This window comes from Zea mays, chromosome 7 (genome assembly GCF_902167145.1).
Source record: "Zea mays cultivar B73 chromosome 7, Zm-B73-REFERENCE-NAM-5.0, whole genome shotgun sequence".
Lineage (NCBI taxonomy): Eukaryota > Viridiplantae > Streptophyta > Magnoliopsida > Poales > Poaceae > Zea > Zea mays.
This window is the reverse complement of record NC_050102.1, coordinates 106638818-106710906: the sequence shown is the minus strand read 5'-3', so window position 1 is coordinate 106710906 and position 72089 is coordinate 106638818. Positions and strand designations below refer to the sequence as shown.

Sequence of the window (72089 nt, the reverse complement as noted above, 5' to 3'; positions counted from 1 at the left end):
CCAACAAGAGAATTCCTACTGAGGATCTGGTGAGCGGACTGGACATGATTCTGAGGGGCAGAGTGTCAAATGTTGGTGCTCCTGTTGCCTATTCTGCTTGGAATCTGCCACCTCATAGGTCATTTTCTGAATTTGTGTCCAACCCTCGTACTAGTGATGGTGGTCTGGGTCTTAGAGTGCGACCCTCCCCTGAGGACATTGAGGCTCTGATTGCTCCTCTTCGGAATCTTCCCAATGATGAGAAGCAAATTCACTTTGAGATGCCAGCTAGTCCAGATGATGCAGAGATAGATGTTGTGCTTAGTATGTTAGCTGGGGAATCTTCTGACTCGACCCATGCTGAGCCGATGGCTATCACAGTTGGACAAGAGCTTGACAAAGCAGTGGAGACTCGAAAACCTGAGGGCGCTCACCCAAAGCGTCCTCGCCAAGTTAGCCGCCCGACTGCGCCTGTTGAGGAAAAGAAGAAAAAGAAGAGGCGACTTCGGCGACTGTCATGTTTGGACCAGGATGCAGGTCCTTCTGCTCCAGCTTGTGGTGAAGTGAAAAGAGAGGTCCTTCCTGAGGTTGATCCTAATGGTTGCGTCCATGTTAAAGTTGAACCCAATGGGTGTGATAGTCGTGAAGTTGATCCCAATGGGTGTGACCGTCCTAAAGTTGATCCCAATGGGTGTGACTGTCCTGAAGTTGATCCCAATGGGTGTGACCGTCCTGAAGTTGAACCCATTGGGTGTGACCGTGCACCGACTGTTGTCCGTATATTTGATGAAGATGAGGAAGAAGAAGTCTCACTGATTCGTAAGAACAACCGGCATTACAAAGGTAGTAAGGGGGATAGTGATATTCCTTCTCCAACTCTGTCAGCTCTTGTCAGCCTACAGGAACTGTCAATATCAAATTTTGATCAAGCCCTTAAGGAGGTCGTCCCTGAGGATATGCTATCGGAGCCAAATGCTGATGACATGATGGTTGTTTGTTTAGAAATTCTAGACGTGGGACTGGATGTATCCCGAGCAATGTCTCGTGCATCGTTGACTTTGGAAGGCAGTCTTCAATGCCAAGACGTTGATCTGAATTACCCGACTCACATGGAGGTGATAGAGGATCCTTCAGCCTTAGAGGTGGCTGCTATAAAAAAACCCAGCCCCCGAGGATGGTGCTGGCAGTTACCCAGCCCTCGAGGGTGTCGCCGGTAGTGATCCGTCTCTGGTGGGTAGCGCAAGCTGCAACCAAGCCCCCGAGGGTGTTGCTGGTAGTGATCCGGCTCTGGTGGGTGGCACGAGCTGGAACCCAGCCCCCGAGGGTGTTTAGGTGAGCTCTCCTTCCCACACCTCCATGGATGTCCATGTTGGGTCGTCTCCACCACGGTCTGATGGGGCGATGGCGATGCAAGCTTCTATGGCTTCGAGCAAACAAGTCGCCTTGGAGGTCGGCGAGCTAGATGCGAGAAGTCTAGTATCCACTGGTGGGACTGAGCTCGCCCCTGGCAACGTTTTTCAAATTGTTCCACTGATGTTCCTCCGTCAAGCCATGACATCGCTCCCCAAGACTTGGGTTTACCATTGTTCTTCTCCAATCTTCAGGTAAGTCAGCTATTTGCTTTTTATTGTTCTTCTTGGTAGATTATACTTCTTATACTTGAAAGGGAAATGTGCCCTTGGGCCATTTCTAAAGTATTTTGGTGATTAAAGTGACCAACACAAACTAAGTGAGGAATTATGTGCAAAATGGCGGGTGAAGTGCAAATCATCAAGAAGGTATGATTCTAGACTTAGTACATTGTTTTTTGTGTACTAACATATTTGTCTAAGTGCTAGAATCAGAGAAAATAGAAAAAGAAAAGGACTTGGTTGAAGCAGCCAAGACTCAGCGCAGTCTGGGTGCACCGGACTGTGTCCGGTGGCGCACCGGACAATGTTCGGTGCGCCAGGCTGGCTTCTGGTCAACTGGCCACTCTCAGGAATTCGTCGGCGGTGTACGGCTAAAAATCACCGGACTGTCCGGTGAGCCAACGGTCGGCAGAGCCAACGGTCGGCCGCGCAATCCACGCGTGACGCATGGCTGAGCCAACGGTCAGATGGGGGCACCGGACAGTGTCCGGTGCGCCAACGGCTCCAAATCTTCAACGGTCGGCTGTGCCATTTTAGGAAGGCAATCTGCACCGGACACTGAACAGTGCCTGTTCGGTGCCACACCGGACTGTCCGGTGCGCCACCCGACAGAAGGCAAGTATTGCCTTCCCTGATTGCCTCCAACGGCTCCTAGCTGCCTTGGGGCTATAAAAGGGACCCCTAGGCGCATGGAGGAGATAGACAAGCATTCTTTGATCATCTCTAAGCACCAAGACTTCATTCTAGCGCATTTGATTCTTTGTGATAGCAATTTGAGCTCCTCTTGATTTGAGAACTCCGTGTGTGAACTTAGAGCTCAAGTTGTGACTAGTGTGCGTGTTTGTGCTCTTGCTTTGAGTCTTGTGTGTGTGTTGCTTTTCCCTCCCTTACATTCGTGCTTCTTTGTAATCATCAATTGTAAGGGCGAGAGGCTCCAAGTTGTGGAGATTCCTGGCGAACGGGATATAGTGAAAGAAAGAAAAACACCATGGTATTCAAGTTGATCATTGGATCACTTGAGAGGAGTTGAGTGCAACTCTCGTCCATTGGGACGCCACAATGTGGAGTATGCAAGTGTTATACTTGGCCGAACCATGGGATAAATCATCGTGTCTCTTGTGCTTGTTCACACTGTGACTATTGTGTTTCACAAGAGCTCGGTCCTAAGCCACTTGATTTCATTGTGCTAACACTTAATCAAGTTTTGTGGCTTTAAGTCTTAAGTTTTGCATGATCACCTATTCACCCCCCTCTAGGTGCTCTCAATTGGTCTCAGAGGCGTTCTCTTCACAAAAGGGACTAATCGCCCGAAGAGATGGATCCGAAGGGAAAGGGGATGGTGGTTGTTGGGGACTTGTTCTCAAATACTATGAATTAAGAACAAGGCAACATAAAATGTTAAATGTTAATGCTCTTCGTCCGCTGAAGCATTATCTCCCTTAGGATATAATGAACTTCGGACGGAGACCATAAGCAAAATATCATGAAGGTCTTACCTTCGTGATCAACTCTATACAACAATATAAACAATAACAAAATATGAAACATTAAAGAAATTTATACCAAAGATAAATATTATTATACATATATCTTATTATACAAACCTAAATATTAAAACATAATATTTAGGTACATTTATACCTTTGCCTTGGCAAAGACAATAATTCCAGTGTAATGCGTCAATGATTACAGGATTGCGTGAACAGTAAAGGAGTACTGTTCATCTATTTATAGGCACAAGACGCAGCCTGTGAGGAATTACAATCATGCCCCTTACAAAAGATTACAATTATGACTCTGACCCTTACGGACTAAGAAGTCATTTCATCTTTAAGTCGGTTCGAATCCTCGTCTTCAGATACGTCATAATACCGAAGCTTCATGAGTGGTAGCTTTGGCACTACGTTTAAACGGATTTGCCGAAGGTGTGTCTTCCTGCAGGACCTTCGGCGACGAAGCATGACCCCAACAGTAGCCCCTTCACGGTGCTAGATCGTTTTTCATAACGAGCTTGATCCGTGAAAAAGTATCTTAGGCTTCGGGAAGCCGAAGGTCCGAAAAACACCTTCCCTGAGCTCTTTGCCGGGAAACGATAAAATTTCCGAGCACAGAGTGGTCCCACCATGCAGATTCAACTTCTCGGGTTTTGTGGCCCACCGTTCAGTGGGTGCGAGCGACTGTTCGTCCGGTGTAGGAGACTTAACGATTCACCTTCTTACCTGCAGCACTATATAAACAGACGAGTAGGTGTGAAGTTACCATAGAATTCATTGCTATTGCACTATTTTGCTGCCAAGAATTTAACCATAGCCGAAGCTTGACCCTTGCGCTCAAACGAAGCACCACCTTGGATTCTGCTTCGTCACAAGAAGAGCTTCGGAAAAAGGTCATTAATTTCAAAAAACTTCTAGAAGTTCAGAATCAAATGGCTAGAGTGCGTTCCACTGCCAGGGTTGAACGTGAGGGAGATGAGGCCGAAGCCACTGAAACTGTTCCAATTTCCGAAGCAATGAGGCGGTCTGGGCTGGCAACATCAGGGGATACATCTGCCGCCGAAGCAAAACAAGCTGACATTGAAGAAGATGAATTTGAAGATGAGTACGGTGCAACGCCATCTAAACCCAGCCACTTAGAGTTTGGGAAGTCTACTATTACCGAAGGTGATATGGCTAAGTTACTGAAGCTAGGCTATTTTAGAGAAGGCAAAAGGGAGCTGATTCGCTTCGGAGGAGAGGAAATTACCCCAAAGCCAGAAAACGATGAGGTGGTGGTTTTTAAGAGCTTCTTCAAAGCAGGGTTAAGATTTCCCCTGCATGGGATGATTGCAGATGTTTTAGAGAGATTTGGGATTCTCCTTAATCAGTTAACTCCTAACGCCATTGTTAGGCTTAGTGTCTACATCTGGGCACTTCGAAGCCAAGAGGCAGAGCCACTTGCCGAAGGTTTTTGCCGGGCACACGAGATTCATTACCATACAAAAGCTAGAGAAGATGGGCTGCATGATAATTTCGGCTGCTACAATTTTGCATATCGGAAAGATGCCAAGTATCCAGTTATCAGCTATCGTACGAAATGGCCAGCTGGCTGGAAGAGTGAATGGTTTTATGTCAAAGTAGATGAGAAGAAGGAGAAACTAGTTCAGAGCCCTTTGAGTTTAACCTTCGGAGAAACTAGACCCCAATGCGTCATGTCTCCAGATAGTCCATGTCAGATTGCACTGGGCAAATTTCGGGTTGTTGTAGAGCACATTGGCACCAGGGATCTGGTCCAAGAATTCTTAGCCTTCAGAGTATTCCCAACTTTGAGGGAATGGGACATGCCGAAGCTGAAAGGGGAGAAGAAGAATAAAGAGCTTGTTCGGCTACCTTATTATTACAAGTTTAAAAAACATTTTAAAGCACCTTGCCAAGAGTGGTTGGACACAATTGAGGTTATGTGCAACGAGATCCTTGGCAACTATTTTAAGAAAGAAGATCAGTTAATGACTGTGGCTTTCGGTACTCGTCCGAAGCGAAGAATGAATCAGGTGATGGATGCCTTGAATTTTGATTATCCTGACTATGAGCAATTAGGCAGAGGTGCCGAAGGCCAGAAAAGGAAAAGAGTTGCCAGCGTCCTTGACAAAGAAGCTACCAAATTAGCTAAAAAGGACAAAGAAATTTTTGAGAAAAGAAAACCAAGCCCTGAGCCGAAGATAGCTACTTCAAACAAAAGGAAAGCTACAGCCCCGGAACCAAAAACGTCGGGCCAAGAAGGAGAAGCTCCTGCGACGCCTTCTGCTGCCGATGTGGAAGAAATTCTAAAGGTAATGAGTGAACCTTTGCCTATCAAGCTAAGTCCGCTGGCGCCGTAACTGACGAAGCTTTTTCAGAAGGAAAAGGAGCCTTCAGCAACGGAAAGTCCTACTAAGCTGAAAAAACGGAGAATTATCCAAGTGGCCGATGTTATTCATAAGACACCGCCGCTGGCATCAGCGCCAAAAATACCAATTACTGAAAGCGTTGGCGCCGCTGAAGGCGCCAGCGATGCCGAAGCTGCAGCCACCGGAGCCGAAGGTGCCAGGGCTGAGACCGCCGAAGATCCTGATCTAGAAACCACACTTGATGATATTGATAACATACTTCTAAAAATGGCTGAGGAAGAAGCTGCTGCGGCCGCGATGGACACAACAATTGAGAAAGGAAAAGAGCAAATTGAAGATACTTTGAAAGAGGAAAACTTCAATTTTCAAGATATACTAGGGCAAGAGTTATCAAAAACTGAAAAAGAAGAACTGAAGAGATATGCTGTATCCTGTGGGTACAAACCAGGGGCTTTGCTGTTTGGCGGAGTCAATGAAGGGAAATTGAGGTGCCTTCGGAATCGAACCAAGGCAAAGGTCGTTAGGATTTTCTCGAAGAATGTTGGCCTGCCGAAGATTGAGGCGGACCTCTGCAGGTACCGGCGACAGCATATCGCCGGTAGCCTGTTCTATGCTAATTTTAAGGTAAAACTCTTAACTTTTTATTATTTTTTGAATTAAGATGTTTTGCTGACAATGGTTGTTTTGGCAGAGTATATTACTAAGTAAAGTACTGAGGATGCAACAAGATCTCGAAGACGAGAAAAACGAAGCTACAATTAAAGATCTAGAAAATAAAGTCAAAGATCACGAAGCTGCTTTGGAGAAAAAGGACTTTGTCATCCACTCTATGGAGGGTTCGCTAGCAGAAGCTCAAGCCGAAATTGACAGATTAAACAGAGAATTACTCATGAAATCAGAAAAATCTGAGCAAGAAAAGAAAAATCTTGAAACGAATCTCAAAACCGAAATTGAGAAGAATTCAAGTTTGCAGAAATCATTGAAGGAGCTTCAAGATAAATGTTTAGACTTCGACAACCGATGCGTGCAGCGGCTGAAGGATGTCTTTCACTCAATTGGAGCCAGCTCTGATAAGTTTACACCTTCAGTTGAAAACCTGCCAAGCACCTTTGAATTTATTGAGGGCCAAATTGATGCACTTGACGAAGTTATCGCTGGGCATGCCGATTTCTGCTCCCTGTTAGCTTCTCGAGGCACAGCTACTGCTTTCCTGAAGACTGGCTGCACGCACGGGAAAATTGTTAATAGGCCAAACTTCAGTCTATCACCAGCAGATTTGATTGACATCCCCAGCCTAGCTCGAAGCATAGGAAACAGGTTTATGACTCAAATTTGGATAAACGGCGGGCGAAAACTGGCTGGTGACGAAGCTCGAAACCACCTTAAGCCAGTGAGAAACTTATACTTGTTACTTTTACCTTCTCCTTGAACTCTGCGCTTTTCTCATTCCGTTTTAATATGTGCAGGATGATGAAGCTAAAGAATGATGAGCTGAAGCCTTAACAGATGTTCCGAAAGACTTTGCTGCAGAAGACTCTAGAGAAAATTTTGTAATATGATTGTAAATAAACTTATGTAAATTTGTGTGTACCTCGTAATATATCTTTACCCCTTTGTCCATGTACGATCTGCTTTGCTGTGGACGAAATTTTCTTTTTTGAGCCGAAGGCGAAAAACACCTTCCCTTCTTTTCGTACACAACGAAGCATGAAAATTTCTTCTTTGTGTTTTTCCCCGAAGCTTTATCCTTATAGCCGAAGCATCTGCCTTCTCTGTATGATATGATGATAATGACCCTATATATGTCTAAATGAATGTTTATGAATGCAAATGTCATGATGTAATGTATCGTGCAAATGTCCAAATACATATTCGAAGCCATAATCAAAACCTTCATTCCCTTGGGAATGACTCAAATCTTTTTTGTCGTTTATTTTTCGGTGTATCAGCGCTGACTTTTCGCTGTAAGCCTCCCTTAGGAGCTTCTTCGCCTTCTATTTCGGTGGAATCAGCGTTTATTTTTCGTTGTAAGCCTCCCTTAGGAGCTTCTTCGCCTTCTATTTCGGTGGAATCAGCGTTTATTTTTCGCTGTAAGCCTCCCTTAGGAGCTTCTTCGCCTTCTATTTCGGCGGAATCAGCATTTATTTTTCGCTGTAAGCTCTACATTCCCTTAGGAACGTCTTTTGAGCTTCTCCCTGTTTTTGTTTTCTTTTTCCTTTGCACTCGATGGTGCGTTCTCAGCTTTTACATTTACATCTTCGGGGGATATTGCTCTTATAGAGTTTAAATAGGAAAAAGAAAACGTACATGTTGTGGCCCCATTAAAAACCTTTCTCCCCCTTTGGAAAGGAAAAGGGTGCCATAAGAAAGAATAGAAAAAAAATTACATCAAGCTAGACATAATATCGCCGAAGCTCATCCGCATTCCATGATCTAGGAATGTCATTGTCGTCCATATCCTTTGATCTGTAGGAACCGGGTCTTGACGAAGATACTACCAGAAAAGGTCCTTCCCATTTCAGTTGTAGCTTGCCTACTGTGTCTGGGTTGGCCACTCTCCGAAGCACCAAATGTCCTGGTTTAATATTCTTTAGCCGAACCTTTCTATCACGCCATTTTATTGTTTCGGCTTGATATTTATTGATGTTTTCCACAGCCTGAAGCAGGATCCCTTCTATAGCATCTTTGTCCACAGAGTAATCAGCTTCGTCTTCTGCCGAAGCCACTGTTCTTATTGATCCTGCTTTTGCTTCTTTCGGAGTTATTGCTTCGTCATCGAATAATAATTTGAATGGTGTAAAGCCTGTTGACCTTGATGTCGTTGTATTGTGGCTCCATACTACCTTAATTAATTCATCTGGCCATTTTCCTCTGGGCTGATTGAAGATTAATTTCATTATTCCCATCATTATGATTCCATTAGCTCTTTCGACAAGTCCATTTGACTCTAGATGCCTAACTGATGCAAAATGGATCTTCGTGCCAATTTGTCCACAGAACTCTTTAAAAGCTTCGGCATCAAACTGTGTTCCGTTATCCACAGTAATGGCCTTCGGCACTCCGAAACGACAAACGCTATTTTGCCAGAAAAATTTCTGAATGGTAACCGAAGTTATTGTAGCTAAAGGCTTCGCCTCAATCCACTTGGAAAAATATTCTACTGCTACTACAACATATTTTAAATTTCCTTGTGCTGGTGGTAACGGACCTAACAAATCAAGGCCCCACCTTTGCAATGGCCAAGTGGGTTGTATTAACTGAGTCAGAGACGAAGGCTATTTTTGATCTCTTGCGCATTTTTGACAGCCTTCGCACTTTTGGACTAGTTCCGCTGCATCTGAAGCCGCTTTTGGCCAATAAAATCCTTGACGAAAAACTTTTCCCAGCAAGGGCCTAGATCCAATGTGAGATCCACACAGGCCTGCGTGTATTTCCTTCATCAATTCTATTCCTTCGGCTCTAGATAAACATTTGAGTAGTGGAGAACAGACTCCATGCTTGTACAACTCCCCTTCTATTATAACATATGGTCGAGCTCTTGCCTCTATTCTCTTGTTATAAGCTTCGTCATCTGAAAGGAAATTACCCTGAAGGAAAGAAATGATCTCAGTTCTCCAATCTTCACTATGAACAGGAGAAATATTGAGGACTGCTCTTTCAAGAAGTTCAACCGAAGGTGCTTTTATTGTTTCAAAAAATACTTCTGAAGGTAAGGGCAGCCCCTGTGCTGCTGACTTGGCTAGCAAATCAGCATGTTCATTTTCTCCTCGAGGGATATTTTTGACAGAAAACCCTTCAAAGGAAGCTTCAATCCTTCAGACCGTGTCTAGATATTTCTCAAGCTTTGGGTCTCTTGCTTTACAACTTTTGTCAATATGACTAGAAATAACCTAGGAATCGGTTTTAAGAACCGCCCTTCTAATCCCCATTGCCTTTAACATCCGAAGACCCAAAAGTAAAGCTTCGTACTCAGCAATATTATTTGTGCAACTAAAATCAAGTCTTGTTGCGTAGCAAGTTTTAACTTTGGAGGGTGCAACCAACACAGCAGCTGCTCCTACCCCAAAGGTTCCCCAAGAACCGTCACAAAATATCGTCCATACTTCAGTATCTTTAGTTGTTTCTTCTCCTTGAGCCCCTGGCGTCCAATCGGCAATGAAGTCTGCTAACGCTTGGGATTGTATTGAGGATCTGTGCACATAATCAATGCTGAACTCATTAAGCTCAGCAGCCCACTTTCCAATTCTTCCAGTAGCTTCTCTGTTCCTCATGACATCCTTCAAAGGTTGTGACGAAGGAACAATTATATGATATGCTTGAAAATAATGTCGAAGCTTCCTGGATGCCATTAAGACGGCATATAAGACCTTCTCCAATTATGTATAATTCTTCTTTGATAGGCTAAGGACTTCGGAGACAAAGTATATTGGGGCTTGCTGGAACAAGTGTTGCACTTACTGCTGAATGCGAAGCTGCCACGTACAGCAACAGAGGAGCCCCTGGCGTTGGTGGAGTTAACGTTGTTAGGTCTATCAAATATTGCTTCAGCTCTTCGAAGGCTCTCTGCTGAGGTGACCCCCATTGAAAGACTTCGGCTGACTTCAGCACTTCGAAGAATGGTAAATTTCTCTCTGCTGATTTAGATATTAATCGATTGAGAGATGCCAATCTTCCTGTTAGTCGTTGAGCCCCCTTCTTTGTGCTTGGCGGCTCCATCCGAAGAATAGCTTCGATCTTATTTGGATTAGCTTCGATTCCCTTTGTTGAGACCAGACAACCAAGGAATTTCCCCTTCTTTACTCTGAAGACACACTTCTCTGGATTCAGCTTCAGACCAGCCTGTCTAAAATTAGCGAATGTCTCCTGGAGATCAGCAATGTGATTTTCTTTCTTGGTGCTTTTTACTATAATATCATCAACATAGGTTAGCACATTTCTGCCTATCTGAGAATGGAGAACCTTCGTTGTCATTCTGCTGAAGCTGCCTCCAGCGTTCTTGAGCCCCTCAGGCATCCGAAGGTAACAATATGTTCCACTAGGGGTTATGAAGCTGGTTTTTGGCTCATCCTCTTTCTTCATCCAAATTTGATGGTAGCCTGAATAACAATCTAGCAGACTCATGAGCTCTGACGAAGCTGCTGCGTCAACTAGGGAATCTATCCTTGGCAGCGGAAACTCATCCTTCGGACAAACCTTGTTGAGATCAGTAAAATCAATACACATCCTCCATTTGCCATTGGCCTTTTTTACCATAACAGTGTTGGCCAGCCATTCTGGATACTTCACTTATCTGATAACTCTGGCGCTGAGAAGTCTTTTTACTTCATTTCGAGCACCTTCGGCCTTGTCATCAGACATCTTCCAAAGCCTCTGCTTTCTGGGTCTGAAGGATGGATCGACATTGAGCGAATGTTCAATAACATCCCTGTTAACACCACAGAGATCGTTAGCTGACCATGCAAAGACATCTTTGTTGTTGAACAGAAACCTTATCAAATTCTTCTCCTGTTCCTCAGACAATTGAGATCCCAGCAGCACCTTCTGCTCTACGATATCTTCGCATAAAAGCATGGGTTTCGGCTGATCGGTTGAAGCAGCCTTCTCCCTTCAGTACTTGTACTGTTCACAAGCTTCGGCTTCATCTATGTTGTGGATTGCCTTTGAATCTGTCCAATTCCCCTCAGCCTTTCTGGCAGCTTCCTGACTCCCATGAACAGCAATAGGTCCTTGATCCGAAGGTATCTTCATGCAAAGATATGCTGGATGAAGAATTGCTTCGAAAGCATTGAGTGTTCCGTGACCAATGATTGCATTGTAAGGATACTCCATGTTGACAATGTCAAACACAACTTGCTTAGTCCTTGTATTGTTGACAAATCCGAAGGTTACTGGCATGGTAATCTTGCCAAGCGCTACAATTTGTCTTCCTCCGAAGCCACAAAGAGGGTGTGTAGCATCATGAATCTTGTCTTCTGGCTCTTGCATCTGTATGAAGGCCTTAGCAAATATAATATCCGCTGCACTGCCTATGTCAACCAAAACATTGTGGACCAGAAATCCTTTGATAACACAAGAGATAACCATAGCATCATTATGAGGGTAATCCTTGAGCTGAAGATCCTCTTGGGAGAAGGTAATCGGGATGTGAGACCATTTTGACTTGATGAAGGGTCCTTGCACCCCTACATGTTGTACCCTTCTCTGTGCCTCCTTCTTCTGCTTCTTGTTAGCTGGCTCTGAGCATGAACCGCCTGTTATCGGGAGTACGAGCTTCGGAGCCGAAGCAACTCCAGCTTTGAACGAAGCCATCAGCTCAGAAAGTGGAGTGAGTTCACCGGAGGTGGGCGCCAATGTTGGGGACTTGTTCTCAAATACTATGAATTAAGAACAAGGCAACATAAAATGTTAAATGTTAATGCTCTTCGTCCGCTGAAGCATTATCTCTCTTAGGATATAATGAACTTCGGACGGAGACCATAAGCAAAATATCACGAAGGTCTTACCTTCGTGATCAACTCTATACAACAATATAAACAATAACAAAATATTAAACATTAAAGAAATTTATACCAAAGATAAATATTATTATACATATATCTTATTATACAAACCTAAATATTAAAACATAATATTTAGGTACATTTATACCTTTGCCTTGGCAAAGAGCAATAATTCTAGTGTAATGCGTCGATGATTACAGGATTGCGTGAACAGTAAAGGAGTATTGTTCATCTATTTATAGGCACAGGACGCAGCCTGTGAGGAATTACAATCATGCCCCTTACAAAAGATTACAATTATGACTCAGACCCTTATGGACTAAGAAGTCATTTCATCTTTAAGTCGGTTCGAATCCTCGTCTTCAGATACGTCATAATATCGAAGCTTCATGAGTGGTAGCTTCGGCACTACGTTTAAACGGATTTGCCGAAGGTGTGTCTTCCTGCAGGACCTTCGGCGACAAAGCATGACCCCAACAGTGGTCAACGACAAGGAGAAGGAGTCCATCTTCAACGAGACACGAGACGATAAGACCACTGACTCTGGCTCGAGTCACAAGAAGAAGGACGGGAATAAGAAGAGGCGCATCAAGAAGATAGATAGTCTACTACGACAGTGACGAGTCCTCTTCTTCCCAAAGAGATGACGACGAGAAAAAGAAAACGGTCAACTCAAACTTTTCTTTTGATTATTCTCGTATTTCGCAAAATTCCAATGCTCATTTGCTTTCCATTCCTCTTGGTAAACCTCCACACTTTGATGGAGAGGACTACGGATTTTGGAGTCACAAAATGCGTAGCCACTTGTTCTCTCTTCATCCAAGTATATGGGAGATAGTAGAAAATGGAATGCAATTTGATAGTACGGATAATTCCATGTTTATCAATGAACAAATTCACAAAAATGCACAAGCTACTACCGTTCTTTTAGCATCCTTGTGCAGGGAAGAGTATCATAAGGTGAGCGGCTTGGATAATGCCAAGCAAATTTGGGACACCCTCAAGATCTCACATGAGGGGAACGACGCCACCATGATCACCAAGATGGAGTTGGTGGAAGGCGAACTAGGAAGGTTCGCAATGATCAGGGGGGAGGAGCCAACCCAAACGTACAACAGGCTCAAGACCCTGGTCAACAAAATCAGGAGCTATGGAAGCACAAGATGGATGGACCACGACGTCGTCCGGCTTATGCTAAGGTCCTTCACTGTCCTTGATCCTCATCTTGTAAACTCTATCCGTGAAAATCCTAGGTACACCAAGATGACGCCCGAGGAAATACTTGGAAAGTTTGTAAGCGAGCGAATGATGATCAAGGAGGCAAGATATGTTGATGAGGCGTTGAACGGCCCAATGCTGATCCACGAGCCTCAAACTGTTGCTCTCAAAGCAACAAGTAGCAGGGAGGCGCTACCTAGCAAGGTGGCGCAAGTTGAGGCGGCCGGGCTAAATGAAGATGAAATGGCCCTCATTATCAAACGCTTCAAGACCGCATTGAAGGGACGCAAGGAGTACTCAAACAAGAACGAGGCAAAAGGAAAGTGCTCCTGCTTCAAGTGCGGTAAGCAAGGTCATTTTATTCCTCAATGTCCCGATAATGAAAATGACCAAGGAGATGAAAGACATGGGAAGAGGGAGAACAAGAAGGTTTACAAGAAGGCAAAGGGCGAGGCACATCTTGGCAAAGAGTGGGACTCGGACTGTTCCTCATCTGACTCCGACGATGAAGGACTCGCCGCCTCAGCCTTCAACAAATCGTCGCTCTTCCCCAATGAGCGCCATACTTGCCTAATGGCAAAGGAAAAGAAGGTGAACGCTCGAGGAAATCCTATGTACTCTACTTCTAGTGATGAGGATTCTAGTGATGATGAAGTAGACTACACTAGCTTGTTCAAAGGATTAGATAGAGGTAAAATAGAAAAGATCAATGAATTGATTGATGCTCTAAATGAAAAGAATAGACTTTTAGAAAAGCAAGAGGATCTTTTATATGAAGAACATGATAAATTTGTAAGTGTGCAAAAGTCTCTTTCTTTAGAAGTTAAAAGAAATGAAATGCTTTCATGTGAATTATATACTTGTCATGAAACTATGTCTAGCCTAACAAGTATTAATGATGATTTAAATGCTAAGCTACAAGTAGCAAATAAATCTATTCCTTGTGTAGAGCATGTTGTAATTTGCAATAGATGCAAGGACTTTAATGTTGATGCTTGTGATGAACATTTAATTTCTATTTCTAAATTAAATGATGAAGTAGCAAGTCTTAATGCTCAACTTAAGACTTGCAAAAGTGATTTTGATAAATTAAAATTTGCTAGGGATGCCTACACTGTTGGTAGACATCCCTCAATTAAGGATGGGCTTGGCTTTAAGAGGAAAACCAAGAACTTAACAAGTCAAAGAGCTTTCATATTCAACAAGGAAAAAGGGAAGGCTCCTATGGCTAATAGTAGTCAAAAGAATCATGCATTTATTTATGATAGAAAATCTTCTAGAAATGCGTATCATAATAGGAGTTGTAATGCTTATGATTCACATGCCATGATTGCTTCAAGTTCTTCCTTTGTGCATGGTAGAGATATGCCTAGGAAAAATGTTATTCATCATATGCCTAGGAGAAATGTTGTTCATGTGCCTAGGAAAATGCATAATGAAAATGCTACTGTTATTCATGCCTGCAACACTGATTTCGTACTCACATGTAAAAATAAGAAAGTAGTTGCTAGGAAATTAGGGGCAAAATGCAAGGGAGATAAAACTTGCATTTGGGTCCCTAAGGCTATTGTTACTAACCTTGTAGGACCCAACAAGAGTTGGGTACCTAAAACCCAAGCCTAATTTGCCTTGCAGGTTTATGCATCCGGGGGCTCAAGCTGGATTATCGACAGCGGATGCACAAACCACATGACGGGGGAGAAGGAGGTGTTCACCTCCTACGTCAAGAACAAAGATTCCCAAGATTCGATCATCTTTGGAGACGGGAATCAAGGCAAGGTTAAAGGACTAGGAAAGATTGCTATTTCATCCGAGCATTTCATATCTAATGTGTTCTTAGTTGAATCGCTCGGATATAACTTGTTGTCTGTTAGTCAACTGTGTAATATGGGTTACAATTGCTTATTTACCAATGTAGATGTGTTCGTCTTTAGAAGGTGTGACGGTTCATTAGCTTTTAAGGGTGTACTAGACGGCAAACTCTATTTAGTTGATTTTTTGAAGGAGGAGGCCGGTCTAGATGCATGCTTAATTGCTAAGACTAGCATGGGCTGGTTGTGGCATCGCCGTCTAGCACATGTTGGGATGAAGAACCTTCATAAGCTTCTAAAGGGGGAACATGTGTTAGGTCTAACAAATGTAACTTTCGAAAAAGATAGACCTTGTGCTGCTTGTCAAGCAGGTAAACAAGTGGGAAGTACTCATCATAGCAAAAATGTGATGACCACATCAAGACCTTTGGAGCTACTTCATATGGATCTCTTCGGACCCGTCGCCTACCTTAGCATCGGGGGAAGTAAGTATGGTCTTGTTATTGTTGATGATTTTTCCCGCTTAACTTGGGTATTCTTTTTGCAGGATAAATCGGAAACCCAAGGGACCCTTAAGCGCTTCCTAAGGAGAGCTCAAAACGAATTTGAGCTTAAGGTGAAAAAGATAAGAAGCGACAACGGGTCCGAGTTCAAGAACCTTCAAGTGGAGGAGTACCTTGAGGAGGAAGGAATCAAGCACGAGTTCTCCGCTCCCTACACACCACAGCAAAACGGTGTGGTAGAGAGGAAGAATAGGACGCTCATAGACATGGCGAGGACGATGCTTGGAGAGTTCAAGACGCCCGAGCGGTTTTGGTCGGAAGCCGTGAACATGGCTTGCCACGCCATAAACTGGGTCTACCTTCATCGCCTCCTCAAGAAGACGTCGTACGAACTACTAACCGGTAACAAACCCAACGTTTCATATTTTCGTGTATTTGGGAGTAAATGCTACATTCTAGTGAAGAAAGGTAGGAATTCCAAATTTGCTCCCAAAGCTGTAGAAGGGTTTTTGTTAGGTTATGACTCAAATACAAAGGTGTATAGAGTCTTCAACAAATCATCAAGTTTGGTTGAAGTCTCTAGCGACGTTGTATTTGATGAGACTAATGGCTCTCCAAGAGAGCAAGTTGATCTTGATGATGCAGATGAGGAAGATGTTCCAACGGCTGCAATACGCACCATGGCGATTGGAGATGTGCGACCACAAGAATACAAAGAGCAAGATCAACCTTCTTCCTCAACAATGGTGCACCCCCTGACTCAAGAAGATGAACAGGTTCATCAAGAAGAGGCGTGTGATCAAGGGGGAGCACAAGATGATCATGCTATGGAGGAAGAAGTACCACAGGCCCCTATAACTCAAGTTCGAGCGACGATTCAAAGGAATCATCCCGTCGATCAAATTTTGGGTGAAATAAGCAAGGGAGTAACTACTCGCTCTAGATTAGCTAATTTTTGTGAGCATTACTATTTTGTCTCTTCTATTGAGCCTTTCAGGGTAGAAGAGGCCTTGCTAGATCCGGAATGGGTGTTGGCCATGCAGGAAGAGCTTAATAACTTCAAGCGAAATGAAGTTTGGACACTGGTGCCACGTCCCAAGCAAAACGTTGTGGGAACCAAGTGGGTGTTCCGCAACAAACAGGACGAGCACGGGGTGGTGACAAGGAACAAGGCTAGACTTGTGGCAAAAGGTTATGCCCAAGTCGCAAGTTTGGACTTTGAGGAGACTTTTGCTCCTGTGGCTAGGCTAGAGTCTATTCGCATTTTGTTAGCCTATGCCGCTCACCATTCTTTCAGGTTGTTCCAAATGGATGTGAAGAGCGCTTTCCTCAACGGGCCAATCAAGGAGGAGGTGTACGTAGAGCAACCCCCTGGCTTTGAGGATGAACGGTACCCCGACCACGTGTGTAAGCTCTCTAAGGCGCTCTATGGACTTAAGCAAGCCCCAAGAGCATGGTATGAATGCCTTAGAGACTTTCTAATTGCTAATGCTTTCAAGGTTGGGAAAGCCGATCCAACTCTTTTCACTAAGACATGTGATGGTGACTTATTTGTGTGCCAAATTTATGTCGATGACATAATATTTGGTTCTACTAACCAAAAGTCTTGTGAAGAGTTTAGCAGGGTGATGACTCAAAAATTTGAGATGTCGATGATGGGCGAGTTGAACTACTTCCTTGGGTTCCAAGTGAAGCAACTCAAGGACGGCACCTTCATTTCCCAAACGAAGTACACGCAAGACTTGCTCAAGCGGTTCGGGATGAAGGACGCCAAGCCCGCAAAGTCTCCAATGGGAACCGACGGACATGTCGACCTCAACAAAGGAGGTAAGTCCATTGATCAAAAGGCATACCGGTGTATGATAGGTTCCTTGCTTTACTTATGTGCTAGTAGACCAGATATTATGCTAAGCGTATGCATGTGTGCTAGATTTCAATCCGACCCAAGGGAGTGTCACCTTGTGGCCGTTAAGCGAATACTTAGATATTTAGTTGATACGCCTTGCTTCGGGATCTGGTATCCAAAGGGGTCAAACCTTTGACTTGATTGGATACTTAGACTCCAATTATGCTGGATGCAAGGTCGATAGGAAGAGTACATCAGGGACGTGCCAATTCTTAGGAAGGTCCCTGGTGTCTTGGAGTTCAAAGAAACAAACCTCTGTTGCCCTATCCACCGCTGAGGCCGAGTATGTTGTCGCAGGACAGTGTTGCGCGCAACTACTTTGGATGAGGCAAACCCTCCGGGACTTTGGCTACAATCTGAGCAAAGTCCCACTCCTATGTGATAATGAGAGTGCAATCCGCATGGCGGATAATCCTGTTGAACACAGCCGCACTAAGCACATAGACATCCGGCATCACTTTTTGAGAGACCACCAGCAAAAGGGAGATATCGAAGTGTTTTATATTAGCACCGAGAACTAGCTAGCCGATATCTTTACCAAGCCTTTAGATGAGAAGACCTTTTGCAGGCTGTGTAGTGAGCTAAATGTCTTAGATTCGCGTAACTTGGATTGATCTATAGCATACATGTGTCTATGCCTTTGATCATGTTCCCTTATGCATATTGTTTCTTATTTATAGTGCTCAAGTTGTACACATGATCCTCGGACCTCACAAGTCCATTTGCAAGTGATGCACTTTATTTAGGGGGAGGCATGCTACAACTTGACACTTTGAGGCTAACCTTGTGTTTGAGTTTACTTGTTTTAGTCTCAAAAGTGGATTGAAAGGGAAAGGTGGACTTGGATCATGAAAGACTTCCACTGCACTCCGATGAGAGGGTAATTTACTCCATGTTCATCTCCATGCTCTTATTGCCTTTTTACTCCTAATTGAAGATTTTGGTGAGGCAATGGGGTTAAAGGGCCAAAAATGCTCCTGTTTTGGTGCTTGATGCCAAAGGGGAGAAATTAAGGCTAAAGCAAATGGATCAGCTACCACTTGAGAATTTTGAAAATAGTAGAGTTAGAAATTTTGATTTGTCATTTGTCAAAATACTCTAAGTGTCTCTTTTTGTCAAAAGTTGGTCTCTTGTGGGGAGAATATTTGATTATGGGAAAAAGGGGGAGTTTTTTAATCTTTGATCAATTTCTCTTGGAATACCTCTCTTTATGCCTCAACAAGTGTGTTTGACTTAGAGATAGGAAATTGAAGTTGATTTGCAAAAACAAACCAAGTGGTGGCAAAGGATGATCCAAATATGCCAAATTTGAATCAAAAACAATTCTTGTTCAAAATTGCATTAATGTTGCACTTCTTTTAGTTGCTTTTTGTTGTGTTGGCATAAATCACCAAAAAGGGGGAGATTGAAAGGGAAATGTGCTCTTGGGCCATTTCTAAAGTATTTTAGTGATTAAAGTGACCAACACAAACTAAGTGAGGAATTATGTGCAAAATGGTGGATGAAGTGTAAATCATCAAGAAGGTATGATTCTAGACTTAGTACATTGTTTTTTGTGTACTAACATATTTGTCTAAGTGCTAGAATCAGAGAAAATAGAAAAAGAAAAGGACTTGGCTGAAGCAGCCAAGACTCAGCGCAGTCTGGGTGCACCGGACTGTCCGGTGGCGCACCGGACATGGCTTCTGGTCAACTGGCCGCTCTCGGGAATTCGTCGGCGGCGTACGGCTAAAAATCACCGGACTGTCCGGTGGTGCACCGGACTATCCGGTGAGCCAAAGGTCGGCAGAGCCAACAGTCGGCCGCGTAATCCGCGCGTGACACGTGGCTGAGCCAACGGTCAGATGGGGGCACCGGACTGTCCGGTGCACACCGGACAGTGTCCGGTGCGCCAACGGCTCCAAATCTTCAACGGTCGGCTGTGCCATTTTAGGAAGGCAATCTGCACTGGACACTGAACAGTGCCTGTCCGGTGGCACACTGGACTGTCCGGTGCGCCACCCGATAGAAGGCAAGTATTGCCTTCCCTGATTGCCTCCAACGGCTCCTAGCTGCCTTGGGGCTATAAAAGGGACCCCTAGGCACATGGAGGAGATATACAAGCATTCTTTGATCATCTCTAAGCACCAAGACTTCATTCTAGTGCATTTGATTCTTTGTGATAGCAATTTGAGCTCCTCTTGAGTTGAGAACTCCGTGTGTGAACTTAGAGCTCAAGTTGTGACTAGTGTGCGTGTTTGTGCTCTTGCTTTGAGTCTTGTGTGTGTGTTGCTTTTCCCTTCCTTACATCCGTCCTTCTTTGTGATCATCAATTGTAAGGGCGAGAGGCTCCAAGTTGTGGAGATTCCTCACGAACGGGATATAGTGAAAGAAAGAAAAACACCGTGGTATTCAAGTTGATCATTGGATCACTTGAGAGGAGTTGAGTGCAACTCTTGTCCATTGGGACGCCACAACGTGGAGTAGGCAAGTGTTATACTTGGTCGAACCACGGGATAAATCATCGTGTCTCTTGTGCTTGTTCACACTATGACTATTGTGTTTCACAAGAGCTCGGTCCTTAGCCACTTGATTTCATTGTGCTAACACTTAATCAAGTTTTGTGGCTTTAAGTTTTTACAGGATCACCTATTCACCCCCCCCCCCTCTAGGTGCTCTCAATACTTATTTGTCTTCGGTCACATGCTTTGATTGATGGAATGTCTGCCTAGCTGAGGTCGTATGGTGCTACTATCCCAGAAGGAGCTCTGTCTCTGATGCAGTGGAACCTGTTGCTACTTCAGAAACAGGTTGCTGACTTGAAAGCGTCGAACGTTGGTTAGTGACCTTGTTTCTTCCTTAGTTGTTTTTATTGATCAACTTGTTTTTAACCATGTATCCCTTTTCGGCTGTCTTGTCAGATATGGCTCGGCGGTGCTCTGAGCTTGAGGAAAAACATCTTCAAAGTCAAGCCGACTTAACCCGACGGTACTCTGATCTTGAGGAGAAGTATTCTCAAGGTCAAACCGACCTGGCTCAGGTTTCTGCTTCTCTGGACGATGCGTGTTTTTTGAATTCTTCTCTTGATGCTCAGCTTAACTCAGAAAGGATGGCATATGAGGTAAACTCCCTTAGTTGATTCTGTTGTGCTTTTTGTTGGCTGGGTGCTGAATGTTGATTCTTGTTTGCAGGAGGAAAGACGAGCTCTTATGGCCTCTCGTGATAACTTGGATAGGTTGTATCGTGACGCTAGCAATTCCTTGACTATTTTGGAAAGGAGACACTGCTTCACTATGTCAGATCTGGACCATCATCGTCACGAGCTGCAAGTATCTCAGGATGAAGTTCAGCGGCTGTGACAACAGTTATCGGCCAAGGATTTGACCATTAAAGATCTTCGTGCTTCAAAGAAACTCGCTGCACAGGAGCTAGAAACTCCTCGTCTAGCTGCCAAAGCTTCAGAGGACAGCTGCGTCGTTCTGAGAGCTTAGCGCGACAAGGCTATGGACAAAGTCATTCGCACGGGGCGGATCTTGATGAGGAGGCCCGGCGTAGTGGTTCCTGATGACATTGTCGCCGACGTCAAGGCTACACCTGATGCCTCGAGTCGTCCTTCTTCCTCGATTGCTCCTGCGGAAAACATTGCCAACAGAGATGTTTCGATGCAGTGACATCCTACGAAATACTGAGTGTACTATGAATTCTATGTGTTTGTGATGGTTGTATTTGAATATTTTGTGGATAGGGCACTAGAACGTGTCCTTGGTACTGATAATTATAACATCCTCTTTTCCTGAAGTACTCATTGTTTTTGTTGTCAGGGTATAACAGTCATCCTGAACAATTGTGAAAGTAAATGTGGTGCGCTAGTTTTGGAACTTTTCCTGACTTATGCCAATCGCTTGGCCAGTTAGGCATAATGGTCGCCTTAGGATAGGTAGATGTATCATGCTGCCTTAAATCATTGCTGACTTTGAGTCGATTGCTCCTCTAGCAGGGTATAGTGGTTCTCCTAAGCCGAGTCAGTGTGAACATGTAACGTCGTATTAGGTCGTTGCTGACCTAAGTCGACTGCTCCGTTAGTAGGGTATAGTGATCACCCTAAGTCAAGTAAACGCGAACATGTTGCACCGTCTTAAGTCGACGCCGACTTAAGTCGATTGCTCCGTTAGTAGGGTATAGTGGTCACCCTAAGTCAAGTAAGCGCGAGCATGTTGCACCATCTTAAGTTGTCGCCGACTTAAGTCGATTGCTCCGTTAGTAGGTTATAGTGGTCACCCTAAGTCTGGTAAGCGCGAGCATGTTGCACCGTCTTAAGTCTTCGCCGACTTAAGCCGATTGCTCCGTTAGTAGGGTATAGTGGTCACCCTAAGTCAGGTAAGCGTGAGCATGTTGCACCGTCTTAAGTCTTCGCTGACTTAAGCTGATTGCTCCGTTAGTAGGGTATAGTGGTCACCCTAAGTCGAGTAAGCATTTTGATTCCAAGTCCAATCGAATCGAAGTCAAGTGATAGTCAACAGTTTGAATGCGCTTGAAAATTAAAACTTTATTGATGATGTATTCTCCCATTATAGAGTACAATGTTGCTCCGGTAGCTTTCAAGGTCTTGCTAAGGGTAAAACTTTCTAAGATGCTCTATGTTCCATGAGTTCCCCACTTCCGTACCATCCTTTTGAGTAAGCCGGTATGATCCTGGCCGGGTGACCTCTGACACAATGAATGACCCTTACCATAGTGGTGACAACTTGTGTCGCCCTTGCCCCGTTAGAATTCAGCGAAGGACCAGGTCTCCCACTACAAAGGATCGGTGTCGTATGGCTTTATCATGATAGCGCCTCAAGGTCTGCTGGTATCTGGCCGACTGAATTACTGTGTTCAATCGCTCTTCCTCTAGCACATCAATATCCTCTAGCCTGGTAGCTTCGGCTTCAGCTATGCTTTCGAATACCAGCCTTGGTGCCCCAAACCTGAGGTCGGCAGGTGTAACACCCTGAATTTGGGGGTATAAAATTTCTTTTCTAATATCCACCAAATTCAGGTGTTACTCTCTCAGTTCTTCGCTTTCCTTTCTCTTTTCACTAAAAATGGAGAATCATTTTGTTTTATATTAGCGTAAACCTAGTGGAATGAGCCCTAGAGGCACTTTGGTTGTTGCATTCATGCTGTTGCATAGTGTTTCTAAGTGCAAAATGTGTTTGAAATATGTTAACATATCTTATAGAAGCGCTCGGTAAATTTTCATATTTTTCGGAATATTTTTCTATTTTCCGGAAACCAAAATCTATTTATTTGTGGAACCTAAAAATGTTTTTAGAAATTCTAATTATGTTTTTTGAGTTCATTAGGTGCCAAAACATTTATAGGAATTTTTCTGGAATTTTTGAAAGTATCTATGATATTTTGAGCACAAAATATGGATTTCTAGACTTTTTCGAATTTTAAAAATAGTAAAATCCGAATTTTAACTGAATTTTTATCTCGTCCAAACCCTAGGTATATATACATGTCCGGCTTCATCTCGTCGAGCCCGTTCCAGAACACAAAACGTTTCCCCCAAATCCAATCCCTAGCTCCCGGTATTGCTCACCGAAGTTCGGGGCGGTTCCAACTCCGGCGACAACTCCGGCGAGCAATTACTCCCAATCCGTGCATCGTCTGCGGAATCCGAGTGTACCGCTGCGTTCGTCTCGTCGAAGGATTCGTCGCAGCGCGTTCGGTTCATCGATTGGATCCCCGAATCTCCGGCAATCGACGGATTTCTTCTCGGCTCCGGCGAGGGTCTTCTTCCCCGGTGAGAAACCTCCATTGTTGCACCTAGGGTTTCTTCGTTTCTTCGTTTTCCCGTCCGTGCAGAGCCTCTCCCACTCTCCCCTCACCTTCCCCGGTGGCGGCGCCCTTCCCCCTCCGTTTCCCCTCCCCGGCGGCGCCCCTTTCCCCCTCCCCGGCGGTGGCGGTGGTGGGCGGCGGTGGCGCCCGCGTTCCCGTGCTCCCGCGCCCGCGCGCACCCCTCCCCGGCAGCGGTGGCCGCGCCCCTCGCGCCCCGTGCGGCCGCGCCCACCCCGGCCGGCCCAACCTCGTCCTCCCCTGCGCAGCCCCCTCCCCTTCCTCTTCTCTCTCTTCCATGGATGGGTGGAAGAAGATGAAGAGAGGAAAAAGATGACAATTCTGTAAATTTAGTCCGCGCGAATTACAGTATGGTTTAAAACATTCATAACTTTTGCGTTTTAAATCCGATTCGATCCATTCAAGTTGCGTTAGATTCGTATTAAAATTATCTTAATTTAGAAATATTTATCCCAATTTTTTCACATTTTATTTAATTTAGTTAAACGTTTGTTTAACCAGTGGCTACTAAAACGACATTTCAATTTAAAAATCTAATTTAGGAATTCAATTCACGCATTTATAATTAGTCACCAATATGATTAACCTTAACTGAAATGTTACTTATTAATAATTATTTAGTGTAATCACGTTGTCATTTATTTATTAGTTTCGCATGTCGGTCCGCGCGTACCGTGCGCGTGCCGCGGTGCTGTTTCACGCATGTCCTTTGCAAGTGTCGCGCGTGTTGTTCGTACGCGTTGTCGCGTGCCGTTCGCGTGTGTCGCGCGCCTTGCCGCGTGCCGTTCGCGCGTATCGCGCGTTGTCCGCGTGCTAAGTCGTTTGTGTCCACGCGTTGCACACATCGTGTTTGCACGTCGTGCGTCGTTAATTCGTCTCGCTTAGAATCACTCATATTCATTAAGTTACTTGCTTAATTGTCAACTATTAAAATAGTAAGTTAGTCAAAACTAAGTAGTAGTATTAATTTACATTTGATTAATATCAATTAATATAATTATGTTGAATTAGATGTTCTAATTAGTACTTGTTTAACGTAAACGTGCTAACCCCTCGACCATAGCTTCGTCTATCATGGTTCTTTTTCTCGCGTAACCGTAGAAGCGCTCTCTATTTTTTATTGCTCGCTTTTATAACATTTTATCTTGTATGGTGTAATGTGCTTATGCATATGTATATGTTTGTTTGCTTGTGTCTGTTCGTCTTCGCTTCGCGTTGCGATTAGATCGCGATTCGTTTCTGAGCTTCGAGGAATCGACGGACAAGCTTCGGCGACCAAATGACCCAGCTCTTCGAGTTCTACGAAGCTGAAGACCCTGAGCATCTGTTTGGTGAAGGCAAGTGTCCTCTGACCTATTATGTCTAATTTACTTTATAATTCATCAACCCGCATACCATGATCAACCTAAGGATTGACTAGCTTTGTATTTACCTTGTCCTTGATTACCTTTTGGGTTATTATTGTTTAGCTTTATGCTATTGCTCAACTCTAATCAATGAACATGATGAGAATTATCAATGATACGTTGTTTCCCTCCTTTATTATGATGTTGTATCTGTGGTATTCAAGGGGGCTCGAGCGGTTTCTCGAGTGCCTCTCCGTAAGGACCTGTTCGTTGGATGACCGCCCGGTAAAACAGTGCAACCATGAGGGTGGAATGGGATGCCCTTAGCTGAATAATTAGAGGAACTGGGGTGTAGTTCGCTTCGTCGTCGTGCCGTTAATGGGGCTCGGTGTATGCGGCTCGCTCTGCCAAGGTTGGTTCGCCCCTTGGGGAGGAGTGCGGTGCATTTAGGAAACCTAACGGGCGGCTACAGCCTCAGGGAATCTTTGTAAAGGCTTCGTAGTGAATCCCTGGCCATTCACCTTGGGAGTGAATAAGGGTCTTGCAAGCCCGGGCTAGAGAGGGAATCACGACTTGTGGGTAAAGTGCGCAACCTCTGCAGAGTGTTATGAAACTGATATATCAGCCGTGCTCGCGGTTATGAGCGGCCAAGGGAGCTCCATTGATTAGAGACACATTGATTAGATACTTCGATCAGAGATGTTCGGTTTACAAGTGGTGATGAGGATGATGGTTTTGATTGTGCTTATGGTAATGGTAAGTGGTATTCTTTCCGTTTGGAAAGGGTACTTTGGGTTAATAACTTGGGTTAATGCTAAAACCTGGCTTTCTACTAGTAGTAATAACCTGACCAACTAAAAGCAACTGCTCGACTTAACCCCACATAAAGCTAGTCCACTTCAGCCAAACGGGACATTTGCTGAGTACGTTGATGTGTACTCACCCTTGCTTTCACAAAACACCAGGTTGCCTTTGATGCAATCTGTGCTCAGGTAAAGAAAGAGAAGAAGTCGTCGAGGTGGATCTCCGAGAGTTCCAGGACGTCGATGAGTTCGAGGATTAGGCTAGCGACCTCCCCCAGTCAGCTGCCTGTGGTGGGTTGTTTACGTTGGCTACGTTTCGATTCTGTGTACTTTGATTTATATTATGTAAATGGCTCTAGTCTGTAATATTATTACTTACTCTTTATTGTAATTCGAAGCATTGTGCTATGATGAGTCATTTATGTAATCGCTGTGTACGTGAATTACTGATCCTGGCACGTACATGGTTCGCATTCGGTTTACCTTCAAAACCGGGTGTGACAGCAGGTAGCACTGCCTCCGATCCATAGACCATGAAGAAGGGGGTATTTCCATGCAGAGCTCGACTCGGTTGAGTTCTCAAGCTCCAAACCACATAGAGCAACTCTCTGATCCACTTTCCTGCGAACTTTTCATTTTTGTCAAACACTTTCTTCCTGAGTGCTTCCAGTATCATTCCATTAGCCCTTTCCACCTGACCATTGGCTCTTGGGTGTGCTACTGATGCGTACTTGATCTAGATACTCCGTTGTTCGCAGAAATCAAAGAATTTAGAGCTAGTGAAGTTGGATCCCAGGTCGGTTATGATGCTATTCGGTATCCCAAACCTGAATATTATGTCTTGTATGAACTCCACTGCCTTGGTTGAAGTTAAAGAACCAATAGGCTTGTACTCTATCCATTTGGTGAACTTGTCAATGGCAACCAGCACGTGGGTATAGCCTCCCTGAGCTTTCTTGAAGGGTCCAATCATGTCCAATCCCCAGCATGCAAATGGCCATGTTACAGGTATGGTCTGCAGCTGTTGTGCCGGTAAATGTTGTTTTTTTTGACAAGAATTGGCAAGCTTCACATCTCTGGACTAACTCAGTGGCGTCACTCTTTGCTGTTGGCCAATAGAAACCAGACCTGAAGACTTTCCCAACCAGAGTTCTGGACGCTGCGTGTATTCCGCATTGTCCCGCGTGATTTCATCCAATAGTTGTTTCCCAGTAGTCGAGGAAATGCACTTCATGAAGACTCCTGTTGCACCCCTTCTATACAGTGTGCCCCCTATGAGGGTGTAGTGGGCCGACTGTCTCACGATGCGTTCTGCTGCAGCCTTATCATCATGTTCTTCTTCATTATTTATGTACCTAATGATAGGTTCTCTCCAGTCATTGGGGTCCAATTCTGGTTGGCTCAAGGTGTTGCATTCTTCCGCGTGATCTAAGGGAATACTTAGGCGTGATACTTCCTGAACGAAGACTCCGGGTGGAACCTGGGCCCGACTGGATCCTAGCTTCGACAACGCGTCTGCTGCTGCATTGCGGTCTGTTTCCACATGATGGAATTCCAACCCTTCAAACTTGTCTTCTAATTTTCGGACAGCCACACAGTACTTGCCCATAGAATCAGTCGAGCAATCCCAATCTTTATTTATCTGGCTTATGACCACTAGTGAATCTCTGTATACCATCAACCTCTTAACGCCCAGCGATATAGCAATGTTCAACCCATGGATCAGTGCCTCGTATTTTGCTACATTATTCGATGCCGGGAATAATAGGTGAAACGCGTACTCGAGTTGTTCACCTACAGGGGCAGTGAAGAGGATCCCTGCGCCTGCTCCCTGCAGTTTCATTGAGCCATCGAAATACATTCGCCATACTTCAGTAGCCTCGGGTTGTTAGTAACTTGTTGCTCGGTCCACTCTGATACGAAGTAAACTAGTGCTTGAGTCTTAGTTGTTGTGCGCAGTCGAAACTCTATGTCATGAGCTCCCAGCTCGCAGGCCCACTTGGTTATTCTTCCAATGGCTTCTTTGTTGTGGAGGATATCCCCTATTAGAAACCTGGTGACTACTATGACTTTGTGGTCGTCAAAGTAGTGACGGAGTTTGCGAGCGGTTAGAAGTACCGCGTACAATAGTTTTTGAACTTGGGGATACTTCTTTTTTGAGGGTCCCAGAACTTCACTGATGAAGTAGACCAGATGTTGTACTGGATATGTGTGTCCTTCCTCTGCCCGCTCGGCTACCAATGCGGTGCTCACCACGTGAGTCGTGCAGGAGATGTATAGCAACAGGTCTTCTGCCGGCTAATTTGGCGTAGCTCGGCGTGGCGGCTTGAGTACTGGTGGCGTGGTCAGGAACTTTTTCAATGCTTCTAGAGCTTCCTATGCTTCTGTGGTCCACTAAAACTTGTCCACCTTCTTGAGCAATTTGTAGAACGGTAGGCCCTTTTCGCCTAACCTTGATATGAATCTGCTCAAGGCTGTCATGCATTCAGTAAGCCTCTACACTTTCTTCTATGATCGTGGCGCTTCCATTGTCATGATGGCTTCGATTTTTTCTGGTTAGCTTCACTTCCTCGATGGCTGACAATGAATCCGAGTAACTTCCATGCTGGTACTCCGAAAATGCATTTCTCTGGATTAAGCTTCCACCGGTATCGTCTCAGGCTGTTGAAGACCAGCTGCAAATCTTCGATGAAGTTTTATGAGTTTTTTTGTTTTGATCACCACGTCATCAACATAAGCTTCTACCTGTTTGCCCCAGTGATCGACTAAGCATGTTTGAATAGCTCTCTGATAAGTCGCTCCTGTGTTCTTGAGGCCAAATGGCATGGAGGTATAGGAGAAAGCTCCAAACGGGGTAATGAATGCAGTTTTTTCCTCATCTTCTTTTGCTAGGCTGATCTGATGGTATCCAGAATAGCAGTTCAGGAAGGATAACATAGAACATCCAGCGGTCAAATCAACCACCTGATCTATTCTAGGGAGTTTGAAGGGATCCTTCGGACAATGTTTGTTGAGATCCGTATAGTCGACGCACATGCGCCAATCCACTTTATTCTTTTTGAGTACAAGAACAGGATTTGCTAGCCACTCAGGATGTAGTACTTCTGAGAGCACCTAGAGGGGGGTGAATAGGTGATCCTGTAAAAACTTAAAACTTAAAGCCACAAAACTTGATTAAGTGTTAGCACAATGAAATCAAGTGGCTAAGGACCGAGCTCTTGAGAAACACAATAGACATAGTGAGAATAAGCAGAGACACGATGGTTTATCCCGTGGTTCGGCCAAGTATAACACTTGCCTACTCCACGTTGTGGCGTCCCAATGGACGAGAGTTGCACTCAACTCCTTTTAAGTGATCCAATGATCAACTTGAATACCACGGCGTTCTTCTTTCTTTACTCTTTCCCGTTTGCGAGGAATCTCCACAACTTGGAGTCCCTTGCCCTTACAGTAAGGATCAAAGTGAAAGCACTAGAGTAAGGGAGGGAAGCAACACACACAAATCCACAGCAATACGCACACACACAGCCAAGACTTGAGCTCAAATGAATAGCACTAAGTTCACCACTAGAACGAAGCTCAAATCACTAAGAAAGACAATCGAGTGAGCAAAGACGGAGTGTGAATGATTAAGAATGCTCAAAGTATGCTTGGATAACTCCTCCATGCGCCTAGGGGTCCCTTTTATAGCCCCAAGGCAGCTAGGAGCCGTTGGAGGCATTCTTGGCAGGCAATACTTGCCTTCTATCGGGTGGTGCACCGGACAGTCCAGTGCACCACCGGACATCCCCTGTTCCCTGTCTGGTGCAGATAGCCTTCCTAATTTGGCGCAGCCGACCGTTTAAGATTTGGAGCCGTTGGCGCACCGGACACTGTCCGGTGCACACTGGACAGTCCGGTGCCCCTATCAGACCGTTGGCTCGGCCACGCGTCACGCGCGGATTGCGCGGCCGACCGTTGGCGCGGCCGACCGTTGGCGCGGCCGACAGTCCGGTGCACCACCGGACAGTCCGGTGAATTTTAGCCGTACGCCGTTGATCACTTTTCGAGAGTGACGACTTCGCCGTGGATGGCTCACCGGACAGTCCGGTGCACCACCGGACAGTCCGGTGATTTATAGTCGTACACCGCCGTCGAGTCCCGAGAGCGGATTGTTCACCGAGACTGGTCCTGGCGCACCGGACACTGTTCGGTGCACCACCGAACAGTCCGGTGCACCCAGACAGAAGTTGTCTTTGGCTATACACAGCCAACTCTTTTCCAAATTGTTTTCTCCTGTTTCTAGCACTTAGACACAATACATTAGTCTTCAAAACAATGTACTAAGTCTAGAAACATACCTTCTTGATGTCTCGCACTTCATCCACCATTTTGCACACTTTGCACTTAAACCATTTGTGTTGGGCACTTAATCACCAAAATACTTAGAAATGGCCCAAGGGCACATTTCCCTTTCAACTTCTCTAATGAACCCTGCTGCAACTAAGCGAGCTAGCTCGGCGCGAATATCCTCTCTCTTGTTAGGCATGAAACGACACAGTTTTTGTCAGATCGGTCTTGCTTGGGGATAGACCTTCAGTTCGTGCTCGGCCAGTTCTCTTGGGACTCCTAGCATATCCGTAGGCTGCCATGCGAATACATCTCGGTTATCTTGCAGGAACCGGACGAGCGCGCTTTCCTATTTGTTGTCCAGGCCGGAGCTGATGATGGCAGTCTTGCGCTCATCAGCGAACCCAAGGTTGATCCTCTTCGTCTCCTCAGTCGGCCGCATAGAGGTCACGGCTTGAGCTTCGTTCGCAGGTATTGCGAGGTCTCCCTCAGGCTTTGAGTTTTCCTGCGCAGTGGAGGCCGTTGGTGGTTTGGTAGTGAGGGCCGCCTCGATGGCTACTCGGAAACATTCAGCGGTGCCTTCGAAGTTAGCGCGCACGGTGATGATCCCTTGTGGCCCCGTCATCTTCAATATCATGTACGAATAGTATGGAATGGCCATGAATTTCGCCAATCCTGGCTTGTCGATGATGACATTGTATCCACAGTCGAAGCTTGACACCTCGAACCTCAGGAACTCGGTTCTGTAGTTTTCCGGAGTTCCAAAGGTAACAGGCATGTAGATGTGTCCGAGCGGGTATTCTCCTTCAGTCCGCATAATGCCGAAGAAGGGAGTGTCCGACTCGTGGAGCTCTTTGAGTGCAACTCCAAAGCCTAAGAGTGTCCGAGGGAAGGTGATGTTGATGCTGCTTCCCCCATCCACTAATACTTTCTTTACCCTGCTCTCTCGGATCACCGGATCGACGAGGAGCGGGTACTTGCCCAGATGATCGAAGTTGAGCCATTGATCTGCCCGGGTAAAGGTGATCAGGTGTTCTGACCACCGATAGGGGGTGGGGGCACTGGTGGTTGCCACCAGTATCTATCGGTCGTTGAGCTTCTGTTGCCTTATGATTTCTTGCGACTCGTGTCCTCCGAAGATGATGTTGACTTCTCCATCGACGCACGGGAATGCTCCACCTCCTCCTCCTCCCTGTTGCTGAGGTCAGCGAGGTTCACCAGGCCCTCCTCGCGGTGGGGGAGGTGGTAGAGGTTGGAAGGGTCGGCCATTCCCGATGGATTGCTTGAAGTCTCTGCAGTTCTGCAAGGTGTGGCGCATATCCTTGTGATACAGACACTGGGCATCGAGGATGTCGTCCAGTGTCCGCTCGCCTCCATGGGGTGCACCTCGGGCACGAGAGACAGGTGGTCCAGCGGTTGGACCTCTTCACGAGGCCTCTTCTCCCAACGCTTGTCAGTTTGCTGGTTCGCGTCACGCCGTGGTGCAGATGGAGCAGGCTTCGCTCCTCCAATGAGGTCCTGAGCCCGTTCATCGGTGGTGATGTAGAGGTCCGCTTCCCAGAACAGCTGCTCGGAGGTGGTCGGTTCCCTTTGCAGTATAGCTTGGACAAAGGCCGAGTCATTGGATCCCCGGTAGAAGTCCTCAATCACTGCTGCCTCAGCGACCTCGGGGATGCAATTTCTCATGGCCTGAAACCTCTTGAGGTACGACCGGAGTGTTTCATCCCCTCGGCGCCTGATGGACTTGAGGTCCCATGGCTGCGCCAGCTTGTTAGAGAGAGATTGGAAGTTGGCGATAAAACACCGACTGAAGTCGCTCCAATCATCGATGCAGTGTCGCGGTAGGTGTCGTAGCCATTGTAGTGCGTCTTGCCTAAGGGCGATGGGTAAATACGCAGTCATCACATCTTCAGTTGCCCCAGCGGCCCGGACAGCGGTTTTATAAACGGCCAACCAGCCTCCCGGGTCCTGCTTAGGCTCGTATTTGTCGACGTTGGAGACCTTGAAGTTCGGGGGCCATTGAATGGCCCTGAGGCGCGGAGTAAGCGCTGATACCCCACATGTGTCCTCTTGTCGACGATTGTGATGCCGGTCCCAGGTAGGGGAGTTGCTGATGTGCTGTCTCGACCACCCCCGGGTAGTGCCTCCAGTTGAAGCCGTTGCCGACACAACTCTAGTGGCCTGACTTCGCGCTGGAAAGCCATGATCCCGATCGTAATCCTCTCGGAGCCGTATCTCATTCTCATGACGCCGTTCGCGTGAAGCGTTGATGGAGCTCCACGTGTCCCGCCGACTGTTGATGGCATGTCGTAGATCACTCGAAGGATGAGCGAGGGGTAGAAGATGATTAGCCGCCCGAGTGAGCAGCCGCTGATAGCCTTCAGCGTCTGGAGTCCGGGGGAGGCCATCGGCTATCCGAGCCAATACTCCACCGACCTCACTCGGTGTGTTCATTGCACGGGCGAAGTCAGGGTTCAGGTTTCGCGCGAAGAGAGGGTTCTCTCGGCGTAGCCTTGCATCTTGTTCAGCTTGCTCTTGAGCCTGTCGGCGATCACGTCGGCGTGAGTTCCTCCTTTCTCTGAAGGCTCGTTTGTCAGGAGTTTCTCCCACCTCCGAGATTTCATCTCAGGATACAGGCTGCGTTGGGTCCCGTTCCCCCGCTTCGTGATGCTGTCGAATATTTCGGCGTCGGTTCCTCTGTCGGCGAGCTTCTCGCTGAGGAGGTTCTTCTCCATGCATGGTTGGCTCGTCGTCGGAGATGGGAGATGATTCCACTCTTCCCCCGATGAAGAGGACGTCGGGGTGGAAAGGAGTTGTTGTGGTGATAAGCTTCTTTCTGTCCTTCTTTGAGGGCGAAGGTGCCAGAAGAGCAGCTTGACGGGCCTCTATCCCATTTGCTTCTTTTTTCCTCATAATCTGTGTCCACTCTTCTATGGACGAAGTGGACAACGGGGTTCTTTGGGTAAATGAATTCTCGGCTCCTGACTTGCAGGAGGTAGTCTTCGCCCAGGGCGCTGGAGGTTGCACTATTTGCTGCCTCATTCCGGCTTTTTTAGAGATTTTCGGGGAAGGCTTCTTCTCCGGTGGATCCGCTATACAATGCAGAATTCCTTCTTCGTCTGCCACGGACGAGATGGTCCTGAAGCAGAACACGGATCCAGGGTGGAGAGCAATCTTGTGTTGGAAAGTGATAGCCATTGAGCTAGCTTGGATCAGCGACACACCCCCTACCTGGCGCGCCAGCTGTCGGTGTTTGGGACCCGACTGTGCACCCATGGTTACCCCTAGAGGTGCTTTTGGGTAGGACGGTGTTGCTGATTGTAGCTCGATGGTTCGTGCAAGATACACGAGAGACGATAGATAATTTTCTATAGGTTCGAGCCGCTTGGAGAGGCGTAATACCCTACTTCCTGGTGTGGATCTTTATGTGGTGGGTTACAGGGGAATTCTCTAGTATGAAGGATGCTAGAGAATTGAGTAGATGGCTGATGAATGACCTACCTTTTGATGGGGTACCCCCTAGGCCTTATATATCCGACCGTGGGGCACTTACATATGTGTATGATAACGTTGCATGCCTAAGTAATAGTGAACCGATCGAACTTATCTTCCTACAATCTTGCCGACTTATTCTCACTTAGTTCCGATGTCCAAGGTGGTCGCGCGGGAGAATCAGATCAGAGCTGCGGATAACGCTCAAAACCCCACGAACCGCCTTGGCCCGCGCTTGTTCATTCCTTGTGTCGGCCCATTCTGCCAGCAGTTGTGACGGAACCTCCCAAGTAATTAGGCCCACCTACAGTTGTCCTTGTCCAACAGACATCAGACAACCCTGTAGATGTTCCTGAATCACTCGACAAGTTCGGTATCTTCTTTCTTACCTTTCCAGGAACGTTTCACCCGTCTTGCAGATATTACAGAACATCGAAGATATAGATATGCGGAAGCGATTACATAAACTTACATTTATTTAGAAAGTTAGATCAAGTTACTTATTACAGACCAGAGTTATCCTAGGAGTGCAGAGTAATATTATTACAATACCAAGGGAGGTAAAAACTCCTCCCGATAGTTTTTAAACAAAAAGTTCTATATGGAGGATCCTTTCCTCCCGCACTTCATTCCTTGTGTTCTTCTTTTGGCACCACCTTAGAGCAGAAGCAACAAAAATTTGTCGCTTCCTCACCTAAAAACAACGGGGGAATAAACCTAGAGTATGGAATTACTCAGCAAGTCTTACCCGACTAAAGAAAAGATTCACAAGGGTATGCTGGTTAAGGAAGTCAAGGTAAGGCTTTTCAATAATCAAAGACTCTATTTTGCAGAAATGCTTACTAAAGTGGATCCTTAAAAATCCAGTTTTATTTGTCAAGTTAAGTAAAATTACCTGCAACTAGAGTTCTTTCTACCCTAGTTCAATCACTTGTCCTGCACTAGCCAATTTCTTAACAAACCATCATCTTTAGTGGATTGCTACGTGTAAGTCAGTGACCAAGTCTTCATAACCGCGAAGGTACGGCGATCCGAATCGATTATACTCAGCTGAGGATCTCCAATCACATGACATATGTAGCACTTAACCCTTGCATATGTCAACCCGCCACCGGGGTTCTTAAGACCAGATCAGGTTCACGCAAACCGAGAGCACAGATACACCACCGCTCCACGCCCATTTCGTGTTATCTTATTCTGGCCTTAGTCTGCCCGAGGCAAGGCTTACCCATGACGAGGCATGTGAACAGTTAAAGGGTCCCCGGTCAGCAGGCCTACATCGAGACGGTCCTTAATTGACTCAGACGGAGACACTACACCGAGACTCTCTTCTCGTGCAAGTCACCCGCCCGATCTCAGCTTAATCATTTAAACCCAAATCTTGGTACCTGGCAGAGGTACATCTTTTCCGATGTTGAACCCATCATGGCCATGATGGATCCACCATCAAGTTTTATTTTTGGAAACCAACCCTCCCACTTTGCCAATCATCTTTTGTAAAACAAATCCTTTTGTTTTTCTAAAGCAATACTAAGCATAGAAAAACCTTTTTGTAAAAACAGGGTTTCAAGGAAGGTAATCAAGTTCAAGGAAGGTAATGCAGGAATTGTTTAAGCATTCAACTCCTATCACCTAATGCAGCAAGCAAGTGAGAAAGATTTTAAAAACAACAAGGAAGGTGGCAAATGCACCGGGGCTTGCCTTCGTTAGTAGGTGAGTCAGGCTCGGACCCGCAGATATCGAAGTAGAAACAATTTCCGGCCAGAGATTCCGAAGGTGGTGGTGTCTTCTCTTCGGTCATTTCGATCTCTTCTTCGTTTTCTAAATATAACCATATAGGTATATATAAGAATGAATGCCATGTAATGCTCATGAGAGTGCAAAGATAATAAAGATTTATTATCTAAGTCTTGAATACAACTTTCCTTCACGGAACTCCGAGAACTTAGCGTTTCCGGAGTCAGTAAAGGAGTTCAAAGGGCAGGGGGGTTTGGGTTCTAAGTATCAAACAAGGTCCAAATCAACCCAAACTCTACCCAAGGCTTCTAAATAATGTGTAGAGCTTATATAAAAAGTTTGAACATTTTTGGAATTACTATATGTTTTCTAAAAATCCATAACTAATACTTTAAACTACTTTAAATGCCTTAAAATTCCTTATTTAACCTAAAAATCATGAACCTATTTTTATTAAATTCTATGTAAAATAAGAAGTCTAGGAAAATTAGTTTCACAATTTTATTATTTTTCTACAGTTTATAACAGATTTCCAAAGCTCTACTGAAAAAGAAAAAGAAAAAGATTTAAATAGTGATGGGCCGTTTCTAGCCCAGGCGGCCCAGGTCCACGCAGAATCGCGCCCGCGCCCGCGCGCGCTGGCTGCTTTGCGGAAGGACCTCGGGTTCTTGGCTAACTGGAGACAAGTTCTTTTACTGTTCCACCGTGTCGCTGACAACTTGCAGATAAGCCCTCCGGGTTCTATTACTTTACATTTTGCGGGCCCCGACGGCGTGGAGCACGGCCGAGCTCCGACGAGCCGTCTGGACCGGTCGATTGGGGCAACGGCTAGGTTCTCCGAGTAACTGACACGAAATTGGAGCTACCTCGATCATTTCCCCCAACCTAATTTCATCTATGGCCAATTGGTTTGCTCGGGCCATGGTGACCGAGAGTATTACGGCTAGATCGTCGTGTTCCCAGCGACCAGAGAGCTCCTAGCGCAATTACGTGGGTCGGCAAGCATCATGGAGTTATGAGAAAGCTCAAACGAGGGAGAGAGGAGGATGAGCTGACCGGAAAGGGGCTGGCCGCCGTGAAGCTGTTCTTCGCGGTGGCGGAGAACCGAATTGGGGGGGAATTCAAAATTCGTGCGCTCTGGCGAACGATTGAGGGTGGGCTTGGAGGCTCTGGTTTCGGGATGATGTAGCGCAGCTGCCCGCGCCATCAATTTTTAGAGGGCATCGACGGCGACCGGGAATTTGAAGAAGGACGCGCGGCGGTCGGAGGTAGAAGAAGGCACTGGCGCACGTGAATCCAAGTCCACCGTCGTGGCAACCTCACCGGCGACGATGGGACGGCCCCAGAGAGTCATGACGACGTGGTGTAAAGGCAGAGCCACGCGGCGAGCAACGGCGAAGGCTTGACGGTGGTGAAAAGCTCTATCCACGGGCGGTGAGCAAGGGGGAAGGGATTACGGCTAACCAGAGTGGCTTCCAGGTCACCGACGGCGAGGATCCCCATACCCCGTGCTGCTATCCATCCGTGCAGACACGAATCCCGACGCCAGTGACACGAATCACGGCGGGGAGTCGTCGGCGGCGAGATCTTTCTGACGCTGGCGTTCTAATCCGATCCCGGTTCTGTACCATGGCGATTGGAGTTCAGTCAGTCTGACAGACAAACTTGGAGCCACGTTTTCTCTCGATTTCCAATGACCACTCATGCCAAGCTCTGCAGCAAAGTTATAGAGCTACTAACCAGCTACAAGTTTGTCATAGATGCCATGGGCAGATTCATACTAGATCATAGTTGAATCCATGCTCAAAGTCTCAGTTGTTGCACGGTTTGTCTAAAAATTCAGACCTAGTGACCTGACAGTCCAACTTTGGACTTAATTATCTCCCAACTTTACTTAACAACTATGCTCACACCCTTAAGCAAAGTTGTTCTCCAATGATTGCTCTACAACTTTGATGTGGTGACCTAGGGCAAAATCTCTTTTGTTTAGAAGTTACAAGGTCACAAAGATGAGCACAGTACACTGAAATTCAGACTTAGTCAAAAGAGTTCAAATGTGGCTCTTTTGCAAGTAAGTCCAAAACTCAGGGTTTGGCTTGTAAATCATCCTAAATGTGAACCATGTGACTTTATATGTCTTGACATTGTAGTTTTTACACTTTAGTCCAAATGTGCACAATTTTTGCACATAGGCCCCTAGGGTTTAGATTTAGGGTTTTTCCAGGGTCTCAATTAGGGTTTTTGGTATCTCAGGGGTATAAATGTGATTCAAGTTCATTCTTGGAAACATTTTATGACTATTCCCCTAAGGTTTTTAGGTTTTCTCAATTTGGGTTAAGTTTTACCCCTTTAATCCCTATTTAGGCCTTGTTTGGTTAATCCCGTTACCCATGGATTGAATGGGATTGGAAAAATTTAAGAAGAAGTTTGACTTGTTCGAGATTTAAACCCACCCAATCCCAATCAATCCATATGGATTGAGAGCTAACCAAACAAGCCCTTAGGGTTAAGTTCCTTATCCAGGGTTCTATTTGCAAAATGCTATAACAACACAACTTGTTTGAAATTTTTACCTAGTGAATGCACTCTAGGTGTGTCAAACATATGCAATGCCAATGTTTATGATGCCATGCTCAAGTTTTAGTTACAGTAACACCAGGGGTGTTACATCCTTCCCCCCATAAAAGAATCTCGTCCCGAGATTAAAATTCCTAGGGTAAGTAATGGAAAAGGAAATGTGACATACTTTTATTTCCTTATTTCTCGTACAAGGCAGGGGTGGTTTGGGACTCACTCCTTTATTACAACAGCTATACATGCTTTACAAATTACAAGAGGCTAAAAAGCCTGGGAAATTCTTATCTAAGAAGTCTTGAGTTTACCATGTAGCCTCATCTTCGGAATGTTGGTTCCACTGTATCTTATAAAACTTAAGAGTTTTTCTTCGGGTAATCCTGTCCTTTTGATCCAAGACTCGAATAGGGTGCTCAGAATATGTCAAGTCTGGTTCAAGGACAACATCTGTCACTTCAACGGTTCGATCAGGAACCCGAAGACATTTCTTCAATTGGGACATGTGGAACACATTATGCACAGCAGACAAGGTTTCGGGTAACTGAAGTCGGTATGCCACTGGCCCATATCTTTCCAGAATAAGAAAAGGACCAATATATCGTGGTGCAAGCTTTCCTTTAACCCCGAAACGCGATACTCCCTTCATTGGTGAAACCTTCAGGTAGACATATTCTCCCTCAAGGAAATATAAGGGCATTCGCCGTTTGTGTGCATAATTCTTCTGACGAGCTTGAGCTTTCTTCAAATTATGAATTATCCTTTGAACTCTTTCTTCAGTCTCTTTCACCATATCAGGCCTGAAGAAGTACCTTTCACCAAGTTCAGACCAATTTAGCGGAGTACGACATCGTCGTCCATATAAAGCTTCAAAGGGTGCCATCTTGATGCTTTCTTGATAGCTATTATTATATGAAAATTCCGCTAACGACAAACATTCATCCCATTTTTGTGGAAATTCCAGAACACACGCCCGTAGCATATCTTCCAGTATCTGATTTACCCTCTCAGTCTGCCCACTGGTTTGAGGATGGTAGGCCGAACTATGGAGCAACTTAGTACCCAAGGATTTGTGAAGTGCTTCCCAAAACTTGGCTACAAATTGAGGTCCACGATCCGACACTATGGTCTTCGGAACACCATGCATACTAAGAATATGAGCAATGTACAATTGGGCATAGACAGTAACCGGGTGATCTGTCTTGACCGGTAGAAAGTGAGCAATTTTCGTAAGCCGATCAATTATAACCCAGATAGAATCATACCCTTTTGTAGTCCTGGGTAATCCCACAATGAAGTCCATACTAATATCTTCCCATTTCCATGTTGGGATCGACAAAGATTGTAATGGACCAGCAGTCTTCATGTGTATGGCCTTGACACGTCTGCAAGTGTCACACTTAGCCACATAGCGTGCAATCTCAATTTTCATCTTCGTCCACCAGTAGTGCTGCTTTAGAATACATCTTAGTGCTTCCCGGATGAATAGAATAGCGACTAAGATGTGCTTCATCTAAGATTTGCTGGCGGAGTTCTTCATTCTTCAGCACCACTATGCGGTTATTGAACCATACCACACCTTGATCGTCTTCTTTGAAACATTTGGTTGTTCCAGCTATTATCTTCTCACGTATGTGCTTCATACCCTCATCATCTTTTTGTGTGTCAATTATTCTTTATAAGATGACTGACTCCAGCTTCAAATGATTTGAAGTCCCATGTTGAATCATTCCCAGGTTCAATTTCTCCATCTCCTGGCATAATGTAATGTCAGAAGTCCTCACTGTTAAACAATGGCAGGAAGCCTTGCGACTGAGCGCATCTGCCACTACATTTGCTTTGCCTGGGTGATAATGGATTTCTAATTCATAATCCTTGATCAGCTCGAGCCATCGCCTTTGTCTCATATTCAATTCTGACTGGGTGAAGATATATTTCAAGCTTTTATGGTCTGTATAAATATGACAGACATTACCCAGCAAATAATGACGCCAGATCTTTAGGGCATGAACCACCGTAGCTAACTCCAGATCATGAGTAGGATAATGTTCCTCATGTCGGCGCAATTGCCTTGAAGCATATGCAATTACTCGGCCTTCTTGCATTAGCACACAGCCGAGGCCACTGCCTGATGCGTCACAATACACATCAAAGGGCTTATTAATATCCGGTTGAGCCAATACCGGAGCAGTGGTTAATAATATCTTCAATTTTTCAAAAGCTTCATCACACTTTGAAGACCAATTGAATTTAATATCATTCTTTAATAAACTTGTGATTGGCTTCACAAGCTTAGAAAAATCTGGTATGAATTGGCGGAAATATCCAGCCAGTCCAAGGAAATTTCGGACCGGATGAACGGTGGTCGGGGGTTTCCACTCCAAAATGTCCTTGATTTTGTTGGGATCTACCGCAATCCCCCTGGCAGATAGTACATGTCCCAGAAATTGAATTTCCTCCAGCCAAAACGCGCATTTGCTGAACTTGGCATATACTGATGTTCTCTCAGGCGCGTTAACACGATCCATAAGTGTTGTGCATGCTCCTCTTCATTCTTGGAATATATCAAAATATCGTCTATGAAGACCACCACAAACTTTTCCAACTCAGGCATGAATACCGAGTTCATCAAATACGTGAAGTGGGCAGGAGCATTTGTCAATCCGAAAGACATTACTAGGTATTCAAATAATCCATACCGCGTAGTGAATGCGGTCTTTGGTATATCTTCGGGCCGAATACGGATCTGGTGATAGCCTGATCTGAGATCAATCTTGGAAAATACCCTTGCTCCAGTCAGTTGATCAAATAGAATATCAATCCTTGGAAGAGGGTACTTATTTTTAATAGTGACCTCATTCAGGGGTCGATAATCCACACACATCCGTAAAGTTTGATCCTTCTTTTTGACGAATATGGCTGGACAACCCCAAGGCGACGAGCTTGGCCGGATAAATCCTTTCTCAAGTAGGTCTTGTAATTGAATCTTCAATTCTGCCAACTCATTTGGAGGCATTCGGTACGATCTTCTAGATACTGGAGCCATACCGGGCTTCAACTCAATTACAAACTCTACCTCCCGTTCAGGTGGCAATCCAGGCAATTTCTCTGGAAAGACATCGGGAAACTCGCATACCACCGGAATATCCTTGATTTTCGGTATAACGGCTTCATAAACTCTGCCAGTAGCTTTGGTTGGAATGGGGATAGGCAAAAGAATTTCTTCCTGGTTATGACTCAACCTGATAATTCTCAGATCAGTGTTGAGGGTTGCTTTATGTCTGGCTAACAAATTCATGCCCAAAATGACATCTATATCTTGGCCTTTCAGAACGATCATATTAGTAGGAAAGTCCCGTCCGGCCAAGGTTACGGGCACTTGATAGGCCACTTCTCTAGTAAATATTTGTCCCCCTGGTGAGTGAATTTTAAACCCCTCTTTTGATTCATGGCATGAGATGCAATGTTGCTCCACAATTTTTTTGCTGATGAATGTATGCGAAGCACCAGAATCAAAGAGAATAACTGCGGGATGATTGGCCACAAGAAACGTACCCATCATTACCGGCTCACCGTCCGGTGTAGTGGCCACTTGCGTATAATATATGCGTCCCGTCTTCTTTGTATTTTTGCCCGTAGTATTTCCCTTAACTTGAGATGAATTCCCAGATCCTTGCTGATTATTTGACTGGTTCTGCTTTGGATAAGGGCAATCCTTGATAAAATGCCCAGACTTCCCACAATTGAAACATCCAGTCGATGAACTGGGAAGGGCAGGGAATCGAGTGCCTGGGGCACCCGGCTGATTTGATGCAGTAGGGGCATTATTGGGACGAATAAAGACTGGCTGCTTAAAAGGGAAGGAGGGTGGACGAGAGAAAGAACGATTCTGGTTGGAAGGCCGGATGACGAACCGTTGCCTTTTCACCGGGCCCTAACTAGGCCTGTCACCTCCAAAACCCTTAGATTTTCCGACGCCTGCATACTTCGCCTCTACTGCCAGTGCTATACTGACAGCTCTTCCATAAGTAAGATCTATGCAGGTTGCCATCTTTCTTTGCAGTCGATCATTTAAACCTCTCATAAAGCAATTCTTCTTCTTCAAATCAGTGTTCACTTGATCGATTGCATATTGTGATAAATGATTGAACTTATTGAGATACTGATTAACAGTATCCCCTCCTTGTTTCAGCTTCATAAATTCTTCTTGCTTCATGTGAAGAACACCTTCGGGTATGTAGTGTTCGCGGAAGGCCACCTTGAATTCTTCCCATGTTATCTGATGATTGGCCGGTTGGACGGCCACAAAATTTCCCCACCAAGTGCTGGCAGGTCCGCGCAGTTGCTGGGCTGCAAATAAAGGCTTCTGGGTTTCCGAACATCGCAGCAGTCCGAACTTTTGCTCGATAACACGAAGCCATTCGTCTGCCTCTAACGGGTCTTCGGCTTTGACAAACAGCGGTGGTCGCGTCTCTGAGAAGTCCAAGTAAGAGGTTTCACGGGGACCCTGTTGATAACCCCGCCCGCCTTGCTGTTGAAACTGTTGACCCGCCATCTCTCTCAGAAAACGGGTATTATCCGCGGTTGCATTTACCAAGGCGGCAATCGCCTCGGCCAGTGTGGGAGAAACAGGAGGTGGATTTGGGGTAGACTCCCTCCCACTGGAAGTTCCGGCTGCATCCTGTGATCGGGTCTTGGACGGCATCTGTGGCAACAACATTTGGAAACAATATGATATGCCAAAGAAAAACCTTCCATTATACATTACCAAAAGTAATGTTACAGACTCAGATTTTTACAACAGGATACATTACCTATTATACAAATACACTACCTATTATACAATAGTACAACCTATTATACAATACACCACTTCTATTTCAACTACTACACCATTATTCCTGCTTCCCGTTGCTTTTGGCGGCCTCGTCGTCGGGTGTGGGAGACCATTCGTCGACCAGCCTCATAGAAGGAGGGGGCTGAAAAAGGTCTAACTCACCACCAAGCGTGTGTCCCGCAACATGCGAGGGTCCGGCTTCCGACTCAACAGGATTCGTAGGCTCACTGGGATGCAGTTGCGAATATAATACATGAACTTCTTCATGTAAGGTATTGCAATATGTCTACAGATCTTCAACGGTCGAGTTGAGCTCGACTACTCGAGCTTGAGCTTTTTGCTCCTTGTCCCATGCAAGCGAACGGGATTGAACAACCCAGTCGAGTGCCAAATCCCGGTCCGCGAGCTGATCTCGCAGATGGCGGACGTCTCTTCTCAACTCATTTATGCGGTCGCCATCTACGACCCATATAGCCGTCCTGCGGCGGAGTTCCGCTTGGAGCCGACTCACTTCAGCTTTGAGATCCCCTATAGGATCGTTACTTCCGCTACTACTATTATCATGTCTTGGGGCTAGCTGGTGACACGGCACACCAATCGGTCCAGTATGTTTGCGCGCTGTTCTCCTTGTGCGCGGCGGCATTTTCTAAGGGGGAAAATTTGATTAGTATAGTTCTTAGCATGATGCATGTATAATTACAGAATCAACCTTAGTTGATTCACACCTTCTATATGTTGCACTCTTACTACCTGGTCTTTAAAATAAACTCTTTAGAACACTTAGGTAAGAAGGGAAGAGAGTTTCTAGGTAAGACTTTTAGAAAATCCTTTTGAAGATGCCTCATAATATCTGCAAAGAAGGGCTTCGCTCCGATACCAGCTGTGACGGAACCTCCCAAGTAATTAGGCCCACCTACAGTTGTCCTTGTCCAACAGACATCAGACAACCCTGTAGATGTTCCTAAATCACTCGACAAGTTCGGTATCTTCTTTCTTACCTTTCCAGGAACGTTTCACCCGTCTTGCAGACATTACAGAACATCGGAGATATAGAAATGCGGAAGCGATTACATAAACATACATTATTTAGAAAGTAAGATCAAGTTACTTATTACAGACCAGAGTTATCCTAGGAGTGCAGAGTAATATTATTACAATACCAAGGGAGGTAAAAACTCCTCTCGATAGTTTTTAAACAAAAAGTTCTATATGGAGGATCCTTTCCTCCCGCACTTCATTCCTTGTGTTCTTCTTTTGCACCACCTTAGAGTAGAAGCAATAAAAAGTTGTCACTTCCTCACCTAAAAACAACGGAGGAATAAACCCTGAGTATGGAATTACTCAGCAAGTCTTACCCGACTAAAGAAAAGACTCTCAAGGGTATGCTGGTTAAGGAAGTCAAGGTAAGGCTTTTCAATAATCAAAGACTCTATTTTGCAGAAATGCTTACTAAAGTGGATCCTTAAAAATCCAGTTTTATTTGTCAAGTTAAGTAAAATTACCTGCAACTAGAGTTCTTTCTACCCTAGTTCAATCACTTGTCCTGCACTAGCCAATTTCTTAACAAACCATCATCTTTAGTGGATTGCTACGTGTAAGTCAGTGACCAAGTCTTCATAACCGCGAAGGTACGGCGATCCGAATCGATTATACTCAGCTAAGGATCTCCAATCACACGACATATGTAGCACTTAACCCTTGCATATGTCAACCCGCCACCGGGGTTCTTAAGACCAGATCAGGTTCACGCAAACCGAGAGCACAGATACACCACCGTCCAGCCTCTTGCCATGGAGGGTACACGCTACTCCCCCCACCGCTCCACGCCCATTTCGTGTTATCTTATTCTGGCCTTAGTCTGCCTGAGGCAAGGCTTACCCATGACGAGGCATGTGACCAGTTAAAGGGTCCCCTGTCAGTAGGCCTACATCGAGACGGTCTTAATCGACTCAGACGGAGACACTACACCGAGACTCTCTTCTCGTGCAAGTCAACCGCCTGGTCTCAGCTTAATCATTTAAACCCAAATCTTGGTACCTGGCAGAGGTACATCTTTTCCGATGTTAAACCCATCATGGCCATGATGGATCCACCATCAAGTTTTATTTTTGGAAAACAACCCTCCCACTTTGCCAATCATCTTTTGTAAAACAAATCCTTTTGTTTTTCTAAAGCAATACTAAGCATAGAAAAACCTTTTTGTAAAAATAGGGTTTCAAAGAAGGTAATCAAGTTCAAGGAAGGTAATGCAGGAATTGTTTAAGCATTCAACTCCTATCACCTAATGCAGCAAGCAAGTGAGAAAGATTTTAAAAACAACAAGGAAGGTGGCAAATGCATCGGGGCTTGCCTTCGTTAGTAGGTGAGTCAGGCTCGGACCCGCAGATATCGAAGTAGAAACAATTTCCGGCCTGAGATTCCGAAGGTGGTGGTGTCTTCTCTTCGGTCACTTCGATCTCTTCTTCGTTTTCTAAATATAACCACATAGGTATATATAAGAATGGATGCCATGTAATGCTCATGAGAGTACAAAGATAATAAAGATTTATTATCTAAGTCTTGAATACAACTTTCCTTCACGGAACTCCGAGAACTTAGGGTTTCCGGAGTCAGTAAAGGAGTTCAAAGGGCAGAGGGGGTTTGGGTTCTAAGTATCAAACAAGGTCCAAATCAACCCAAACTATACCCAAGGCTTCTAAATAATGTGTAGAGCTTATATAAAAAGTTTGGACATTTTTGGAATTACTATATGTTTTCTAAAAATCCAGAACTATTACTTTAAACTACTTTAAATGCCTTAAAATTCCTTATTTAACCTAAAAATCATGAACCTATTTTTATTAAATTCTATGGAAAATAATAAGTCTAGGAAAATTAGTTTGACAATTTTATGATTTTTCTACAATTTATAACATATTTCCAAAGCTCTACTGAAAAAGAAAAAGAAAAAGATTTAAATAGTGATGGGCCGTTTCTAGCCCAGGCGGCCCAGGTCCACGCAGAATCGCGCCCGCGCCCCCGCGCGCTGGCTGCTTTGCGGAAAGGACCTCGGGTTCTTGGCTAACTGGAGACAAGTTCTTTTACTGTTCCACCGTGTCGCTGACAACTTGCAGATAAGCCCTCCGGGTTCTATTACTTTACATTTCGCGGTCCCCGACGGCGTGGAGCACGGCCGAGCTCCGACGAGCCGTCTGGACCGGCCGATTGGGGCAACGGCTAGGTTCTCCGAGTAACTGACACAAAATTGGAGCTACCTCGATCATTTCCCCCAACCTAATTTCATCTATGGCCAATTGGTTTGCTCGGGCCACGATGACCGAGAGTATTACGGCTAGATCGTCGTGTTCCCGGCGACCAGAGTGCTCCTAGCGCAATTACGTGGGTCGGCAAGCATCGTGGAGTTATGAGAAAGCTCAAACGAGGGAGAGAGGAGGATGAGCTGACCGGAAAGGGGCTGGCCGCGGTGAAGCTGTTCTTCGCGGTGGCGGAGAACCGAATTGGGGGGAATTCAAAATTCGTGCGCTCTGGCGAACGATTGAGGGTGGGATTGGAGGCTCTGGTTTCGGGATGATGTAGCGCAGCTGCCCGCGCCATCAATTTTTAGAGGGCATCGACGGCGACCGGGAATTTGAAGAAGGACGCGCGGCGGTCGGAGGTAGAAGAAGGCACTGGCGCACGTGAATCTGTGTCCACCGTCGTGGCAACCTCACCGACGACGATGGGACGGCCCCAGAGAGTCACGGCGACGTGGTGTAAAGGCAGAGCCACGCGGCGAGCAACGGCGAAGGCTTGACGGCGGTGAAAAGCTTTATCCACGGGCGGTGAGCAAGGGGGAAGGGATTACGGCTAACCAGAGTGGCTTCCAGGTCACCGACGGCGAGGATCCCCATACCCCGTGCTGTTATCCATCCGCGCAGACACGAATCCCGACGCCAGTGACACGAATCACGGCGGGGAGTCGTCGACGGCAAGATCTTTTTGACGCTGGCGTTCTAATCCGATCCCGGTACTGTACCATGGCGATTGGAGTTCAGTCAGTCTGACAGACAAACTTGGAGCCAAGTTTTCTCTCGATTTCCAATGACCACTCATGCCAAGCTCTGCAGCAAAGTTATAGAGCTACTACCCAGCTACAAGTTTGTCATAGATGCCATGGGCAGATTCATACTAGATCATAGTTGAATCCATGCTCAAAGTCTGAGTGGTTGCACGGTTTGTCTAAAAATTCAGACCTAGTGACCTGACAGTCCAACTTTGGACTTAATTATCTCCCAACTTTACTTAACAACTATGCTCACACCCTTAAGCAAAGTTGTTCTCCAATGATTGCTCTACAACTTTGATGTGGTGACCTAGGGCAAAATCTCTTTTGTTTAGAAGTTACAAGGTCACAAAGATGAGCACAGTACACTGAAATTCAGACTTAGTCAAAAGAGTTCAAATGTGGCTCTTTTGCAAGTAAGTCCAAAACTCAGGGTTTGGCTTGTAAATCATCCTAAATGTGAACCATGTGACTTTATATGTCTTGACATTGTAGTTTTTACACTTTAGTCCAAATGTGCACAATTTTTGCACATAGGCCCCTAGGGTTTGGATTTAGGGTTTTCTAGGGTCTCAATTAGGGTTTTTGGTATCTCAGGGGTATAAATGTGATTCAAGTTCATTCTTGGAAACATTTTATGACTATTCCCCTAAGGTTTTTAGGTTTTCTCAATTTGGGTTAAGTTTTACCCCTTTAATCCCTATTTAGGGTTAAGTTCCCTATCCAGGGTTCTATTTGCAAAATGCTATAACAACACAACTTGTTTGAAATTTTTACCTAGTGAATGCACTCTAGGTGTGTCAAACATATGCAATGCCAATGTTTATGATGCCATGCTCAAGTTTTAGTTACAGTAACACCAGGGGTGTTACAGCAGTTCTCCCCTGGCCCACGAAGGGATGGCCTTGCGAGGCAGTAAGCCCAAAACCATTTGCGAGGCCTTCTAACCTTCTAGTGGACCCGGGGGATATCTATCCCCCACACCCGTTGCCCTCATCTACCAAACTGGAGACCCTTTGATCCTGTGTCTCCGCTCATGTGATTCCAATTCAAGCGACTCCTTAGATCTTCTTCGTCGTCGTGGTGAGGCCCGCAGTCCACATCCCCCTCAGTAAAAATGCACGCTCATGTTTAATCATCTACTAATCTTCTTATCCCTAGTCGTCATCATGGAGATTGATTTATCTCTCGGTGAGGACGCTGCTCCGTTTGAAGATTGTGTTGTGTCGGATATGAGGATGTTGATTTCAACACATGGTCCTGTACCATGGAATGTGTAGATGCAGGGTTTTATGCAACTCATGAAGGGCATCACACAGCTCAGGTAAGCTCACGTAGTTTGTTTAATCATTTTTTGTATATAGTAGATATTATATGACACGAGATTAGGTTATACTACAGGTGGCTGATAAATTTGTGCATATTTCAATCGCTCCTAAAGTTGGAATGGCTTTTGAATCTAAGGACAATGCATATGAGATGTATAACAACTATGCTGGCAAAATTGGGTTCAACATTAGAAAGAGCACCTCAAAACTCCGACCAGATGGTACTATATATCAGAAATATATAGTTTGCAGTGCCGAAGGACATGGTAAAACTAAGTCATCAAAAGGAACGACACAGACAGGATGTGGTGCTCGCATTCAACTTGTTGTCAGCAGAGAGGGAATTTGGACAGTCAATAAGGTTGTACTTGAGAATAATAATTATCTTACTAGTTCAAATAAGAAGAAAAATCTAAGGTCCCAATGGCGTGTCTCAGAAGTAGATAGAAAGCTAATAGGCCAAATACGGGAAGCTGGAATGAGGCATGCCCAAGTGTATGAGTTCGTGATAAAGTTCTGTGGAGGAACCGACAAAGTGCCATACTCAAAGATGGATTGCAATAATGAGATTGGTCGTGAACGCAAGAAGTACTAAGAATCCAATGACGCACAAACACTATGCAACTACTTGAATAATAAGTAGCATGAGGATCCAACATTTTTCTATGTAGTTGATATAGATAAGGAAGATGGACTCGATAAAGGTCGAATAGCTAATTTCTTTTGGGTAGATGGACAGTTTATCATGGACTATGCATGCTTTGGTGATGTTGTGTCATTCGACAACACATTTCGAACTAATAAGTTTGAAATGCCTTTTGCTCCAATCCTTGGTACCAATCATCACAAGCAAACCATAATTTTTGGAGCTATGTTGCTATTTGATGAAACAATTCCATCATTTGTATGGCTCTTTGAAAGTTTTTTGACAGCAATGTCCGGTAAGCACCCAAGCACAATTTTCACTAATTAAGACGCAACCATGGCATGTGCTATTGCTTATGCATTTCCAAACACAAGCCATCGTCTTTGTATATGTCATATTTATCTTAATGCTGCTAAACATCTTGGATATGTAATTAGTAAGCATAAGGAGTTTCTACATGCTTTTAAGAGTTGTGTCTATGAGGATATATCAGAATATTACTTCAATAAAAAGTGGCATGATTTGTTGCGGGAGTACGATCTTGAGTATAATGACTGGATGGTGAACCTTTATAACTTGAGGGGAAAATGGGCTATTATCTACCGTGACTCTTTTACAGCCGACATGACCTCTACTCAAAGGAGCGAATGCATGAATAATGTCTTCAAGAAAAGGTTTCGTAGGAAACTAGGTCTTTTAGAACTCCTTGTAGAATGTGAGAAGGTGTGCGCCAATCTTCGTGAAAGCAAGGTGAATGCAGATTTCCATTCACGTCGTAAGATCCTGGTTACTTACAGCCCAGATTTACCTATGTTAAAGGCTGCAGCTGAATCATATACAAAGAGAATGTACTTGGAGTTTGAGGCAGAATTCAAAGATCAATTTGTATTAACCGATCAATTGTTAAAGATTGAGGGCTCGATCTTGACATATATGGTTACACATATAAAATCAGACTAAGGGGCAACAATTCTGTTTAACATTGAAAATATGACCATCATATGTTATTGCAGAAAGTATGAATCTATAGGTATGTACAAAAATTCTGAACTATGATATATTTTTATGACTTAGTTTGATGAATAATGTCTCCCATATATGTCAGATATATTATTGAAGCATGCCCTCAAAGTCTTCAACATAAAGGATATTTTTGATTTGCCATCGAAATATATACTCAACAGATGGACTAAATATGTGAAAAGAGAATTTTTTGTTGAGAAACATGGCATCAAGAAGGAGAATTTGACAACTCAAGCTGCACGTATCTCACGAAAGGTGACATCTATTGCATTGAAGTGTTCTTTATTTAAAGAGCTTCTTGATGATTGGGAGAACACCATAGATAAACTAGGCTTGGATGCAGATAACTCTATATTGAAGGTGCAAGAAAAAGACAATAAAGTGCCTCCAGTTTCAGCTTATTGCTCTTTAGATACATTAATAGGTAAAATATCGTTTAGAGTTCCTCATGTAGTAAAACGGCCAAAGAAAAAACGATCGACCACATTCCTCGAAAAGCGAAAGGGGAAGAAAAATAGAAGTGCCAACAAAGACAAAGGTGTTGATCCAAAAGATGGTAAGTCACATGCCTTGTATCAATTATATATTTTATATTATACTTAACATGTAAGTTTAATGCATGATTTTATATCCTGTGACATAGAACCTCGATGCCAGTACAATTGAACCTAATAGCTTGCCACACGATATATGGCCAACCTTCAACTACGATAATTCCATCAAGTCAGGGTTCTTATGCTAATGCCACAATGCCGGGTTTTAATATGCACATGACTTCTTCTATGATGGATGCTCGTAGTATACAAGAAGGATACACCAGTCTCTTATTTGGAGTTGATAAAGATGCTGCATCAGCTATTAGCCAATTACATTTTGATGGAGTGCTAGATAATGAAAATATATGACTTTACTCTTTGGTTTTTATTTTGTATAAGGACTCAAACATTCCATATTTTAGATGACAAGGTAAATTTCATGTTTATTCTATTTTTATATTTGTAACATTGCTGCTTTTCTTCGGCCAGAACTCTTTTTGTCATTTCATCAAACGCTTAGTGGCCTGAGATTCAGACATGGGGCAGGCCTCCTCGTTCCAGCTTCCCATCTTACAAATCTCGTCTAACAGCTACACGAACTCAACAGTCTATGGCAACATTGCAATCCAGCCGCACATCTCTCCCAACACCAAAGCGTCGAGCCGTGATCCTTTTTAGTCTTCACATCTCGAGCCGAGTCGAAGACAAGGTGGCGTTGCGCGTAGGTTTATATGTGTCTGTCCAGCTAATGCCTTGTTCGTTTCTGCCGGATTAGTGGGTCGAAACGATTCCTGACCGGATTGCTTCTCTAATTTATATAAACTTTGATTAGACCTTGTTCGTTTACGTCGGATTGCACCCGGAATCGTTCCAACTAATCAAAGTTTATATAAAATAGAGAAACAATCCGGCTAGGAATCGTTCCGCCCCACCAATCCGACACAAACGAACAAGGCCTTAGTTGGAACGATTCCGGGTGCAATCCGACAGAAACGAACAAGGCCTAAGGCCTTGTTCGTTTCTACCGGATTGGTGGGTCGGAATGATTCCGAACCGGATTGCTTCTCTAATTTATATAAACTTTGATTAGGTAGAACGATTCCGGGTGCAATCCGACACAAACGAACAAGGCCTAACCGATAAGATTATCACGCGTAACCAATCCAGACCGCTTCACTGTGATGTGTGTTGCGGCCAGTTCGCACGGAATTTTTTTCCCACGCCTAGGCCTGCGCCAGACCAACCCACCCGGCCACGCGCCACCTCAAAGGCCAACGACCAGCAAAAGCAGCAGACTCTCAATGGCACGCGAGCCCCACCTGCCACCTCCGATCCGTCGCCTCCACCAACCCCGCCTTATTCAAAAAATTTATTCGCCGAAACCCCTTGCCAATGCCACCTCGCCGCCTCCGCCCGACCCAGCAAAAAGGCACGACGACCTCTACCTCTACCTCGCCGCCACCGTCACCGTGGCCCGCCGCCATATAAGTAAACCCTCGCCTCGTCCTCCTCCCAGGCTCGCCACCCTCCGCCTCCGACACATGGCCCACCCGCACCTCGTGCTCCCCTCCCCGAAGTCCCTCCTCCCCGCCGCCGCAACTCCATCGCGCCGCGCCGTCGCCATCCGCGCGGCGATCTCCACCGCTTTGTCTCCGGCCAAGGCGGCAGCTGGAGCAGAGGCGGTGCGATCGATCCGCGCGCGGCAGATCGTGGACAGCCGCGGGAACCCCACCGTCGAGGTCGACCTCGTCGCCGGGGACGGACGCCTCCACCGCTCCGCGGTGCCCAGCGGGGCGTCCACGGGGATCTACGAGGCGCTGGAGCTCCGCGACGGTGACAAGGCCGTATACGGCGGGAAGGGCGTACTCCAAGCTGTGCGCAACATCAACGAGGTTATCGCGCCTAAGCTCATAGGCGTCGATGTGAGGTGAGCTGGATATCACTGTCTCGGATTGATTTCTGTTCGAATGATGGATCTGTCTGTTTGATCACCAGTGTGACTGCTGCAAAGTGGGTAGTTGGAAAACGTGGTGTGCGTGTGTCATTTGGCTGTGATCCATAGTTGAACTGCATCAGTTCATGGGGGTTTAGTGAGCTGATTAGTTTGACTCCTATCTGAAAATGATGCTTTGGATCTTCTCGTGACTACCCTAAAAGTTTGAAGTAAAATGTGGCTAAATTTGTGGGGGACATATCCTTTGCAATCACTCATTTGGTGCAATTGTGCATTCAAATCATTCAGAACATCTAATCTAGATTCAATGGTTTCATATGGAAGGGGTTACAAATGTAAAATAGTTACTAGGTTTTAACTAGAAGGGGTTAAATGTAAAATAGCAGACACCATTGGATTTTGATTGGATGCACTAGATCGCTTGATAAATAGCAGTCATCGTTAAATGTAAAATAGCAGTCACACTTGCACCAACATGATTAATTACACCGGACATGTTCCCAAATTTGTGGAAGTGCATATGTATGCCATACTTGGTTTATTTACATGTTGGGAACTTATTGGTTTTGTAGGTCATGGAGCAAACTTGTGTGTAGTTTGGTTATATAGGAATTAGGTGCTTTTGTACTTTTGATTGGCTGCTTGTAATATGCTTTTGTCCAGCTGCTGCTTCAGCAGCCTCATCTCGCAAATTTACTGTACTGACAGTCACCAACAGCTGCATTTACCAGCAGCCAAACGGACCCATAATATTTTTTGACAGAAAGCAACAAGGAGAACCCTAATGTCCTAAATAACTTGACATGCATTCCTGAACAACAGTTTTTACAGAAAGCAACAAGGAGAACTCTAATGTCCTAGGTAGCTTGATGTCAAGGTATGTCCGATGATAGATGTAGGATATTTTCCAGTATTTGGATTATTAAGGGTTTGCAGTTTGCTCACTGTGTAGGGTGGGAAGTTTTTATAACTAACAAAGTACTGTGTAGTAGTTAGTGCCCATTTCAGTCTCTTTAGTTTAGTGAATGCTACAGTTGTTCTGGTGGTAAAGACAATTCCTGGTGGTAACAGCTGTTCCTACTAGAAATAGAATTTTGTATTTTTTTAAGCATATGACTGTTGCTACTGATTCAGTGACCCTACACATCCTGTTTGGTGTTTTCTTAGAGGTTAGCATATTCGGTTGTTTGGTGATCCTTTGCCTAGCAATAAGCATATGAAACTTACTAAAAATATACTAATTTGTATTGTAGATTTACGGTTTTTGAAGATTCGAGTGCTTTACCTACCATTGTTCGGGTGTGAAATACTGAACTGTATTTCTGGTGCTGTATGGAATATTTCTCATGCAAGCACATGATTACAAGTCCACAATCTAACAATGCATAGTTCAAGCAACTTCAGCATGGTCTTCAAGTACAATTACTGTTTTGTGTGATTACATTTTTGTCAACTTCCACAGTAATTCTCCAACTAATATTTCAGCGATTGGATGTTTGCTTCCGCGTATAGTCATTTTGATTGGGGTTAGTCAATTCTAGCTTGAGCAGCCACTATGTGTTTGTGGGGGCGGATCTAGTATCATAGGGCTTCGGCTAAACTTACAAGCTTTTCGCATTCCAAAGAGTTAGTGCTAATGTTATTATCCCAATCAATTGCTCAACTGTAAACCAGTTTGGTAACTAATGTTTTATCCTGTGAAGTGAAAGACTTCCCTTGCAAATATCTGGGGCTGCCCCTAACAACAGAAAAAACAAATAAAGCAGATTGGCAAGTGTTAATTGATAAGGTAGCTAACAATCTCCCTCTTTGGAAAGCCTCTCTTATGAAAGGCAGGAAGGTTAGCTACAGTAAAAGCTGTCCTCTCTGCAATTCCAATTCACCATATGCTCGCCTTAGAGTTGCCTAAGTGGGTGATCAAAGCCATTGACAGAAGAAGAAGAGGTTTTCTTTGGGCAGGAAAGGAATCAACCAATGGAGGGAAGTGTTTGGTAGCATGGGATAAGGTTGCTAGACCTCTTCAGTATGGGGGTTTATGCATTTCTAACCTCCAAATGATGAGTTTGTCCCTAAGGGTTAGATGGCTTTGGTTGGAGAAAATTGATGCTCCCAGACCTTGGGCAGCTCTGCCATTGCCTGTTTCAAATAAGGAGAAGGCCTTCTTTCATATGGCAGTTGAGACAGTGGTTGGTAATGGGGAAAACACATTATTTTGGAAAGATTGTTGGCTGGGAGGTCAATCCATTCAAGAATTGGGTCCAAATCTCTCCATGCTGATTTCAACTAGAGTCAGCAAAAGAAGAACAGTAGCTCAAGGCCTTGTTGCGAGATGGGTGAGAGATATCAGAGGCGCCCTCACAGTCCCTGTGATTATTGAGTTTCTGAAGTTGTGGGAAATTCTAGATGAGTTTGGGCTCCAACCGGGTGTGGATGATCAGCACAAGTGGAGACTTGAGCAGGATGGATCCTACTCGAGCCGTTCAGCTTATAAAGCCTGCTTTCAGGGATCAATCAGGTTTGTCCCATGGAAATTGGCTTGGAAAACCTGGGCACCCCCTAAGTGCAGTTTTTTTATGTGGCTGGTATTCAAGAATAGGTGTTGGACAGCTGATAGGCTCAAAAAACGAGGACTACCTCATCCTTTGGCATGTCCTCTATGTGACCAAGAAGCTGAAACCATTCAATACCTCCTGTTGTCGTGTGTCTTTGCCAGGCAAGTATGGGCTGCTGTCTTTCAAAAGCTGGGGCTTCCATCATTGGTTCCGCGACCCACAGATGACTGTTTTCTGTTCGGGTGGAGCAGATCAAAGAGGCAGATTTCCAAGAATTCAAGGAAAAGATTGAATACGGTCGTTACTCTTGTCGCCTAGGAGCTCTGGAAGCATAGAAATGACTGTGTTTAATGGGATGCAACCTGCTGTTGGTAGGCCTTTACAGCGCATCTCATCGGAGTATGCTGTGTGGTGCTCTGCAGGGGCCAGTGGGATGAAGGAGTTGGCCCTCGGTCATTTAGATTTGTGATGTTTTAGGGCTGGTGGGAGGGTTTTCCCCCACTGTTTTGTATTGCTGTTTCTTCCCTTATTAATATAACGTGCAGCTCTCTTGCTGGTTCGAGAAAAATAAATAAACTTGGATGCCACATGTGCACCTTCGGGCAGCTTTGAAACTTGATGGTCTTGTGTCAGAACACACACAACAAAATTTCTAGCTACAACTCGTCTATAGTATGGCAGGTCCAATGACAACTTATTTAGAAACTAATGTGATTTTTAACGCTATGATGCATAGAGCATGATTTCTACAGTGCCACTTTACCCTTTTTTTTCTTCTAATAGCTAATTGGGTTTAGATTACGAAATTTACTAACATCCGATTGATGTGTGAAACTTATGTTACAGTTCTGAAACAGTTTTTGATATTGAAAACCATTGTTTTCAGATTGTCCGACTAATCACGATTAGTCGGGCTGATCGTTTCTCTGTGCTCGATTAGGGTGTTTGACTCGATTAGTGTTACTGATCGTCCGATTAGGCGACGATATGGAACAATTAATCGCCTAGGAGCCGCTCAGTCGTGATTAATAGAGGTAGTCCAACAGTCTAGACTGGCCCCAACAGTCCAGTCTGTGCTCTCTCTTCCCATCTCCCTTCCCTCCCTTCTTCACCCTTCTCTCTCCCTCCAAGGCTCTACCACGGCAACACCTTTCTCTCTACATTGGCTGGGAGAAAAGAGAACATAGGGACTGGAGATGAGCTCCTCATCTGAAGCCTTCTTGGTCATGGTCTACAGGTCTAGTAAGTTGTAGACTTGCAGTTTCATATAAACTTGTTGCTGCTGTGCTGTTATGAACTATTCAAGTATTGAATAAACTTGTTGCTGCTGTGCTGGTCTAGTAAGCTGGATTTACTTCTGTTTTGGACTATTCAAGTATTGAATATTGCACTATTTGTACTGCTGCAAGTATTGAATATTGGACTAATCTTGCCTGATCGCCCAGTGGGATCGATCAGGTGATCTGAAAACTATGTTGAAAACCAATATTTCTGGTGGACTTCGTTCCTTGTAGTTTTATGGTGATAAAATTGCACAAATTAGCTAAAAAACATACAATTGATGTGTGTAACTTGTGTTACAGTTATTAAGCAGTTTTTATATGGGAAACCACCATTTATGGCAGACAGGTCCTCACTTTTTTTATAATTATATATTTTCCAATTTTATTGAAGGATAGAGATGCATGCAATACAATACACCGCACCACCTCAGGTCTTGTTCGGTTATTCTTATCCCATATGAATTAGATGAGATTGTAAAAAATTATGAAAGATTTTGAGTTGTTCGGGATTGAAACCTACTCAATCCCACCCAATTCATATGGATTAAGAGTAAAACGAACAAGCCCTCATTGTCGTCAAAAGAAATGTAAAAGAAAATGACAACTCATAGCACGGTCTGCTATTTCCATTGATATTTTTGTATCCAGCTACATGCTTACATGTTGGAAGGTGCTCAATATTATTATTTACCATCCTCGGCTTCATATTTGTATGTCATGTCATGTCTAATGCTTACTGCCCTACCATTTTTATCAGGAACCAAAGCGATGTTGATGCAGTCATGCTAGACATTGATGGAACTCAGAATAAATCGAAGTTGGGTGCCAATGCTATTCTCGGAGTCTCCTTGAGTGTATGTAGGGCAGGCGCTGGTGCAAAGGGAGTTCCTCTGTATAAACATATTCAGGAGCTAGCAGGAATTAAGGAGCTTGTCATGCCTGTTCCTGCTTTTAATGTAATAAATGGAGGTAGCCATGCTGGCAACAATCTGGCCATGCAGGAGTTCATGATTTTACCTGTTGGAGCAACTACATTTGCTGAAGCTCTTCGTATGGGCAGCGAAGGTAATAATGTTTTGGCGGTTTTTTATAATATTGTAGGGCCATCACAAAATGTAGGTCCTTTTAGTTTTGTCCTAACTCAAACTTCTCTAACTTTAACTGAATCTATGTAAAAATACATTAATATCTATAATTACTGTACCAAATAAATGCACTATTGAAACATGTTTCATGGTGGATTACATGAAACTAATTTGTTGTCTAGAAGCTAGTGTATTTTTCTATAAACTTGGTCAAAGTTAGAGAAGGTTGAGTTGGACAAAACTAAAATTACCTACATTTTGGAATCGTGGGAGTATAGCTTAGTTATTTTATGATCAGCTAGCTGACTATTTTGCTCTTTTGTTTTTTTGAGGATTTTTTTGTGCTCTTTTACGCATGCTATAATTTTTTATTTCCCACTGTATTTCATGTTTGTTGAAAGTCATCTATGTTGTATCAGTGAATAGCTATATTGGGACTATTTGCTTCTGCTAGCTGGTCACTTCATCTTCTAACCTCACTTGGAATATCCTTGTTCTGGTAACAGTTTACCATGTCCTGAAGAGCATCATTAAGTCAAAATATGGTCAAGATGCATGCAATGTCGGAGATGAAGGAGGTTTTGCTCCTAATGTTCAAGACAACAGAGAGGGTCTTATCTTGCTTATGGATGCCATTGAGAAGGCAGGCTACACTGGAAAAGTGTGATATCATCTAACTAGTTTCATTGGCCACTTGTTTGATTGCTCTCTTGTTTTTTACTTTAAATGTTAAACACAAATCCTAATGCAGATCAAAATTGGTATGGATGTTGCGGCATCTGAGTTCCTTACAAAGGATGGGAACTATGATCTAAACTTTAAGAATCAGCCTAATGATGGAGCCCATATTCTCTCAGCCCAGCATCTGGGTGATCTGTACAGAGATTTTGTCAAGGATTTCCCTATTGTATCAATTGAGGACCCTTTTGATCAGGATGACTGGAGTTCATGGGCATCATTGCAGTCCTCAGTTGATATCCAAATTGTGGGTGATGATTTACTCGTCACAAACCCAAAACGTATAGCAGATGCTATTGACAAGAAGGCTTGCAATGCTCTGTTGCTAAAGGTAACCATTTACTAAACAATCTGAAATGGAGTACTATATACCCTTAATTTTTTTTTGCTTCCTTCCAGTTCTCAACATCATGACTGCAAAACAGTATCTAGCTCGAGATAAGCTTGCACTGCAAAACTAAATGTCTTTGTTAAAATTGGTGTACCTTTTTCCAGGTCAACCAGATTGGTACTGTCACTGAATCAATTGAAGCTGCTCTCGATTCAAAAGCTGCTGGTTGGGGTGTGATGGTCAGCCACAGAAGTGGTGAAACCGAAGACAACTTCATCGCAGATTTGGCTATTGGCTTAGCAAGTGGGCAGGTAAAGGACTGCCAGAAACGCTAGCTGAGTAGCTGAGACATTGTATATCCACCTGACTTCCTTAGATGATCATGACGGAACTCATTATATGTTTTCAGATTAAAACCGGGGCTCCATGCCGCAGCGAGAGGCTGGCCAAATACAATCAGGTAAGAAGACCTCAGGATTTCACCATTTGTAACATTTTTTCTGTGGACCTTGTATTTTTGCTTTGTTCGTTTGCAATCCATCCTAGTTATGTTATGTTTCTGTACAGCTTCTGCGGATTGAAGAGGAGCTTGGTAACGTGCGCTATGCAGGGGAGGCATTCAGGTCTCCATGAGAAATACAGACTTCAGAGTCTCAGTAAAGCCTAAAGTATGTGTACTGCCCAGTAGAAGAAATAAAAGAACTAGATCATGACCAGTCATGCTTTCATCCTTGTTACCACGAGTTATCCCAATTTTTTGCGGTTTTTTTTTCTTGATACATCTTATTATCTGCGAGCATTTGACGACATAGTCATCATCCGGAAAGATGCTTCCTGTGCACCCGCGCGAGTCTGAGAAAGTGACAGCTTTATATGGACATGACCATTAACATTTAACAATCATGCTTGTAATGGTGCGTTATGGTCATACAATAAATTAAGGGACATTTACATTCCACCCACTACTCTAGACGAGTTGCTCAGTTCTACCCCGTCCAAATTCTGTACTCACTTTTCCCTCCCACCTTCACACTTTCCTCAGCAATCACCTTAGGTGGCATTTTCTTTCGTCAGCGTTCTTACAGGTGGGTCCGAAGCCTTACACGTGGGTCCGAAGTCGTCCACAATTTCCTTTTCTCTCCCCCCCAAATCGAAATCGCGAGCAGCAGCCGGCTCCCCTCCACCGCGCCTTCCCTCGAGCGGTTCCCCTCCACCGCCCCTCCACCACGCCTCCCTCGAGCGGCTCCTCTCCGGCGAGCGAGGATCTCGGACGCCGCGGGCCGCACGGTAGGTGGATCTCGGCCGTCGCGGTGCGCTCCGGGGGCGGGCTGTACGCGGGCGAGCTAGACGCGGGGGTGGGCGCGGCCGGGAGCTCGACGCGGGCGGGCGCGTCGCGGGCGGGCGCGTCGCGGCCGGATCTCCGACGAGAGGCACGAGCGCGGCGCGGGCGGGGCGTGGCCGGCCACAGCTTTGCGCGGTCGGGCGGGGCGCGACCGGGAGCAGCGCGGTGCCGGCGAGCTCGACGCGGGCTGGCGCAGCTGGAAGCGGCGCAGTGCAGGCGATCTCAGTCGGGAGCGGCGCGCCGCAGGAGAGCTCGACGTGGGCGGGAGCAGCGCGGCGCAGGGGATCCACCACCACCCCCATCAACGACCCCACTACCTTCTTCCCCGAGCAGAGCAACGTCCGACGCTGCAAAGGACCCGACCACCTGCAACTTGCCGGCGCAGGCGTGGCTGTATCTCCACGCGGCGCAGGCGGGCGTGCGCGACCGGATCTTCGGCGATCGGCTGTATCTCCACGCAGGGTGGATCTCTGGTGAGCGCTTTGCGCGTAGTGCTCCGAGCAGCAGCATCCTCCAGTAAGCCCCAAACGCCGGCCGACTCCTAGTGTCCGCCTCCATAGAGAATGTCGCGTGCGAGCTCATCCAACAGGGTGCAAGGTTTTCCCAGCTTCGACCATGTCCCTCTCGTCCAGTGTCCTGATTGCACCCGGTCAGAGCCATTGGTTAGGCTAAGGACGAAAAAATCAGAAAACGGCAACTACGGCAGAGAATTCATGAAGTGCGAAAGCAAATCACAACCCGGCAAGGTTCATGATCATTTCCCTTGTTTATTTATGTAGTTTATCATTCATCCTTTATGTCATGTGATTTTAGATTAATTATGTGGTTTTTGTGTTGTTATATTAGATCCTTAAGAAGTGCAACTTTTTTATGTGGATGGATGAGTACATCGAATGGTTGCGCTTGAGTGGTATGACTAAACAGACACGGTCCAGTTTTGAGCAAGAACAAGGTGCTACGCAATTGATGGTGACTAATTTTGGAGAAGAGTTATGTGGTGCAGATAAAGGAGATGTGTCTGTGAAGTTGGACATTCTAGCAATTGAATTGATGAAGATAAATGACAACCTCAACAAAATTATTTACATTTTAGTCATTTGTGCTTTTATGATATTTATTGGTTTACTTTTCATTATGAACCAAGGTGGTAAGCACTAGAAGTTGTCCAGTTGTAAGCTCTAAGCACTATGGATGAAATAAGTTGTAAGCACTATGGATGAACTATGAATTTTTTTTGTGTCCAGTTGTAAGTTGTAAGCACTATAGATGAACTATGGATGAAATAAGCTCTCATATGGCTGTAAAAAATTACTGTCATGTAACATAGCTGGGCTGGCGGCACAGTTGGCAAAAAAAGGCCAAAAAAGTTGGGAAACAGAAAAAGGGCCAAAAACTTGGCAGGGAGTCATAATTTGGACCTAGTTGCTTGAGATAAATAGGCCATGAGGTTTTGCAAAAGTGTAATAATAGGTGCTTCACAAATGGACACGTCTCTACCTAAGTTTCATAACATGCAATTACAATGTCACTCTTTGAGCTATATTTCTTACTTTTTTCTTTGTTTTTGCTTCAAAAGTGAACCATTAGTTCATCTAATCGTTAATTACTTACTTCATGTAAAGATTCCACTTTTTTATTATTTATTGGTTTATATGGTTTAAATACTTTTTATGGCCAAAAATAAATAAATAAATACCAAATATTGTCAAAAAATAGTGAAACTTGGCAGGGAGTCATAATTTGGACCTAGTTGCTTGAGATAAAAAAATGAGACACATAGACAAAAGTGTGCAACAAAATGGACACGTCTCCTATATGCAACAAGTGCCAACATTGGATGGCTTTGAACCAAATCGGGATACAACCTCTCATCCTCATTGTCATTAACAACATCATAGTCAAACATTGGATGTTTCTGGCTATAAGATGGTTGAGAGTGTATTGCCTGATTATCCCTTGCTCCAATAACCACATCATTTTCGATAACAACAGACCTTTCTCCAATATGCATAGCAAACATTAGAGATAAATCTAAGTCACTATTAATTTTGACAATCTTATTCTCAAACTTGTCAAAGTAACTGAATTGCACCTCATCATCGACATTCCAAGCCTGCTGATCACATATAGCCTTGCTAAATTGCTCCAAAGTCCAGGTAACATCTGCACCCACGTCAAAATCTAAACCACCAACAAATGCTTTTTTACTACTGCCATACAATCTTCTACTTGTTTTCCTTCTCACATTCAACACAAAAGAAGTATTCAAATTCATCCTAGTTGACAACAAAATTATTCTAGTTAGTAAATTAGCCCCAACATCAATTAACTTGTGTTCAAGCTTGCTGCATACCTCAATTAACTAGAGCATCACACACCGAGCTCAACAATCAAGGTAGCCGCAGTTGATCAGAGCTAGAGCAGCACACACACAAAGGAGCCCCGCCCGCAGCATGCCGGATGAGGATGGCCGCACAGCACGGTGTAGCCTCGCTCGTGCCTCTCGCCGAAGACTCGGTCTAGCCGCACTGACCGAGATCAGCCCGCGCAACGCTCGTCGGAGATACGGCTGTGAAGCGCTCGCCCGCGCCTGCCCGCGTCGAGCTCACCTGCCCCGTGCCCGCCTGCGTCGAGATCCGCCCACGGCGGCCGAGATCCGCGCGATGGAGAGGCGGCCGAGATCCGCGCGATGGAGAGGCGGTGGAGGGGAACCGCTCGAGGGAAGGCGTGGTGGAGCCGTGGAGGGGAGCGACTGTTGCTCAATTTCGATTTGGGGGAGAGAAGAGGAAAGTGTGGACGGGTCCCACATGTAAGGCTTCGGACCCACCTATAAGAATGTTGACTGAAGAAAATGCCGCCGTGAGGTGATTGCTGAGGGAAGTGTGAAGGTGGGAGGGAAAACTAAGTACAGAATTTGGACGGGGGTAGAACTGAGCAACACGTCTAGAGTAGTGGGTGGAATGTAAATGTCCCATAAATTAACGCATTTCACGAATTTTAATGTTTTCTGTTTGAAATGCAACACTACACCTTCCCTCGCCCACTTGGGCTCTCCTTCCTGGGTCTTTCCATTAGATCACGCTTAGCCATGTGAGTCGCTGAACACGATTGAGGTTCGAGGTAATTGTCTTTGTTTGAACTAACTGCTGATTGAATCGAAGTATTGTTGTCAATTCAATTGAAGTATTTGTTGGTACCGACTGACACGTGGTCAGTGGGTCCAAGCACTAGGACACGGGAGTATTCAGACATAGAACTGTAGCGTCTTGTTTTTGTGTCGCATCAATGTATAGTGCTGGGTTATTTATAGATAACCATGTGGGTAAGCGTGCCCTTCTAAGTATAATCATGCCCCCGGTTACCTGTTACAGCCTCGTAATATTTCCTCCTTAGGGGTCATTACAGGTCATTACGGCGAGGTTAAGTACAACCTAATTAAATACACGGCAAACCCTAACCCAAGAAGGGGCTTACAAATTTTTCCGAATGGTCAGCGGAGAGCTGCATGGGTCCCGCCATCGGACGACGCGGTCCTTGACGGGACACGACACTCTTCGCTCTGTGGCGTCGGGCCTTTGGTCCTTGCCAAGGCTGTGACTCGGAACCGCCCAAGCTAGCGGTGATGTCGAACGAAGTCCAGAGGAGCCCCCGATGTGAACGGTAGATCCCTTCGCCTCCAAGCCTTTGATAGTTATTCGACCGAGACCTCGACTTCGGTAGGGGTCGAAGTACCCTTCGTCTCAACGTCTCCTATGTCCGAGATAGAACATGTTTAAATTATGTTTGTAAGGAAAATGGACCCCGGGCCATTTGGCTCAATAGGTTTTGGTGTTTGATGATCAACATAACCTATGGACTAATGTGTTTGCTAGTGTTTGTGTTTGTAGTTCACAGGATGCTAAAGTTACATGGACCAAGGCATTGAGGAAAGCAACACCTCAAAAGAAGACATTATGAAGATCAAATGAAGTCCAAGAATCTAATGAAGTGTTGCCTGCGGACTATTTGGTCTAGAGCACCGGACTGTCCGGTGCCACACGTCGGACTGTCTGGTGCACCAGGAACAGTAGTCCCAACAGCTAGTTCTAGGTGGCACTTTGGAGAGAAGACCACTAGACTGTCTGGTGTGACATCCGGAGTGTCCGGTGTAAAAAGCCTGCGCGCCAATGGTCGCATGCAGTGTCAGACCAACGGCTAGGCGCACCGAACTGTCCGGTGTGCCGCAGAGAACACAACTTTTCTCCAACGGCTAGCTTTGTGTCGGGGGCTATAAATACACCCCAACCGACCATTCCAAGGTGTGGAAGCCAAAGCAACATACCAAGGCATATAATAGACATTTCCAAGAGCTCATACACCCAAGTGCTTAATAGAATCACTCGGTGATTAGCGTAGGTGCCTTGCGAAGTGCTTAGGTTAGTTAGACTGCTTTAGCACTTGCTCTAGGTGAACCCTAGTTAGTTGAGTGAGTTTAGAAAAACCACACAACCCCTCGACTCTTGTGTGAGCCGTTGTAATTGTATCGAGTGGGGCGAGAGTCTTGTGAGACTGTGACAACCGTGTTTGTGTCACGGCCGCCACCGTGTACCGGAGGGAACGAGGCCCACGACGTTTTGGCCGGAAGCTCGATAGTAGAGACGACGGGGAGCATCTGAGAGGAGCTGGAAGCGGAGCACCACTTGAGCGTGGAGAAGGCCCGCGACTCTCTACGGAGTTACTCGACCGTGGTGCTTGGCCCTCGCGTGGGCTTCCCTTTGCGTAGGGGCACCAACGAGAATTAATCGGGACCTTGCGTTGTTCCGGATAACTCGGTAAAAATACCGGCGTCATCCACGAGAGTTTGCATCTCTACCTTGCTCTTTAGATTCCGCATTTATATTAAGCATTTAAGTTTCAATCTTGTCTTTATACTTATATTGTTTAGATTGAAACTTAGCCATTGTGGTAGAGATAGCAACACTTAGACAAAATCTAGTTTTGCACATTCTAGTTTGATTAATTGGATAGGTTTTGCTTTAGAGATTTATTTGTAGCCTAGTTTAGAGAAAGTTTTAGAAGTCCTAATTCACCCCCTCTTAGGCGTCACCAGTTTCTTTCAATTGGTATCAGAGCATGATTTGACTAATTTGAAATGCTTTAGCTTCACCAATGAGCTCGTCGGGGTAGAGGCTGCTGTGCCGAGGGGCTGGGCGAGTGCACAGGGACAGAAAGGGGAGGGGAGGCATGCCGAGGTGGTTGCTCATCGGCGGGCGCGACTAGGGCTGGGAAAGGGAGTGCGACTGTTACCTGCTCAGCATGTTTGCTACAGGGACGGCGGTCACTGGCTCTCGGAAACTCGGCGGCATTCCAGCAAGGCACGATGGCAGGGAGGCCGAACAGGCGAGGCCGAGGGGGAAGGGAACCGTCCCGCCCACGATATGGATTTGAACGCAGCCAACCGGGTGTAGCGGGGAGAGGCGGTTGGGGAAGATGCACAGGACCTGCGACTGACGGGTGGGCCATGGTGAGCACCTCGACTCTAGGCACTGCTGGCGAGCTGGGCAGCAGCGCACATGGGCGGGACTAGCTGGTGGGCTGGGGAGGTTGGACAAGGCTTGTGAGCAGAGCGGGGCAGGCCGGCGTGTCGAGCAGACCGAGCGGGACGCGGGGTTGGGCCGACTGGCGACCTGGCACGGTGGGCCACGCACACAGACCCGAGCGAAGGGGCGCGGGGGACGGAGCTCGGTCGCGCTTGCGCGGGCCCAGGAGGGGGAGGGGGCGCTGGTCGAGCGGGGTGTGGGCCACGCTCGGAGGCTGGCCACGAGGTCAAGGGGAGCAATGGGCCAGGCGGCCAGGCCAGCTAGCGAGCCGCCACTGGGCTGGGCCTTCTTCCTTTATTTTTTATTTATCTTTTGTTCTTCTCTATTCTCTCTACCATTTCAAATCGGATTCCTTATTAAATGCATGCTTCACAAATTCACTCATCAAACAAAATTAAAATATTCTCCAGCATGATGCGACAATCAAAGCACCTCTAGGTTTTTATTTTACTAGGCTCACACATAGATATAAAACAAAATAACTCTTCACTATTTAGGAAAAAGAAAAGTAAAACAAGGAAAATAGAGGGTAACACCGGAATTTGGTAGATATTAGAAAAGAAATTTTATACCCTAAAATTCAGGGTGTTACAGTTAATAATGACATTTTATATGCCAAATTTATATTGATGATATAATATTTGGTTCTACTAATCAAGCATCTTGTGGGGAATTTGGTAAGATAATGGTCAAGCAGTTTGAGACGTCCATGATGGGGGAGTTAATTTTTTAGGTTTTCAAGTAAAGCAACTCCAAGATGGCACCTTCATCTCCCAAACAAAGTACACACAAGATATCCTGAAGAAGTTTGGGATGAAGGACACTGAACCCATCAAGACACTGATGGGGCAAACATGCATCTCGATCTTGACATTGGAGGTAAGGTTGTAGATCAAAAGGTATAATGGTCTATGATAGGATCTCCACTTTATTTATGTGCATCTAGACTAGATATTATGCTTTATGTATGTATGTGTGCAAGATTCCGATCTGATCCTAAGGAAAGCCACCTGAGGACCGTTAAGAGAATCTTAAGGTATTTAGTGCATACTCCTAATTTTAGGCTTTGGTGTACTAAGGGTTCAAAATTTTATCTCCTTGGATATTCTGATGACGATTATACTAGATGTAAGGTAGATAGGAAGAGTATATCTAGAACTCGCTAATTTTTGGTAGATCAATGGTGTATTGGAGTTCAAAGAAACAAATTTCAATTGCCTTATCCACCGTCGAGGTTGAGTACATTGCTGCAGGGCATTGTTGTTGTGCGACCCTATTTGGTTTTGGTAATTGGTTGACAATTTATGTGGACTAATAAATGTTTATGTTGAGATACACATTAGTCCATAGGTACACTAGTGTAAGCTCTTTGAGCCTTGGTGGTGATGTGGCTTGATGATATTGACAAGCTCAACTAGTGTGATGAAGGAACTCATTGCGTATGAAGACATGACATGGTGCCACGTGGCTATATGGAGAAGATCAATAGACATAGATTGGTTTCGATGGACGGAGTTGATAATGTGAAGGGTGAGAGCACCTAGAGGGGGTGAATAGGTGATCCTACAAAATAGACTTAAAAACACAACTTGGTGTAATAATGAAGTTAGTGTAAACTAAAACCAAGTTTGAGTAGAGAAGAAGAGAGAAAAGTTCCCTTCACTTGATTTCTCTTCCAATATATGAATTATACTAAGAGAAATATCACAAGTGAGAAAAGAGAACTTGGGAAGAAGGAAAATCATAAGAAAGTAAAAGAGACAAGGAGACAACAATTTTTATCACGTACTTCAGCAAAAGCGTACCTCCACGTTGTGGTGTCATCCTTTGGACAAGGGTTGCAATCAACCCCTCTCAAGTGATCCAAAGATCAAACTTGAGTGCCACGGTTCTTCCTTATATCACACGTATTCTCGTTTACAAGGAATCTCCACAACTTGGAGTCTCTTGCAGCCTTACAAAAGATCACAATTACAACTTAGAGTAAGGATGGGAGAGAGTACACACATAAGAGCAAATCACAGCAACACACATAAGAAAGCCAAAGACACGAGCGCAAGAATACAATATCACAAGAACAGCTCGAAAATTGGCGCTCGAATCTCACTAAAATCACTAGAATGTGTAGTTGCAGAGAGTTGGAGTGTTGATGTGCTCTTGGTGTATTAGGGTGCAGAATGGAGGCGCCTAAGGGTCCTTTTATAGCCCCAAGTGGCATAGAAGTCGTTGCCTTCTTCATTTGGAAGCTACAAAACCTTCCTATCTTCGGGTGCACGGGACCGTCTGGTGGCACACCAGACCATCCACACTAATGGTTGGTAAGATCTGATTGGCACCTTTCCCTAGCTGGGTGGCACCAGACCATCCGGCGACGTCAGCTAGTCGTTAGGTGCCAGGCAAAATATGAAGTAGCCGTTGGAGAAGCGATCCGATGCACACTGTACCGAGTAATGTTCATGATCCGGTGAATTATAAAAATAATTCCCGAGACCCGTACAGGCGGTCTGGTGCACCACCGGGCGGTCCGGCGTACCACCGGACGGTCTAGTGAGTCCCAGACTTGCCTTGTTTTGGCCCTTTTAGCCAACCTTCTCCAACTTCTTTTAGCTTTCTCTAGTAGCTTCCCTACGACTTAGACAAACATAATTAGCACCTAATTCAATTGACTAAGTGTAGGAAACATAACTCTTTGCCATAGTTTTTTCAGGTTTGCAATATGGCTCAACTAAAGTCCAAAAGTGTTTTTCTCTACAAAAGAGGTTAGAGCTCAAACACAAGTACAAGTAACATTGTAATAGATCTATGCAACATACCTAAAGGTGCAAACCTCACAACTTTACCATTTTACTTCAAATTGCATATTTTGGTCCCTGTTTGAGCCCTTTTGGACTTGATCTCTTCAAATTGCCTTTCATGGACCTGTGCTCATACTCTTATGAATATAGTTAGTTCAAGATGGTATGTTGAGCACTTAATCACCAAAACAGGTAGAAATAGCCCTATGACACATTTCCCTTTCAATCACCCCCTTTTTGGTGATTCATGCAAACACGCCTAAAGCAACTCAAATTTGGCTAACTAAAACCAACATGAGTCCAAAGAGGCAAAATGAAGATCAAACTTAAAGCTATTTGAGATACACATAGGATTTGGCCTATTTGGATCATTTAGCCACCACTTGTTTTGAATTTTGCAATCAAAGCCATTTTTCTCACTTCTAAGTTAAAAACTCTTTGTTTTGCAAAACAAATCAATTTTAAACACTTGTTTTGATCAAACCCCAAAACTCCCCTTCTTCTTATAAGATCACTTTTCCCACCTAAGAGAGCAATTTTTGCAATAAGATGGCACCTCTTTGCTATCAAGAGGGTTTTAATAAATAACACAACTTTAAAGCTCAAAACTATTTTAAAACTTTACGTGGTGGTTGATCTAGTTGCTCAAGTTGTAGCATATCCTCCCCCTCAACATATGCATCAAAGCACAAGGACTTGTGAGGTCCGGGGATGACATTCTACAACTTGAGCACCAAAATAAGCAACAATACAAATTTAAAGCATAAGCAACATGATCAAAGGCATATAAACAATGTATGCTATAAATCAATTTAAGTTCAAAAAAATCTAAGACATTTAACTCACTACGTAGCTCACAAAACCTCCTCTCATCAAAAGGCTTGATGAAGATATCAGCTAGCTAGTGATCGATACTAACATGGCATATATCGATATCTTCCCTTTGGTGGTGCTCTCTTAGGAAGTGATGCCGGATGTCTATGTACTTAGTGTGGCTGTGTTCAACAGGATTATCTACCAAGCGGATTGCGCTCTCATTATCACATAGGAGTGGGGGTTTGCTCAGATTGTAGCCAAAGTCTCGGAGGGTTTGCATCATCCAAAGCAATTGCGCACAGCAATGGCCTACGATAATATACTCGGCCTCGATGGTGGATAGGGCAACTGAATTTTGTTTGTTTGAGCTCCAAGACACCAAGGACCTCCCTAAAAACTAACATGTCCCAGATGTGCTCTTCCTATCTACCTTGTACCTAGCATAATCGGAGTCCAAGTATCCAATTAAGTCAAAGGTAGACCCCTTAGGATAACAGAGCATGAAGTGAGGCGTATGAACTAAATACCTTAGAATTTGCTTCATGACCACAAGGTGACATTCATTGGGTAGGATTGAAATCTAGCAGACATACATAAGGAAAGCATAATATTCGGTCTGCATGCACATAAATAAAGCAAGGAACCTATAATAGACCAGTATATCTTTTGATCTATAGACTCACCTCCTACGTCGAGGTCCAAGTGCCCGTTTGTTCCCATCGATGTCTTGATGGGCATTACATCCTTCATCCCAAACTTCTTGAGGATGTCTTGTGTGTACTACGTTTGGGAGACGAAGATGCCTTCCTTGAGCTGTTTGACTTGAAATCCTAGAAAGAATGTCAGCTTGCCCATCATAGACATCTTGAACATTTGCACCATTAGCCTGCTAAACTCCTCACAAGACTTTGGATTAGTAGAACCAAATATTATGTCACCGACATATACTTGGCATATAAACAAGTCACTATTATAAGCCTTGTTGAAAAGAGTTGGATCAACTTTCCCGACCTTGAAGGAATTTGAATTGAGAAAATCTCTAAGGCATTCATACCATGCTCTTGGTGCTTGCTTAAGCCCATAGAGCGCCTTAGAGATCCTATACACATGATCAGGGTACCTGTCATCCTCGAAACCAAGCAGTTGCTCCACGTAGACTTCCTCCTTGATTGGTCCAATGAGGAAGATGCTCTTCACGTCCATTTGGAAAAGCTTAAAAGAATGGTGAGTAGCATAGGCCAATAATATACAAATTGACTCTAACCTAGCTATAGGAGAAAACGTCTCCTTAAAGTCCAAACATGCGACTTGGGCATAACCTTTTGCCACAAGTTGAGTCTTATTCCTTGTCACCACCCCGTACACAATATGTTTGTTGCAGAACAACCACTTGGTTCCCACAACATTTTGCTTTAGACATGACACCAAGCTCTCGACTTCATTTCGCTTGAAGTTGTTGAGCTCTTCATGCATGGCCATCACCTAGTCTGGATCCTTCAAAGCTTCTTCTACCCTGAGAGGCTCAATAGAAGAGACAAAGGAGTAATGTTCACAAAACTTAGTGACACAAGATCGAGTAGTTAGGCCCTTGCTTATATTCCCTAGAATTTGGTCCACCAGATGATCGTGTTGTATGGTGGCGCAGACTTGGGGTGGATGTGCTTGTGAAACATCTTCTTCCTTCTTTTCTTCTTCTACATACGCTCCCCCATGATCAATGCTGCCATTTTGAGGTAGCTGTTCCCCATATTGAGTTTGGGTTGCGCCATAGTTGAGGAATATGGTCGATCATGTTCTTGTGGTTCCTGCGGTCGTTCTTCTCCCATCGCCATGGTCCTTAGCATGGCCATTAGAACCTCGTTCTCATCTACATCACAAGATCAACTTGCTCTCTTGGAGAGCCATTAGTCTCATCAAATACAACATCACTAGTGACTTGAACTAGTCCAGAGGATTTGTTGAAGACCCCATATGCTTTTGTATTTGAATCGTAACCAAGCAAAATCCCTTCAACGACTTTGGGAGCAAATTTAGAATGCCTATCTCTTTTAACCAAAATATAGCAATTGCACCCAAATACATGAAAGTAAGATACATTAGGTTTGTTACCGGATAGTAGCTCGTACGCAGTCTTTTTGAGGAGGTGTAGATAGAGTCGGTTTATGGCGTGGCAAACTGTATTCATAGCTTCCGCCCAAAACTGATCCTACGTCTTGTACTCTCCTAGCATCGTTCTCTCCATGTCGATGAGTATCATGTTCTTCCTTTCGACCACGCCATTTTGTTGTTGTCACACCCGGGCTCGAGGCCACCAAGACCCGGGCGCGAACATAATCACCAAGTGTGCTAGGACCAAGTCTTACACAAATGATGACTCATGGTACAAAAACGAATGTCACATATTTACTATATAATAGGAGTTCTGTACAAAATAATTATGTCATATGACTGGGAGACGATGACCTAGACCTCTCACGAACTCATCACAACATCCTCCATGCGCCTCATCCTGCGGTACATGTTCTTGACCTGTGGGGGTGTGAGACAGCAAGGGTGAGCTCACATACGTTCATCGCTCAACAAGTTGTGGGAAATAATGTGCATGAACTCGCCAAAGGTGGGAGCTCATGTGAAGTGTAAGGCTTACCAAAGAGGATGGTTAAAGCTGAGCATCGCTTTTAAAATTGGTCAAAATTTTATTAGCAGTTACTAAGTATAAGTAGATACTAAACCAGAGTAATAATAGATCAAAATTATTAATAAACCACAATGCAATGCAAATGACAAATTGAATGTAATTCCATAAATTAATCATGCGAGAGTCCTGAGCTGCTCATGATCACGAGCACAACTAGTATACCAGTTTTACACTTTGCAGAGGTTGTACCCTGTACCCACAAGTCATGTTACCCATCTGCCACAGGGTTGTACGGACCCCATACACCTCTACCAAGGAAGCGAGGCAGGGTAACACTACGAGGCTTTACAAAGTTCCACTAGCTTCAAAAAAAACCCGCTACATTTTCTAGGAAGAGCAATGCAGGAATCCCCCGTCTGACCGCCATCATAGCAAAATCAACCTGAGAACCTCCCTACTCGCCTACTCCCCGACTGCCCTTGCCCCTTTCAGGTAAGGTAGTCCTCCACTAGCTTTCCTAATTAGTAAGCCAAGGACGTCCCATTCCACCTTTGTGGTGGCACGTGTTTCTCAAGTTAAGCTCCATGTTCCAATTAGCATAATGGTCTTATCATGAATAGAAATAGAACAATAATAAAGAATGACCATGTGTAATAGTTATCTCAACACCCAAAACCATATATAGCAATAGCAAAGACTACCCAAAAGTTCAGGGGTAAACAAGGTGTAAAGATGACCAAACTAGGGTGACCTATTGGGTCCCATCAAAATTAAACCTATGCATGATAAAATGATTATATAGAACATTATTGGGTAAATAAAAGTGATCAAGGGCACAACTTGCCTGAGACTCGAGATTCCAGGTACCAGGATGATCTTCAGTGACTCGTGACTTCACTGCTAGTTGTAGCAATACAAACAAACATGGTATAAGCAAAATTAACATCACACCAAACATAAGGACAAACTTCATAATAATATTCTACGTGTCGCTACGAGATCGTGGGTTCGAGAACGACTAAATCGGGGTTATGGTTATGAAGATATGATTTT

At 44.8% G+C, this 72089-nt stretch overlaps 1 protein-coding gene and 1 long non-coding RNA gene across 2 annotated transcripts; both read left to right on the top strand.

Annotated features, from left to right (window-relative positions):
* Positions 1-51401: 51401 nt before the first annotated feature.
* LOC100274470 (uncharacterized) lies at positions 51402-58598 on the top strand. The gene is made up of 7 exons (NM_001148829.1): positions 51402-51850; positions 56470-56777; positions 57304-57458; positions 57549-57866; positions 58031-58177; positions 58276-58326; positions 58434-58598. Exons 1-7 carry the CDS (start codon positions 51465-51467, stop codon positions 58497-58499), a joined length of 1431 nt encoding a protein of 476 aa, NP_001142301.1. The 5' UTR covers positions 51402-51464; the 3' UTR covers positions 58500-58598.
* An 880-nt stretch (positions 58599-59478) lies between these two features.
* On the top strand, positions 59479-60451 carry LOC109940928 (uncharacterized). Its single transcript, XR_002263695.2, has 2 exons — positions 59479-59954; positions 60055-60451. It is a non-coding gene; the product is annotated as an uncharacterized lncRNA (long non-coding RNA).
* Positions 60452-72089: the final 11638 nt, after the last annotated feature.

Coding starts and splice junctions, on each gene's coding strand:
- LOC100274470 (NM_001148829.1), top strand. CDS start 51,465: ATGGCCCACCCGCACCTCGTGCTCCCCTCCCCGAAGTCCCTCCTCCCC. Junction 51,851..56,469: donor CTCATAGGCGTCGATGTGAG/GTGAGCTGGATA, acceptor CATTTTTATCAG/GAACCAAAGCGATGTTGATG. Junction 58,327..58,433: donor GGCTGGCCAAATACAATCAG/GTAAGAAGACCT, acceptor GTTTCTGTACAG/CTTCTGCGGATTGAAGAGGA.